The sequence below is a fragment of the Pavona decussata genome, unplaced genomic scaffold, assembly GCF_977016875.1.
Source record: "Pavona decussata unplaced genomic scaffold, jaPavDecu1.1 SCAFFOLD_198, whole genome shotgun sequence".
Taxonomy (NCBI): domain Eukaryota; kingdom Metazoa; phylum Cnidaria; class Anthozoa; order Scleractinia; family Agariciidae; genus Pavona; species Pavona decussata.
Window position 1 is genome coordinate 660,270 of NW_028145606.1, and position 72,089 is coordinate 732,358.

Sequence of the window (72,089 nt, forward strand, 5' to 3'; positions counted from 1 at the left end):
GTCGTACAGTCTGCGAACGTGGTTAATATATGCTCAGCAAGGGTAAAACCGTCTGAAAGTTAAAGGCGTAATAAATTTTTTGTAAAATACTACATCAACTCATAGCTTGGACGAGTGGGTGAGCAAAGCAAAGGCATGGAGGTCAAGGAAAAACTGAAAGGAATGTTGAGTTGTGAATATTATCGACTATTAGCCAATGGAGTAGCTTCCCGATGATCGATTTCTATCGATTAGATACGTCCTGGAAGATGTTAGACCTCAACATGCACGTGGTGACCCCAAACTTGACCTCAGGTTGTACGATTCCTGTCACATCGGGACGAAGAAGCCATTCGCCTCTCTGCAATCGCTTTGAAGGGATTTGTTTTTGGAGTTCGCAAGCAGTTCCCCAAAGAATTACACGATCGTTGCAAGAGGCTATACCCTGTTTTCAAGAAAACGAAACAAGAGGACTGGAATGTAGTCCTAGTTTAATACAAACTTTATATAAATGGTAGCTTGTACAACAACCTATGAAGGTATGTCAAGTTAATGAGGACTGTTATTTGAACACTTTTAAGAGAATATACATTTTCCTTTAATTTCCATCTTGAACAACCCTCCAAAACTTGCTTTTCATGTAATAATCCAATATTGATAATATATTAACGATGAAATTGAATGTAAAATCTGCGGTTATTATTATCATACACGTTAAAAATGATTGTCTAAAGTTAACTGAAGGTCAAACTGTCACACTTGAGCAAGGAATCATTAACTTGTCATTAGTGTTTAGAAATGAATTTGTCTTTTAATTCTATTAAGGATTGTGACTTCAGTGATGCAATTGACAATTTAACAAGTTGTTACTCCTGATAAATAGGCTTACGAGAATAGCAAGCTTTACTGCAACGTTGATAAATAATATTTTCAGCGATGATTTATAAAATTCTTTTTAACTGATTTCTCTGATCGCCTACCTGTGTGTCCCTCGATCGCGAGGGAAGATAATGATTTAATCCTCACTCTATCAGGTTATTTGAGACTGAACTAAGCAAAGCAAACTCGCAAGAAGTACTAGCCTCCAATGATTCTGAAAAAGTCTTTCAATTCATTTATGAAAATTTTTACTGATACGTATGACAAGTTATTCCCCTTAGAAAAAGGTAAACGTAAAGGAAAGAAGAAATAACTAAAGCTTCGAAGTTATCCACACAAAAGCGTGGACTGGATAAAAATTGTAGGAAAAACCGTAGCATAGAAAATGAAGAAAATTATAGAACCTATCGTAACAAATTCAATCACATAAATTAAAACGAATGGCAAATACCGTTGGCGGGGGATTACAATAAAAAATTCAATGATTCAAAAAATGATATGAAAGTAACACGGCAAACATTAAATGAAAATCTTAAAAGATATGGCCTACCAAATATTTTCTCGCATAATAATACGGATGTTTGTGATCAATACGATATTGTAATCTTTTTAATGAATACTTTGTTGAATTGCTCAACTAATTTCATTAGACATTTGAAAGGAAATTATATGAATTCAATGTAGTTTCTAAATGATATATCTGTAAATGAAGTTGCGCATGAAATTACAAAATTGAATCTCAGAAAGGGTTTTGGAAAGATGGAATAAGGCCGAAAGAGTGCTAGGCAAGTAGGAGAGTATGTAAATGAACCATTAGCTTATATTTTTAATTGAACATTTTGTACAGTCAACTCCCTTTATTGCGGACACCCTCGAGACCGCGAGTTAGTGTCCTTAATAGCGAGAGTCCGTAATAACGGGAATTTATTTCAGTAAAACGTCTGTAATTTATTTTGGCCCGAGATTAAGTTGCTGTCCTTATTATCGGGGTGTCTGTAAAAGCGAGGTGTCCGCAAGGCGAGAGTTGACTGTAATCCCAAAGGAACTTAAGATTTCCACGTGACTTGTAACGCCAGTCTATAGAGTGTTTTCACATGACGTCACGGCGGCCATGTTGGTGTCCCAAAACAAAGAAATGGCGGCCATGTTGGTGTCCCAAACTAAACCTCTGGGAATTGAACTCTATTTTTATGTAAATACTTTCTTTTGTTTCAGTAAACCAATATGGCCGGTAGTCACGTGAATGGAAACACTCTGTAAAGTACATATCGATGACGATATGAAATTTGGATCTTTTTCAGTACAATGCAAAGCAACAAATCTAGAATCTGATCCCTGAATAACTGAAAAAGTATGAAAAAGAAAATAAGATATATCTTCTGACTACCAATCTTTAACTGCTTTCGACTAGCCACTTTGATAGGCGAGAATCTTGATGACCACAGTTACATACAAACTTAGGATACTTTAGTTTAGTTTACATTTATCTAGTAGCTTTCGTACCTGATTGTAAACGTAATTATTAACTAATAAATGGTGGCTCTTGTAAAAGCTCGAAAGGATTTTCTATTTATTAATCGTAGTAAAAAAGAAATAATAAACTGAAATATTAAAATATAATCATGGAGGAATTTTTGCACCCTTGCGAGTTGGTTAACGGCGAAGGCAACCTGGGGAGAATGTGTAAACTACCGAGGGGAGCGGGCACTCCAGTCAACGTACCCTGACTAGGGCTAACTTGGTAGTTTAGACACTCTCCCCAGGTTGCGCTCGCCTTTACAAACTGATGGTGGGAGTTCGACCGAAGCGTACGAGTCTCGAAAATCCCACGGAAAAATAGGGGACTCTGAACAGTCCAGCAATTTTCTTTTCCATATATTCCTCGGTCCAGATCTTCCTGTCGATTTTCGACGAGCTCTAAAAGCGACTGTCATCGTCATCATCGCCGTCATCATAAATACAAGAAATTCAGATTCCCAAATTCCAGTATCACTTTATATTTTCTCCCTTCGTCTAGGGGTTTCGTTCGAACGAAAGAAAAAACCAACGGGAAAACTGCTGTTTTGTAGTCAATCATAAAATGGGCCTGTGTCAGCAGCGAATCCTGGGTGATTAAAAATAAATAGAGGAATTTATCTGAAAAAGGTCCCCTTCATCAAAAGGTCAGTACATATCTTTTACCGTTTCCCCTAAAAAGAGGGCGAGTTGGGAATAGTAGGGAATTTTTGGCAGGCTGGAATGAGATGCATGTAAAAGAAAGCATCTCATTTTGTCTGATAGGCCATCCCCCGTGAGAAGTTTTGTCTCCCATGGCCGATGAACCTAATTAATATTTAGGTATTAGCCCATCCCCATAAAATGCTTTGTTTACCTTTAAACGCTCCGTTGAGGTGCGGGTTCACTACAGTACGTTTCGTTAAACTGACTGAATATGACAGGACTAACGTATCGGAACGATTAGCTCTAAGGAACGGAAACTCGAGGTACGAGATTGAAAAGAACCGTGCTCGGATTGGTTGGAGCATGTGTATAAACCCTGAAACAAGCACAGCAAAAAAAAAAAAGTCCTTCGAGGATACACCCAATGCAAAAATGGCTGGCATTTTAATACCCTGTTTTCTGTATTCAAATTAGCCCCACTAGCCTCGTTCAAAGTAAATATGCTTTTGATATTTGAACTCAAGAACGAGGCTGGTGGGACCAATTTGAATGTAGACAAAAGAATATCAAAATAGCCATTTTGCACTTGGTCTATTAACTAGGTTGTATCATACTAGGCTACGTGGGCAAGGGCGTCCATCGTCCGCCTAGCCACGTACCTAGAAAAGGTAGGCTCATGGAAGGGGACCATGACCACACTGTTTACAGTGAATGTGGACTTGGCTGACAATGGCATACTGCAAAATTTATTTCAATCAGGTCTAAACAACCGAAGTCAAATACAGTTGAACCTCCATGTGCGACCACCCGCCATAAGCGACCACTTATCCAAAACATCAAATTATTCCCAGTCAAAAACCTAGTTGGAACCTCTCGTAGACGACCGCGACCACTTTTTGAGGTGACAGCATTATAGTTTTTCATTGTTTTTAACCTCTTGTGAACGATCAATTGACACATGGTCTAATCTCCATGTTCGCTGTATGTACTACGCTACTCAGAGTTTACGAGGAACTTTAAGTGACAACCTAGCTCTGCTCGTATTATCAGACTAGGAAAATGTATGCAATAAATTTTCTTGGAATAAATAGATGTGTCAGACCTGTTCCTGAAAGAGACCCCTCTGGTTCGAATCTCGTAAGCGACCACTTCATATTTATGTCTTGGGTGGTCGCTTACCGGGGTTCGACTGTCGTACAAAAAAGACAGTAGGTTTAACCAAGGTTAAATTTTCTCTTTCACCATTTATTTCGTGAGACTCTCGTTACCAACCTGACTTGAAGTGTCAGTGAAAAATTCAAATACGAATGTAAAAGCAATCCATCTTCGTTAACATCGGGTGCAGTTTCAAACGGGGTGTTAAAGCGAGGAGATCAGAGGCAATAGTTTATGTGATAATGTCGTGTTGTCTACCGAAGACCTCTTCCTATTGAAATAATGGAAAAGTAATATTCTCAAGTGGCGGGCTTCCTGATTTTACAATTAGGTAGTTGTATGACTACCTAATAGTTGGTAACGGATTGTTTCCGTTGTCAAAATCCTTTGTGATGAATATAATTCAGTAGACCACCGACCAAGAAAGCGCGCGCTCTCTGATCTGTGTGGGGGAGTGCCAATTCCCTTAATATAGCAATTAATAACGAATGATTCAGCTTCAGAAATGAAACAAGTATTATTTGCCCAAACACCTTGCCACATTGGAATAAATTACCGAAAAATCCGAGAGTACAGCTGAGATAGATTTTGGTCAGTAAACAGCTGAAAACCATTTGATCCCACTGGTTTTCATCAATATGAATGCATGACTTTAATTTGCTTGCATGAACAAGATTTAGAAACAAAAGGACCTAAAAGGCAGAAAAAAAGAAACAACAAGAGCAATTTCCGGCTCTATAGATTTTTTATAATGACAACTTTAATAAAAACAACTTTGTTTAAGTGTTGAAGTATTTAGCCGACTGCAGTGCTATAAATCAGTGAAATCAATATACAAACTGATCGTGATTTGTTAAAAATCCCAGCTGGTGGGGGGCTTATATATGTCTGCGTTCGCTATATTGGTTTCTCCCAACAATAAATGAAAACATATAATGTTATCAATATTCCCAGTCTTTCTTCAGAACTAACAAGATGACAATTTGACATAATTATCATACTTGAAAGTTGGAAAGTAACGAGAAAATATTGGTGTCGGTTATCACATTTTGAGCCTGTAAGGTATCTATAAAAATTCAAATTGTTTTATTAGTAAATTAAAGCTAAAGAATGTATCCACATGATATTCTCCTTGAAGATTTGTCTCACTGGCGTGTAGCATATATCGAAAAAGAGCCTTAGTGGTGGCCTGAGTTTCAGTTTTCGTATTTTAATTATAATGATCGATATTACAGGAAAATCAGCAGGAAAATTAATAACAGTTTAATAACCAAGCGTTAATTAATTTATCAATGTGTGTTTAAAATATTTATTTCAAACGTATAAAGCCTCGTCGCAGAATTGATATCATGACTGACAATAGACTGTTGTTCCACTGATTAAATTAAATCGATCTGACATTCAGCGTCTTTCGTCAAAAGCTTTAGCTAGCGTTCTATAAATTGTTTCAGTATCGACTTTATCTCACTGTTAGGTGAAGCGCGTGAACTGACCTACTCAATAGTGTCCGTGAACCCAAATATGGTTCTAAGTCTAAAAATGTTGCGGTTTTACTTGTTGATGTGTCTGTTTATTTGTCAGATTTGTGAATACCAATGCAAAGACATTCGAGGATTGGAGAGGAGTGGTGGTTTGCCCAAAGACAAACGTGGGGTAAGATATGTATTGTTGTCACCCTCTCAGTTCCCACGTCACGTGTGACTGCGACAAGAACTTGAGTGGAGCGCTTCACATGATGACATGATAACTCCAGTTATTATTGCTGGTGAAATTATAGCTATACTATAATCGCTGACTATTTCCGCTGCTAATCGCCAACGGGCATATATGCCTTAAAATATTAAAACTAACATATCATGCTTGGAGCCCAAATCAAGGTCAGAAAGTCATAGAATCGACAATATTCACAACTTGCTTCCGAATATTGCTAACGAACAGCTGACTAGTTGGGCGGGTCATGGATTTATTTCCCTGAATTTTTTTTTCACAAAAGGTTCAAAATAAAACTGCTTTTTATGAGGTCAAGCCTTTTGCTGGATGCCTTGTCTATAATTTAGGGAAAGCGTATCAGAAAATTAAGTGCAACATATGATTTAAAGAAAGGTTGTTAGTCAACTTTTGCGTATAACAAGCGCGCTTAACAGTAAAGAGGCCATGCTTTGTTGTCAGCAGACTGGTAAAAAAGCCATGACAATAGAAACTTTATATTGAACTAGCTAGTAACGCGAGGTTTGTATTGAAAAATGTTGGTTCTCGTTCTACGGAGGCGAACTCCATGAACTTACGAGAAAAAAACGAAAATAATATCTTTCCGATACAGACCTCCCTGTACGTTAACTGAATCTATGTAATAATATATATGTAACCTTGCTGCTAATATGTATCAACATTTTCAAAAAGCTAGTCCCACCTCAGCACCCTGCCAAAGCAGCCAATTTTGCTGCCGATTTTTCAAGTTTTGATTTCGCGGTTAAATACTAACATTAAATTTTAACTGTACATGTTTCTCTTGGTCAGGCCAACAAACAATCCAATCGTCTTTCCAGAGCAAGAAACATCACAAAAAAGTATGTCTAATACATTTTAATTAAACTGTACAAACAGAGCAGAATTTAATGGTCATAATACCGACTTATTAGAGTGCACTGGGTTCAACTCATACTTACTACGGGGCTTTGTGCATATGTGTTTACGTTTTCAGACTCAATTCTCTGGAAAACAGAACGTTAGAACTTCAGGTACTGTTTGCTTTCAAGGTTCTGTTCTTCATCTGATTAATCCTACTGATTATCTACTGCTCAGACATTTAAGCCTTGAGTGATTGACTGACTTTCTAATTTTTTCTCAGGAGGAAATTGAAAAGCTTTGGAAAGAAAATGAGAAGCTTTGGCAGAAGGTTGAAGTTATACAACAGAGGTAAATATATCAATCCTCTCTTTAAAACAACACCAAAAGGCCTTGTTGTGAGTGACGATCTTTCTATTCTGAGCAGTGATGAACCAGATGAAATTGAGCCTACGACTCCTTATCCTGAACAGGCGGAACAAGCGCCGAGGCCACCGGGAGTGTTGGTAAGTCAGCCAACCTGTTGCTCAGCGTCGTCATGGTAATGGATGACTGCCGAGACACGTCACAACAGTTACTGTACTCACCTTAGTCTCCCTCGCAGCTGCGAGGGAGACTATACCCACCTTTGGTGGGCTTGATCATGAAGCAGTGTTAATTTGCAATTTCCCTGGTTTACGGGTAGAAAAAGAAACGCAAAAAACCACATTTCGATTCATTCAGTGCAAAATCGAAAGAGTTTGAGAGTTTATTTTTTCCGAAATTACATACAAACTTTATTGAACCTCTCCAATGGGGCTTCTCAGGAACGATAACAAACAAAGGAAAAGAAAAACTTATAATGGTTATTATAAACATTACAAATTTATGTACAATATTTTCAATGTTAACAATTGTTCATTAATTTAAGTTTATAAAAACAATCATAATGAAAATTAAGTTTTATGATTCTAAGAATTCTTTTAGGAGGTTAAGTTTTAAAATCTCCTTAAAAGTTGGCACTGTACTGCAGAGTTTTAATTTAGGTTGGAAGGAATTCCAGACGTTGACAGTTCGGTAGTAGAAAGTTCTTGGGCCAGAGGCAGTTTTAAAAAGGGGGAACTCTTGGTACTGTTTTTGCTAATATTAGCGCTTTTAATAAACTTAGCGCTCAAATATTCGGGGGCACGGCCAGTCATACATTTAAAGGCCAGACTGGCACCATGATAATGAAGCTGGCTAGATAGCGGCAACCATTTTGAGGCATTTTAGTACGGACGTGACGTGATGGTATTTCCGTGCTCCGCTTACTATTCTACGGGCGAAATTTTGTACAGACTGCAGTTAGTTTGGAGAGCGAGGTGTGGTGCAGGTTGAGTGGTAAAGCCCCAGAAAGTGTGCATGGCTCACATCCTGTCTGGGTGCGGTGCGCTGGGACAGAGTAACTACCTATCCCGACATGACTCTGCTTTGAAGGTACTTTTCTACAACATGCTGCTTGACCTGGGACTCATAGATGAAGTTCCACTCTGGTACTCTCCGGCCAACCCAAAGCCTGTATATGAGTCGGATGGGATGTGCCAGTTTTGCAGATCATGAAGAGGTGAGATGTAACAGAGTTGACGCTCGAACCGTCAATCACAAGACCAAGCGCGAGTCGTTACCCTTGAAATGAGTTGCTCGTGGGTAAGCAACAAAGAGAAGAAGAACGAAGAGAAGACTACAAAGTATGCCCCCCTACGTTGGGAATTAAAACAGCAAATCCCCGGTTACGAAGTAAAACAACACAACATCATCATTGAAGTCCTTGGGGGGTGGTCACAGGAGATGGACACTACAATGTACGTACAAGAATGTGGGGAACAGGAGTAAAGAGAGGCTGAAAAGAGTGCAGAAAACGGTGCTGTCGGGCACGCTCAATATTGCCCGGACATTTAAAGTTGTGACTTGAGAGACGATTGACTGTGTTCTCCAATGATAATGATGACTGCATTATCCAATGACAATGATTTTAGGCCAAGTTTGGATCCGTTTTTTTTTCTTAATGTTTCATTGCGTCTAGCCTTCTTTTTGTTGGTGTCGGCAACCGACTGATAACTTTTTTTATGATGATGATACGTGAACCGAGAGACGATTGAATTGTTATGATTATTGTTTGTTTTATAGTAGATAATAGATACAGATAGTTTTATATTTTTTTTTTTTGTTATAATTATATTATTTTTTTAACTCCTAGGCTCACAGGCTACGCTGAGTGCCCTGTGCAGCTTTTTAACTGATTTTAACATCCAGTTGAAACCTCTGCTATAATAATAACTGTGCTCATGTTTCAAGGTAGAGTTTAACAAAATGTGGTGAGTATTAAAGAGGAAGTATCATGGGGATTTAATTTGAACTCTTTTGTTAAAAATTGGGAAATAAGACCTTCACTTTGCTACAAAATAATTCTAGAACAACGAGAGGAGAGAAATCAACTCAATTCTTAACAGGAACAACTCGTGTTCCGTTCTAACCCATTTTGGAAACAAAAATGCGAAAACTTGAAAAACATTAGCCTGACATTTTTCAAGTTTCAATCCATACCGGCCTACTCTGTCTCTGGCCGGAGGCACTAATCGACAGTTTTATTGTACTGGGGTGATAATTTATAACAAAACTAGACAATTATTTTGTTCTTTCTGTTGTCAGACAAACATTTTTGGGTTTTGAAATGACATCAAATTTTCGTGATACTTCCCCTTTAATGAAAATAAGTAAGTTTACAACGTAAAAATGCTACTTATTTGTTTTTTAACATCCACAGGGAGATAATGGGGAGACCATATGGGACCATGGCGGAGGAGATTACTTGAAGGCAGTGGGATGGTAGGTGACTTTGTTAACTATGGAGCTATTTTCTGTTCACCGAATGTAATTTGCTTTTAGTTGCTTTCGTTTCTCATTACCACGTGCTATGTTCAAAACCAGTGAGACTTGCTCACACGCGATCAGTGCTACGCTTGATGCTTGTTACATGAACATGAATTTGACTCGTATTTTGATTGGTTCATTGTGCTTTTTACGTCTGTTGTGATTGGTCATAGTGGTGGGATTTGGGGGGAAGCGGGGATGGGAAAATACATAAGCTTAAAGGGTGCCTTTGAAAGAAAACTGGTGATCAGACAGCCAGTTGAACAATTCGCAGGAGTGAAATGTAAAACTCACTTTATTGCTCTTTTTGGGGTTTGGTCAACCAAGGAAAATGGAATTCTGAGGGGGACCAAGTAAAGCCGGATTACTTGAAATAATTAGTGGTCTCTAGCTCCTCATATACATATCATCGCCAGGTTATTAGCAACAACCCTTTGGAAAGAAAGCAAGAACTATTCACGACTTACACAAGACCTTGATTTGTGCAAATTCGGTTTGCAGCCTGAATGTCAGTAGCTATTCTTGTCTTGTTTTTATTGATTTGTGCATGTTTTTGTTCATCAACAGGCGGCACTGAAGACAAGCTGTTATATGCAATAAAAGCATTACCTGCAGTGTCGACCAAATAAATCAGTGAATTTAGAAAACGCCCATAATTTGTTGTCATTGATCATTTGTGATTGTTACTGGAGTGCAACAACATTTACCAACAGTGGCTTATTCTAGGGCAGTTTCCCTAATCCATCCATCGGCCACATGCACTTTGGCAAAAACTGAGATATTGATAATAAAAGTTGATTCTTTCGACAATTTCCATCAACATCAACATGTCGAGGACAGTAACTTCGTTTTTCCTTGATTTTATCGGTTAATTCCTCGCTTACGAATATATTCCCTCATTGTCCCCCGGTCAGACATGTGGAGAGAACATTACTGTTGTTGTGAAAATATATCAGACTCTTGAGACATTGTCTACAGTCGAAGGGTGTTGTATGAACCGGCAACGTCTAGATAAGTCATAACAGTTAAAATCGTTATTCAAGCATTATCTCCAGTCTTTATAGTAATTTAGAATTTACAACTTTTAAAATGAGACGAATACTGAATATAGACTGCCGCGGAAGCCCAGAACACAAAAGGAATAATATCATCGCAGTGACAAAATAACACAGTACAGTGGACCCCGCCTTACGACCGCCTCGTTAATAGGACCACCTCGCTATTACGATCACTTTTGTGTGCTCCAAATGAATTGAAATTCCAGTCATTTCCTTAGTTTTACAACCTCGTTACTCTGACCAACCCGTTATTATGACCGCATTTTCGCGGCCCCAGCGGCGTTCCACTGTAACAGTAACACGCCGCTGCTACTATAAAAGCAAATTCTAATTTTTCGTCGCTGTTCCGACTGATTGAATGCTTCAATTTCCTACTCAAAATTATCAAAAATGTTACAACATCTACAGCCATTTTGTTGGCTTCTTGCGCCATCACGAGAGCTTTTTTACCTAATAGTGTAATAGAGGTTTCAGGTCGACGACGCATGTTTGCAATTGATTTTATTCTGCAACTTAAATTATACTCATTGATAAGTGAATGGTGAACTTTATTCTTAAGGCCTTACACTGCTTACAGTGCCGCCTCTTCTCCCGTTTTGCTATCTACGTAGCAATAGCCAGCAAAACGGGCGTTATTATTTTGCGTTTTTAAGGCGAGCGGGGCGAGCGCGGAGCGTTAAGGCTGGTTTCCATATGATCGCGGATCGCAGATCGCAAAAAGGTCTGCGATCGTCTGCGATCATATGGAAACTACTTCTGCGATCGTGATCGCAGAAGATAGAACCATGTTCTATCTAAAGGCTGGTTTCCATATGATCGCAGACGATCGCAGATCGCAAACAATCGCAATTGATCGCAGGAGATAGAACATGGTTCTATCTTCTGCGATCGTCTGCGATCACGATCGCAGGATCGCAGACGATCGCAGAAGTAGTTTCCATATGATCGCAGACGATCACAGACCTTATTGCGATCTGCGATCCGCGATCATATGGAAACCAGCCTTTAGATAGAACATGGTTCTATCTTCTGCGATCGTTTGCGATCACGATCGCAGGATCGCAGACGATCGCAGACCTTATTGCGATCTGCGATCCGCGATCATATGGAAACCAGCCTTTAGTCCAATTTTTTTTTCGCGTGCGTGACTTACGCTCCCTGCTCGCATCGCGCTTGCCTCCGCTCGCCCGAAAAACGCAAAAAAAACATTCTCAGCACTTAAACAACTTTCGGTTATGCTAATCGATAGGACTGAAACACGCTCCAATGTAGATATACTGGCCGCGCACACAATTGAATTTCGTGATTTTCGCACCATGAATATATTCACGAATGGCAAACCAATGAACTCCCTTATAATAAATTTATTCTGGCTCCGTGCAAATTATAATCGCAAATTCTTTTTTAAAATCTTAACGGACATTCGTTTGCTATTCTACTGAATGAACTTTCGACCAAACATTGATCCAGTCGTGCGGTTAAGAAGTCTGCCAGCAGTTTAAAAAACTCTTCAAAGAGAGGAGGATAAAGTGGAACTGTTTAAGGCTTTAAAAGACTTGAGTGTAGGCATTTTAAAATATTGGATCACCAACTCTTTACGTAACAGAGAAGGTCGCGTCCAAGAGGTTTACAATCGACGCTGGGCATGCAAGCTAACTTATGAGGCAAGAGCACTAGATCGTAGCAGTCTCTATCAAACAAAGAGAAACAGCCCCGCTTTCACTGGATTGGGATTTTCTCAAGCTTCTAATGGATCCTCTAGACAATCAAGGGGTAAGTCTATGAGAAGTTGAATAACAAAGTTTAATATTCCAAATTGAAGGAATCGGATTGTCCACAGCCGACCTCATTTTTCTACCATGCTTTGAACCACCAGATTTGCTTTGCGGCTCTGTTTCTGTGAGAAAGACATCATGAAGTGGAACATTTCTAAAATAATTTCAAAAACGTTTTCTTGCTTCTATATTCAAATATAATTACTGAATTTTGTACCTATTCATTCTTCACAACAGTAAAGTTTCCGAAGTGTTACTGTTGGCAGTCAGAACGTAGTTAAATAATATGTAATTTTAAACAGGAACGTAGCAAGAGAATGATATACAAATCGTTTCTAGCTCTTTTTTCTATTTTCCGTTCGGCTATTCTCAGGTTAATATGCTGTTCTAAATCAATCAATCAACTCGAAAACAAAATAGTCATAAAAGCTGTATGAGTGCGTGTTTGACAAGATCGATCGATCTGTTTTTGAAAATAACCCAAGTAATCTATCGATATTAACCCGTTATGACGGGCGAAGTGGTCAGGTAGTCATTTAGCTGTTAACGTAATGTCTTTGATCATTATTTCATACTCATTTGCAATAACTAATTTGACTTCGTCAATCACCAGCAATAATGGATTCGTCATCCTTAGCAAAGAGATCTGTGGCCATTGGTAAGGGAAAATACTAAGATATATTTCATTTGCAAAAATCAATTACTCGGCGTCAAGAAAATTTCAAGGAAAAGCAATAGATTATGTGAAATTGTCTTTTGAATATCTTCCAATTTTCTTAGGTAATTATTAAATGACTACGAAGGAGTACTTTTTGAGATTAACTGACTTTTATCATTGACTTTGATTTCATTTTTTTCCAGATCTGTAAATGAAGAACCAAACATTTAGTCAAACACATCTGACCACCAAGTAATTCAAGAGTTGAATTATCGGAAAGACGTGCAAAACTGACGATTTGCAAACGTAAGTTCTTTTGACAACTTTTGCCTTGCTTCTGCATGTTTTTGGGATATCAGATTACCTAAATCAATAATGACATAAAATATGAAGAAATTATGAAATGGAAAACATTTCTCGCTTTTCCATAATATCGGTGCGGGGAACATTGGCTGTAGCAAATTTTTCCACCACCTCTCTGAGCTGTGATGTCTTATGTCACACTGGGGACAAACTTGAGGACTAAGATCTCTGAGTTGTAAAAACCTCGTCAAGTATCAGTTTATAATGTTTCCAATTAATCTCCCAAAATATATCACGATTCCTTAACGGCTTTTCTTTAATCACAGCATTCTCATTGAGGTTAATGTAATTGCATACTTACAAGAACACTATCCTTTACCCGAAAGGCTCTAACTGAAAATGACCGCCGTTTCTCATCCAGCGTAAAATATCTGATCTCCCCTCAAGCAGAAAAAAAAACTATCTTCTTTCAATTTAATCACAAATGGACATCACAATTCCCTGTACAGATTTCGAGGACAAGTGAAAAAGAAAAAAGAAATTAACCAGAACGGCTATTTGAATTTTCGTGCTCAATCACCTTGCCTTCTCATTTTCAGGTTTTCTCTTTGGCTGACATTTTTGTCATTGAACACGTTGCTAATGAAAGGGAAAGTTCCCTGTGCAGTCTTGAGTGCAGCCCTGGTCTTATAAATGAAATTGTTCTCTTTTAGGTATGATTTGCAAGATCTCTTCCCTTTGCGTCAGCTGATTCTCCAAAGCAACTCTGATCGTTACAAATGATGACGTGAAAAATAGCACCGAAAGCCTACTCCTTCATGGTAACATATCGAGCAGTTAATAGCAAATGAGCTTAAAGCTGACAAGAATGCAAAATCACTTACGGCAAATCTTAAGTATTAGTAGAAGGGCAACTTCTCTTTCCATGCCAAAAAAACCTCTTAAATATGAAAACAACACAGAAAGTTGGCCAATAGTTGCCAATCACGTGACCCCAAGCTGGGTGGAGGGTTTCGCGCGCTCCATTCGGTGCTTGTCTTACTTTCGCGCATCCCGAGGCCCACATAGCCGTGATGCATCGACCAATCCCAGGATGGAAACTCATTCTAGTGGGCATTGCACACAGGTACAGTCGTCAACTCAGTTGACTACATACGGGATCACTTAATCCATGGATAACTGTACCGTGACTGTTAGGATGGCACGCTTTCACCGGGTCGCTGTCCGATTTCCATGGCTGGTGCCAGAGGACCGTCTGTATTCAAGCGGGGGTCACATTTTTGGTTTCGTTATATTTTTTCCCGGAAATAGTCTCGAAATTTGGCCCGGAAGGAGTTGTTGCTTTGCAATAATTGGTACATAAAAGAAGTAATAGATAAAGATTGATTGTGGAAGATGCAATTAATAAATTTAAAATGATGATTTACTAGAAAGGCTACTCACTCAGTTCAACGCATGTGAAAGAACTGGATTCAACAAGATTTGAACTAACCCGACCAGGCTATCAAGTCCCATGCACCTTTGACTAACAGAATGTGTTGTTAGATTGTAGAGTGAAATTTAGTTTTCCTAGACCAGGCAGGAGCACAGACTAGAATTACGAAAAATCATTGAGGTAAGTTGCTCAATCGATATCATGTTTGTGGATGTTTTTCGACTTCGCAAGCTGTGGTAGTATTGGTAGTTACATGATGAGATAGCGGCTACATAAGTCTCAGGAGCATTAAAAGTTTTCACTACAGATGTTAGAGCTGGTCCGCGCATTGTCAGTTGGTGCATGGCATAACTCTAGAACAGCAATACCTCTTTCCATGTCAGAAAACTCTAAAAGTATGAAAACTTGTATTGGATTTCGGAAAGGTTGCTTCCTACATGCCCAAGTGTATGGGTGGGTTTTGGGAAGGGCACATTAGCTCATAGTCTTAGAAGGAGTGTGTTTTCTAGCCAGTCTGCATGAAATAGTGCTTGAGTAAGATTTCTATTTTTGCCGTTTTGCACCGAAAAGGGGATAGGTGTTTAGGGGTTAGGTCTAAAGAAGCTTAATGGTTAGGGTGGATAAATGCCCTTTCCTGAGGCAGAGTAATTCTTCCTTTGTTTCTTGTTTAAGATAATAAGCGTTCCCGAAATTAACTAAACACACACGACGTATTTCAGAAACTCTCTGACACAGACTTAATTTTACCTGACAAAGCTAGCTGCTAGTAAGAAGGGGAGAAGAAACACTCATTATCATCTGTGATGCAGCAAACAAAATATTTCTCATCGGCGGTTAATTGTAGCAAGGGAGACTTCCATCTCTCTGATCAGCTACGTTTTTATTTATGATCTTACCTTTTTCCTTAATTTCTCCTTCCCTCCACTTTAGGGCGTTTTTCCATGGTTGAAAAGTCGCAAGAAGTTGTTAACCTGCTGTTTATCTGAGGGAAAAATGACCATCAAGATATTCTCAAGTCATTGGTCAAGAATCAGAATCGACTTTCTTCAAATCTGAAGAAAAAAATCGGACGTAGTCGTGTATTAGTCCATTGTCAGATTTCCCCTTCTCTGTAAAAATTGACAAAAACCGCTAACTAAAGGAAGACTTCTATATGTGTATACTGAAAAGTGAGGATTAAAACATCAACTGCTAATTTGGAGATGTTTCAAAACAGTAACAGTAAGCAAATATTGAGGGAGCGAATGTTTGCTGAAAGAGACATTGTTTTAGTATCGGACGTAGGGAATTTATAGAACTTTTGACTGAGGCCTTGTGACATATGCATTTCTGGTAATGGTAGCTTGCCATAGATGACCTTTGCTCCGGTTGAAATCCTCTTAGTTTAAGGTATTTTCCACTGACTCTAATTCCATTTCGTAGTCATCAATTAGTAAATAAATCAACTTTTCTTAAGTAGGCCAATTTGATACCGGTTCTCTTGGTCTTGTGGCTGTGGTTAGGTTGCGCCTCAACCTAACCACCTGTATTTGCAGGCGTTTATAACCACTGAATCTATGCTTTCAATTTGCAAGTGAGGTCATTAAGAGCAGGAAAATGAAGCGGACAACAATGTTTACAGGAATCCTCATTATTTAAGTTTAAACAATGAATTTTAGGAAGTAAAAAGAAATAAAAGGCAAGTTGAACCTAAAAATTAAAACTAAATAAAATAATACCCTAAATAAAATTAAAAGTTAACATTAATTCTGCCAAAGCAGCAGCAAAGACAACAACATTTATTAAGTCCAAAACAAATATTAAATCTTAATTTTATTATTCTTATACTTTATTAATGTGGACTCCTGAAAAAATAAGTTTGTCCTGCATTTTGCTACGTTTGCCTGCTTGTTTACTGTCAGATAAAATGGAAAACAGAGCTCTTGGTTAATTTAGAAAGCCTACATGAGACTGAATTATTTTTGAGTAAATCAAGGCGGTCGTTGATTTTTCAAAGAGTTTCGATTACCTTTACTCAAGAGAACAGGATAAAAAAATAGGATAATAGAACTGTACACTTTTTCACTTCCACGATATCCTTGAGAGTGATACTGTAATGTAGATGCATAAGTTAGATAACAAATAAACAAAATGTTTCGTCTACTGTGGTTTGACTAGCAGTCATTTCCAAGAGCCAGCGAGCGGACTTACCTTATAAACAAGCGATTAGTCTCACTTCCTTAGCTACAGAGTCATTTGTTTATCACAATAATTTAAGTGAACAACTGACTAGTTTTCAATGTGGAGACTTGGTACGCCCTTGTTTCCGCTTGCGTTTCGTGCTCTCTGAAATGACTGTTATCCAAGTAACATCAGCCTCGTCTTGTGTTGTTGTTGTTGTTGTTTTTCTTTTTTCATATTTTGCAACTCCCATTTAACGAGTACAAATTCACAAGGTTTGAACTTTAACAAATCTTAAAGATTGGGTGCGACGATAATTAACAAGAGGTGGCTTAATAAGCAGCTCTCGTGTATCCTATTTGAGCCTGAATTTGCCCGCACTCTCTTGCCTGTCTTGAAGCTTGGTAAACGTCGTCTAAATCCAACGAAAAAGTAAGAAAACAAAAAATGCGTGTACAGGCCACACCTCCAATAAGAGTTACCAAACATCCAATTATTTCCATTCGACCAACAACATAGATTGTGGCTCGCTATCAATCAGGCTTTAACCGTTTAGAATGCTTTCCTTGCGCTGCAAGGGAGAAAACTTTGCGTTCGTTTTGTTAATCGTTAGCACTCGGGCTCTCAAGCGCTGTCTTCTATTGTCACGTGCTGAACTCTGTCAATCACACTCGATCTATTTTCATTGTATTTAAACCGTTTAGAGTTTTTCTTTCGCGCTCTCAGGGACGTCAATGAATTATTATTTTTTTTTTTTGTTATTTGTTAACACTTATATGTCTCAAAAGCCTTGTCGAGTGCTGAGCGAGTTTTCACTCCCTATCTCTTCATTTTGTCTAATTTTCTCCTGAGTAATACCAAGTTTTCATCTCATTTCCTCAATAACTGGCGTTTACGCTTGTCAAATCACAGATCGCTTCAGTGCGTCGAGTGAGTTTTAAATCTTGATCTCTATAACTCATCCGCTCCTATCGGCTCTGGTGCCCTGCCGTTTAATTCTCGATCCTTTTCTGAGCGATTACCTTCATGTACTTTCTCCGACGACCGTTTACTTTCAGTGAGTATGCAGTTTTATCCTCTTCTATTGACTCCTGTGCACTGTTAATGAATGCTAACGTTCAAATTCTTTGGGACGCAAATTTAATGTTTATCGGCATAATTATACTTTTCGACTGCGGCTCTTACCCGACCCCTGTTCTCTGTCGATGTTTTTGAACTCTTGATTTATTTTGCCTCAACCCATTTTTTTTAGGACGAATTCAATTCCTGTCATTTTGGACGTTCCCGTTTTAGTCCCCATTTCCAACTTTTCGTTACGTTTTATGAAGGAGCCTTTGCGCTGCGGAGGAGAGAGAAGTGACCCTCGGACTTACAATCAACTCTGCCACCGACCATTTTTTTTAAAAGGGTTATTTTATTTCAAGAACGCAACAAGCAAAAACAGTACATTTTACATTACAACATTATAATTACTAAACAACAGGTTGAATGTTACGCTATTTTAACACATCCCATTCTTATCCTTCGTACCTCGGAGGAGAGAGAAGTGACCCTCGGACTTACAAGCAAATCTGTCACCGACCATTGTGAGGGGAGGAATGGTTGAAACTCTCCTGGGTTTGTTTGCTGTTACAATATTTTGTAAAGCCTTAGCTATTTTAATTAGATGGATAGCCTGTGATGTAGGATATGAAAGACTGAAAAACGCTCGTGTCTTTTTCCAGGTCGAATAAAGGCAAAAACTCACATTTTTATATTTTTATTCAACGAACCTATCATATCATTTCACGGATTGCTAGGAACCATTCTCACCAAACGTCTTAGACTTGGTCTAAGGAAAGCGTTAATAGTTCATAACGGTTCGCGCGCTTTTCAGCTACCAATACAGGAATTTTTAAGACACATTTCTTCCACAGTTGGGCATGGTACTATTGTAAAACAGCCTAATCCACCATATCTTTATTTGGGATAAATTGCCTAATGTTCTCCTCATACTCTCTCACAGAAAGCATGCAAATCAGTTATTCTCAGTTTTATTTCTTTTCAACTAAAATTTTTATCTTTTAAAATTAAGTTTTATATGTATATCTAGCTGGATTTTTGAAAGCGGGCTCGTCCAAGGCAGGCTTGAGTCAAAATCGTCAATATAAAAACATGAGGTCGTGTCATGTTGTCTTTTTCCCCTCAACCTCTTAAATTCTTCCACCTTTCTTCTCTCTGTCGCAACATTCTGAACCTTCTCGTTTCTCGGGGCCCGAAAAAAATGTCCTTTTTTTCTCGCTCCAGCTCACGTCGCGCTTTAAGGCTCTTCTAGGCGCCTAAAAATGTAGTAGCGAGATTTGCGTGACATACGTCCGAACGGTCCGAATGGGATAGCGAAAAAACCCTCGCTTCCTCCTAGTGGGTGCTTCACTTTCGCTTTCATGTTTTGTTGTTTCATGTTGTAAAAAGCTCAACATTTCTTTCCGATAACTCGAGGGTAAGTGAGCATTGTTTTGAATTCTTTTTCAATTTCATCCTCCAGATCTTTCTGCTGAGATGTTACAGTGAGACGAGTTTTCCATGTGTTTTCTCAGGTGAAAATTCATGAACGATAGTCCTGAATATGAACCACTCATCAGCACTAAAAAAATTAGTGAAGAAACCTTGCAAACAATACAAATTTTCTACCCTTCTTCCTTGTATGGAAGACTACACTGTATTGGATTAAGGGGGGGGGGGGGGGGCTGGGTGCATGTTCCCCCTACTTTATTAAAAGAAAATAAATGCCTTTTAATACAAACATCAAAATACAAAACAATGTTATGGAGATTATATGTAGTACCTTCAGACATACACAGTATGAAGGCCAAAAAGGAAAGAAGGTATTAAGCAAATAATGGCAAATGAACAACAAAAATTAAATGGAAATAGCTGGCCACTCATAATTATTGCCAATTTCTATATTCTGAGAAATCATGATGACAAAATATAAAAATATTGACTTCACAGAAGTTTTGCCTCCTACCTCCCACCCCCACCCTCCATTATTACAGTATTTTGATATTTTAAAAAAAGTTTATAAAACCTGTGAACAAAATTCCCTTTGATCTTGGAAGATTTTAACTCAGTACTAATGAGCACATACTACTAGCTATATCTGTTTCTTTTTTTTGTTAATAAATTATAACGATCACACTAATAACTGCCTTCCATATTGTGCATGTAGTAACTCAGCAAAGGGCCCAGTATTATTGTCATACCAAATGTGCACCTCTCCTTTGTGTCCTTTACATGTACTCGTCACTTTAAATCTATAACATATCCAATAATTATGAAATTGGATTGGAGAAATAAAAATTGAGGGGAACTCTGCTCACAAGGTATGTCCCCCCACTCATAAACTGAGGGCCTGTTTACATCAAAGCATAACTTGTACACCAATGTGAAGGTGGATGACTGAAGGACCACACTCCTTGCAAAGAAACCGACTTCCGAACAAATAAGCCAGGGTACCAGAGATTTCATACACAATAGTCAAGTGCGAATGAGACCAAATTAGCATACGTTTACTTTGAAGGCCAACTTGTCATTCTCTTTTATTAACAACGCAAATTATATTCAATTAATTATACACAGTATGTTTTTATAGAAAAAGCAAAGAGATAATACGTCAAAACCATGAACAGAGATTATATAAATTCTTGACTTTGGATTAAAAATACATGCCTGAAGTTATTCTGCACGGGAATAGATGGAAATATACAGTATACACCTATACAGTTATAGAGTGTATAAATATATAGTTACTCAGACATGTATCGTTGTATCAGCATACAAGATATCCTTTAAAAGTGTAGAGAGAATGTAATTTCTGCAACAACGACTCTCGATTTATGGAACCAACCAGCAAGTGCTTTAGTGATCAACTTTAAATCTTATTTTGCAGTAGATCTGTGCTCGTGATAATATAGTTTAGGTAAGATCTAACAACAGTCCAATGCCTTGAATCGTCAACATTTTTCTTCTAAGGTGAAATAGCAGACCATTTAGAACAGCTGGCTGTAGTTACCACTTCAGCTTTAACAGTAAACCTAGAGCCCAAAAAAAGGAAAACATCATAATCAATCTTTACGTTACATCGTGACTCTGCGTGACTCGCTCAAGTTGGCTCCTCACAATTGCCAAACTTCAAACGCACATAGCAGAAAAACGGTGAGAGGTGCGATGGCTTTGAAATCCAAGAGTAACTATTCATAAAACAGAGTGTGTAATTTTTTCACTTGGAATCCCGACGACATTGGATCAAAAAGTAAACGCGAACATTGATCATCGCACGTAGAGAAAAGCCGCCATATTGGACAGGCTTGGAAAAAAGTCCAATATTAACGACAACAATCAAGGAAATTATGAGAAAATACAATCACTGGGTATCTTCATACCTCATGGCTTAATTGTTGAATCTTTTCAGCTGAAAAAAAAAAACCGTCTACACGGTAGATAATGTAAATAAGACGACGCAATCTTTCGTGTGGAAATCCTTCCTGAAAACGTTTGTGAAAGAATACGGGAATGTGATTAGCCAATTACTGCCACGATGACGCTCTTCGGACCATGTCCAACCACCACTGATCTCCACCCTAAAAAATTTTAATAAGTCAGTTATTGGAACCAAACTAATTTAATATTTACTTAATGAATAATAACAACGGGAAATAGGTTGAAAGCAAAAGAAGCAGCGTCCTTGGATTAAAAATTAGAAACGCCATAATGAATCAGTCTATGGTAAATTAAACATAGGTTAGACCAACGGAGTGCTATGTTTTCTGCCTTTCACAAGCGTGCGTATAGTATTCATTAGAAAAATTCGCTGTAATAATAAAAGTAACTTAGAGTAACTTGGCCTATGTAATCGTAAATTCGAACATGTCATGAAGCCGAAATTAATCTGCACTTTACTGTTTCGCGATATACTTTTGTATAAAACAAATTTTATGTCAATAAATATACATTCAGCTGTGATTTTAAGTGAAGAAGGCGTTTAGCAAGCCCTTCTTATGGTAATCCTTTCTATAAAAACTACTTATCTTTTGTTTCCCACGGTCGTACAAGACAAAGCAACTCCTTTAATCTATGTACTCCTCTTTGTAAAACATCTACTTCTCAGGCCTCGTACTTTAGCAGAATAGGCAAACTTTGGAACTATGTTTGTAAGCTAGCACCCCCAACCAGTTTTTGCTCGCCTTATGCATTTCAACTTTTTGTCCGCAAATTAATGAGCACTCATCTGTTGAGGGTATATGAACTCAATTACCCCTGCACGTGGACGCTAGTCCAAACGTGCCCATACCACTCTTAATTTTTTTTTTCGCTAAACGAATGCTTGAGTATTCATTTTGTTTTAATTTAGGTCTTAATCCAGGGGCGGTGCATGGTATGTTCGTCCCGTTGCACCTGCCCCTTTTGGGTCTTGCATCTTTCTTTTTAATTTATATTATATATTGTAAGAGGAGCACGCAATAAAGCTGTTAAAAAAATATTACTTGAATGCACACTGTGAGGCCCACACATCGATCTATAAACAGAAAACAGATCTACTGCTAAGTGCTGTTTCTCCATCAGGGCTGTTCTTGTTCGCAGATATTAATTTAAACAATTTGAATTAATATCCGACTGTTTTTGTATTGCTATATTCTGTAACATTTATAATCATAAGAACAACCCAAAGTTATAACTGTAATTGATATTACAGTCCTGTTGGTCTTAGCTTTTATTTGTGCTATTCACAAAGGCTTTCGATCAAGGCAAAGTATATAAAAAATACCAAAGCAAACCAACACAACTGAGTGTCTCTTCTTTGACAAAATGATTGTAGCAAAATATGTATATCATTGAATAGAACGATCGGTTGGTCCCATTTGTCGAAGAGTTTCAACAGTCCACATCTGTTAACTCCACCGTTACACGATGAATGGTTTTGCACTTGGTTTTCTTTTTTCCGCCTTCACGATGTTCGTGGCAAATCTGTGTGCCGGGTAAGAACATGTAAAGTTCGAATGATGAGTTTATCCTCGTTTTTAGTTTTGAAGTGTAACCACAAGTAGGATAGCACCGATGATTTGGGTTGCGTTCGATTGACCGTCTCCGGGATAAGAATAAGCGAAAGAGTTGTTAAATTTCTTTTTTGAAGTGATTTTGAAAGCCATTTCTGCGAACGTTCTGACACATGATAATTTAAGAGCCATTTCGTACTCCAGTAAATCCTAAAACCTCTTAGGAGGGATTTCTTGTCATCGTTGTATGTATTCCTATATTCCGGAATAGGGTCAAACGAATGCACCCTTAGTTGCAGCAACAAATTACATTTAGTTAGTTTACTCTCTCCTCTCTTAAACGAATGTCTTCTATTGAAGTGAAACAAAACTCAGAGTTTTTCTTTTTTGGTTAAGGATTTGAAGATGGAAGGCTCTGAAAACGATTTGCAATTAGGGGAAAAGATTGGAGGTTTTTTTTTTTAGCTCTAAAGACGCTCTAAAACATCTGCAAAACAGCTCTGTTGCCGATATCAGCAACCTACACCTCAAAATGAAGTTAAAAGTTGCTCTAATACAGCATACACATTTCTCAAGTTCTATTTCAAGACGAACGCCTGGCCATCAGTTATGTTAAATATCCAGAATATTATACCTGGTCATGCACACAGTTATGAAATTCATCCATAGACTCAAACCTTAGAATGATTTACATTCTTGACGAAAAAGAATTCATAACGAGCAACTAATTGTTTTCTTCCTTTTCGTAGATGCAAACTTCCTGCCGAATTAAGCAAAGAGTGTAAAAGGTAAAAATATTAGAGCTATTACATCTGCGGTTAAGTTAAGGTTTTGAAAGGGTGGCGATTCATTTGTGTCTCCTCTCTGATTTCCTTCTTGTTCTTTTATTTTGCCTTGGGAAACGAGTTGCTGAATTTTGTAACTGGTGCAGATTCGATAAATTAAGGCGGAAATTCCATGTTTGAAACTCTATGTAGCTGCTGCTAGTTCACTTGGCACTCTACTTTATTAGTTTTGACTTCACCTTTGCGAAACGCCGGCATCCCAACGCCGGTAATAATTCCGTACCAGAACGGTTCTTGTAAAGACAAAGATTAAATAAGAGATGTTAAAAAATACTACAAGTGAAGATATGGAATAACTAACAAACGAAAAACGACTGACATAAGAACGTACCTTATCGGTGATTTTACATCAAGTTAACGTGGACGGATAAGTATATGTAATCAAATGGTGAAGAGTGAAATTAGGAAATAACTTCACGCGCGTTTTGTCAAAATTCTAATAATTTCCGGAGTCTTTAGGTGAGGGAAATTATTAGAATTTTGACAAAATGCAAGTGAAATTATTTCCTAATTTCACGAGTATACCATTTGATTACCTTTTAATATAATGGGTGACAAATTACGCTCACAATCGTGGTCGGTTCCGTCTTGTTTACACACGCAGGCAAAAAATCGGTCGAGTACTTTATCCAATTGCTCAGGACGAACCCTCTCAGGGTTTTTCTAAAGGCCATTTTTATCACACCAGTTCTCAAAAACCCTCACCCAGTTAATTGTGCTCTTTCGCGTATTTAAGTTTTCTGCAGCGTCTTTTAATGCCGTAACTTCTTTCATCCGTAACATCTTTAAACCTTGGCCATCTTGGCATTGAGATATAGGAAACGTTGCCATAGCAATTTTATAATTTCAAATGTGAAATTAGAAATTAACGCTGAAATTTCGCACCAAAATTAAGGAGTAATTTGTCAACCATGATATTAACGGCAAAACACAACTATAAACACTGAAAACGAAGTGCGTACAAAGAAACTGGATTTAAAAAGGTAAAAGAATAAAAAAAGGCTATTTACATGCATATGATCTATAAGGTGTGGGGGTGAAAGATATGAAAGGCATGGCGTAAACAAATGAAACGAAAGTAAGGGTAAATTAGGCGCGCCAGAAAGAAAACATTGTAACTCGCCTTAACACTCTAGATTGGAAAGAAGAGATTTTCTTTGCCAAGAGAAAGCATCCCAGAGGCCTCATGATCTTTCAGCAGAGACACTGAAACTGAGTGGGTATACATTAATGATACGCAGTCACCAAATACGTTAGGGTTAAACTTATGGTAGGGATTAAGGCTAGGATTGGGCGTAGGGTTTTAGGGCTAGTGTTATACAGCTATTTCAATTAATGTTGTCAGATAAAAGCTTTAAGCTGAAAGACATCTCCAAAGAGGCTGCCATCTCATCCATTTGATATCCTAACATTTCTTTCATCCTAATGGCTCGCAATCTTATATCTTCACTGGACGGACGAGACATTGCTGATTTTGATGAACTTATTCATCAAAAAATCCGCAGAATCTTGAGGTCTTGTCTTACAGCTTTATACTTTGATCCGACAACGTTAATTGCAATAGCTGTATAAGGCAAGGTAAGGGCTAAGGAAATTGGTAATTACACGCAGGAAGGGATTGTATGGGTATTAGGCTCAGGAAACTATTTGAAATAGCCACGAAAACGTTCCAGCACCAATTTCTCGAAGGACGCACAGTACAATCGAACAAAACAACATGAAACTATTACTACCCTTATTTTAGTAAAACCTTAAAAAATAGCCTTTAGAAAAACTTATTTGATGATGAGAAGTATCTCCCGCGCCGTTACCTGCTGTTAATTACGCATGTCTTCTAAACGAACTTTAAAGGAAACTAAGGCCGATATTTGTTCAAATCGAGGAGAATATCTGTTATTATGTTTTAGACTGAAAGCCAACTACGATGACCTAATGGATGGCCTAAAAAACAACAACGTTGAGGTTACCGAGAAAGACACCAAAGCTTACAGTCTCGTAATTGAAAAGGTGATTACTCTTTCTGTTAACCAAAGAGGAATCTAATGAAACGAAAAATCGAAACAGAGCGTTTTCCTTTGAGTGTCGAAAGTAACTTAACGCCCTTGCTGTAGTTTTGCATTACTACGCTCTGTGATTGGTTAGCAAAACTCGCGCCATTTTCTCAACCAATGAGAAGCAAAACCAAAACCAATCGTGACTTGCTCACACGCGTTTTTCCCGCGCTTGGCGCCCGTTACATGTCTTTGCTTCGAATTCTGATTGGCTCATTGCAATGTTTGCAATTGTTGTAATTGGCCAGAGAAATTATACTTTATTTTAGTTTTATTTTTGGTTTCAATTGAAAATTGCTCCATTAAACTAAGTAATCGTTATAACTCTGCCCCATGCAATATCTCTAACATAACTTCCGAATTACTCGAATCATATGAAGTTTCCCCTAAATCACTTTAATGCAAAATTTAACCAATGTCCAACACTTGTTAACCCCAACAATTTCGTGTCGTCCATCCACTATACAGTTGGCTCGAAGTATTGGGATTCGATAATAAATTCACGCTTGATTTTCTGATTGTTTTTAACTTATCATTGGTCACTAGCAAAAGAACTGTACTGATTGTTTTTCTCGATGCTTTCATTTCATGACGAAGACAATCCTTCTTATTTACAAAGAAAGGTTGGCAAGGTGCGTAAAAGCTGTAAATAGATCAACTTGTTTGCGCGTAATTTGTAAAAAAAAAAAAAAGAAAGGGAAATGAGAGCAAATGCCTTCATTTTCGCGAATAATTATTTTCCCGTCTGTGGATTTCTCACTGGCGTGTAGCATATATCGAAAAAGAGCCTTAGTGGTGGCCTGAGTTTCAGTTTTCGTATTTTAATTATAATGATCGATATTACAGGAAAATCAGCAGGAAAATTAATAACAGTTTAATAACCAAGCGTTAATTAATTTATCAATGTGTCTTCAAAATATTTATTTCAAACGTTTAAAGCCTCGTCGCAGAATTGGTATCATGACTGACAATAGACTGTTGTTCCACTGATTAAATTACAGTCGATTACATTCAGCGTCTTTTGTCAAAAGCTTTAGCTAGCTTTCTATAAATTGTTTCAGTATCGACTTAAGCTCACTGTTAGGTGAAGTGCATAAACTGACGTGCTCAATAGTGTCCGTGAACCCAAATATGGTTCTAAGCCTAAAAATGTTGCGTTTTTACTTGTTGATGTGTCTGTTTACTTGTCAGATTTGTGAATACCAATGCAAAGACATTCGAGGATTGGAGAGGAGTGGTGGTTTGCCCAAAGACAAACTTGGGGTAAGAAATGAATTGTTGTCACCCTCTCAGTTCTCAAGAGTTCCTACGTCACGTGTGACTGCGACAGGAACTTGAGTGAAGCGCTTCACATGATGAGTAACTCCAGTTACTATTGCTGGTGAAATTATAGCTATACTATAATCGCTGACTATTTCCGCTTCTTATTGCCAACGGGCATACAATATACCTTAAATATTATGCCTGGAGGCAAATCAAGGCCAGAAAGTCATAGAATCGATAATATTCACGACTTGTTTCCGAATATTGCTTACGAACAGCTAACTAGTTGAGAGGGTCATGGATTTATTTCCCTAATTTTTTTTTCACACAATGTTCATAATAAAACTACTTTTTATGAGGTCAAGCCTTTTGCCGGGTACCTTGTCTACAATTTAGGGAAAGCGTTTCAGAAAATTAAGTGCAATATATGATTTAAAGAAAGGTTGGTAGTCAACGTTTGCGTATAACAAGCGCGCTTACGGTAAAGAAGCCATGCTTTGCAGTCAGCAGATTGGTGAAAAAAAAGCCATAACAATAGAAACTTTATATTGAACTAACATGAGGTTTTTATCGAAAAATGTTAAATGGTTCTGGTTCTTTTTCTTTTTTTTTTTTTTTTGCAAGTTTACGGACCGAACGAAGGCGAACTCCATGAACTTACGGGAAAAGAACGAAAAAAATATCTTCCCAATATAGACCTCGCTGTACGTTAACTGAATCCTCTATGTAATAATATATAGGTAACCTTGCTGCTAATATGTATCAACATTTTCAAAAAGCTAGTCCCACCTCAGCAACCTGCCAAAGCAGCCAATTTTGCTGCCGATTTTTCAAGTTTTGATCTCGCGGTTAAATACTAACATTAAATTTTAACTGTACATGTTTCTCTTGGTCAGGCCAACAAACAATCCAACCGTCTTTCCAGAGCAAGAAACATCACAAAAAAGTATGTCTAATACATTTTAATTAAACTGTACGAGCAGACCAGAATTTATCGGTCATAATACCTACTTATTAGAGTGCACTGGGTTCAACTCATACTTACTACGGGGCTTTGTGCACATGTGTTTACGTTTTCAGACTCAATTCCTTGGAAAACAGAACGTTAGAACTTCAGGTACTGTTTGCTTTCAAGGTTCTGTTCTTCATCTGATTAATCCTACTGATTATCTACTGCTCAGACATTTAAGCCTTGAGTGATTGACTGACTTTCTAATTTTAATCTCAGGAGGAAATTGAAATGCTTTGGAAAGAAAATGAGAAGCTTTGGCAGAAGGTTGAAGTTATACAACAGAGGTAAAATATATCAATCCTCTCTTTAAAACAACACAAAAAGGCCTTGTTGTGAGTGACGATCTTTCTATTCTGAGCAGTGATGAACCAGATGAAATTGAGCCTACGACTCCTTATCCTGAACAGGCGGAACAAGCGCCGAGGCCACCGGGAGTGTTGGTAAGTCAGCCAACCTGTTGTGCAGCGTCGTCATGGTAATGGATGACTGCCGAGACACGTCACAACAGTTACTGTACTCAGTACCTACCTTAGTCTCCTTCGCAGCCGTTCTGTGTCTCGTCACGCAACGCTCCTCTCCATGTGGGTGGGAGCGTTGCGTGACGAGACAGAACGGCTGCGAGGGAGACTATACCCACCTTTGGTGGGCTTAATCATGAAACAGTATTAATTTGCAATTTCCCTGATTTACGGGTAGAAAAAGGAACGCAAAGAACCACATTTCGATTTATTCAGTGCAAAATCGAACGAGTTTGAGAGTTTATTTTGTCCGAACTTACATACAAACTTTATTGAACCTCTCCAATGGGGCTTTTCAGGAACGATAACAAACAAAGGAAAAGAAAAACTTATAATGGTAATTATAAACATTACAAATTTATGTACAATATTTTCAATATTATCAATTGTTCATTAATTTAAGTTTATAAAAACAATCATAATGAAAATTAAGTTTTATGATTCTAAGAATTCTGTTAGGAGGTTAAGTTTTAAAACCTCAGTCTTAAAAGTTGGCACTGCACGCTCAATGTTGCCCGAACATTTAAAGTTGTAACTTGAGAGACGATTGACTGTATTATCCATTGATAATGATGACTGCATTATCCAATGACGATGATTTTAGGCCAAGTTTTGATCCGTTTTTTTTTTCTAAATGTTTCATTGTGTCTAGCCTTATTTTTGTTGGTGTCGGCAACCGACTGATAACTTTTTTTATGATGATGATGATGATACGTGAACTGAGAGACGATTGAATTGTAACGATTATTATTTGTTTTTTAGTAGATAATAGATACAGATAGTTTTATATTTAACAATTATATTCCACGAGCGCGCGTTGGATATGAGATGATAGATAGCCAACGAGGCGCGTATAATCATTTCATATCCAACAAACACGAGTGGAATAATTGTTTTAGTAAAAACAATCAAGAAATAATGCTACATTTTGCGGATTTCGCTTTGCAAGAACAATTAGAAGACAATTTAATGGTCTCTATTTCTCGGGCATGGTGTAATGGCTCATATACCATGGCCGTTAAGCCAATCAAATCGCTCGAATTGCATTATACAATGGTCCAGTTTTTAATAATTTTTATTATTATGATTATATTCTTTTTTAACTCCTAGGCTCACAGGTTACGCTGTGCGCCCTGTGCAGCTTTTTAACTGATTTTAGCATCCAGTTGAAACCTCTGCTATAATAATAACTGTGCTCATGTTTCAAGGTAGAGTTTAACAAAATGTGGTGAGTATTAAAGGGGAAGTTTCATGGGTTTTTTGACCTCTTTTGTTAAAAATTGGGAAATAAAACCTTCACTTTGCTACAAAATAATTCTAGAACAACGAGAGGAGAGAAATCAACTCAATTCTTAACAGGAACAACTCGTGTTCCGTTCTAACGCATTTTGGAAACAAAAATGCGGAAACTTGAAAAACATTTTTCAAGTTTCAATCCATACCAGCCTACTCTGTCTCTGACCGGAGGCACTAATCGACAGTTTTATTGTACTGGGGTGATAATTTATAACAAAACTAGACAACTATTTTGTTGTTTCTGTTGTCAGACAAACATTTTTGGGTTTTGAAATGACATCAAATTCTCGTGATACTTCCCCTTTAATGAAAATAAGTACGTTTACAAGGTAAAAATGCTACTAATTTGTTTTTTAACATCCACAGGGAGATAATGGGGAGACCATATTGGACCATGGCGGAGGAGATTACTTGAAGGCAGCGGGATGGTAGGTGACTTTGCTGACTATGGAGCTATTTTCTGTTCACCGAATGTAATTTGCTTTTAGTTGCTTTCGTTTTTCATTACCACGTGCTATGTTCAAAACCAGTGAGACTTGCTCACACGCGATCAGTGCTATGCTTGATGCTTGTTACATGAACATAAACTTGACTCGTATTTTGAATGGTTCATTGTGCTTTTTACGTCTGTTGTGATTGGTCATAGTGGTGGGATTTGGGGCCGGAAGCGGGGATGGGAAAATACATAAGCTTAAAGGGTGCCTATGAAAGAAAACTGATGATCAGACAGCCAGTTGAACAATTCGCAGTAGTGAAATGTAAAACTCACTTTATTGCTCTTTTTGGGGTTTGGTCATCCAAGGAAAATGGAATTCTGAGGGGGACCAAGTAAAGCTGAATTACTCTAAATAATTAGTGGTCTCTAGCTCCTCATATACATATCATCGCCAGGTTATTAGCAAGAACCCTTTGGAAAGAAAGCAAGAACTATTCACGCCTTACACAAGAACTTGATTCGTGCAAATTCGGTTTGCAGCCTGAATGTCAGTAGCTATTCTTGTCTTGTTTTTATTGATTTGTGCATGTTTTTGTTCATCAACAGGCGGCACTGAAGACAAGTTGTTATATGCAATAAAAGCATTACCTGCAGTGTCGACCAAATAAATCAGTGAATTTAGAAAACGCCTATAATTTGTTGTCATTGATCATTTGTGATCGTTACTAGAGTGTAGCAACATTTAACAACAGTGGCTTATTCTAGGGCACTTGCCCTAATCCACTCACACTTTGGCAAAAACTGAGATATTAATAATGAAAATTGATTCTTTCGACAATTTCCATCAACATCAACATGTCGAAGACAGTAACTTCGTTTTTCCTTGATTTTATCAGTTAATACCTTGCTTATGGATATATCCCCTCATTGTCCCCGACCAGACATGTGGACAGAACATTACTGTTGTTGTAAAAATATATCAGACTCTTGAGACATTGTCCGAGTCGAAGGGTGTTGTATGACCGACAACGTCTAAGTAAGTCATGAAAAATCGTTATTCAAGCATTATCTCCAATCTTTATAGTAATTTAGAATTTACAACTTTTAAAATGAGACAAATACTGAATATAGACTGCCGCGGAAGCCCAGAACACAAAAGGAATAATATCCTCGCAGTGACAAAATAACACAGTAACAGTAACACGCCGCTGCTACTATATAATTATGCTACTATCCAATTTTTCGCCGCTGTTCCGACTGAGTGAATACTTCAATTTGCTGTTCAAAATTAAAAAAATGTTACAACATCTACAGCCATTTTGTTGGCTTCTTGCACCATCATGCACGAGAGCTTTTTTACCTAATAGTGCATTAAGGTTGCAGGTCGACGCATATTTGTAATTGATTTTTTTTCTGCAACTTAAATTATATTCAGTGATAAGTGAATGGTGAACTTTATACTTAAGGCCTTACACTGCTTACAGTGCCGCCTCTTCTCCCGTTTTGCTATCTACGTAGCAATAGCCAGCAAAACAGGCAATATTTTTTTGCGTTTTTCAGGCGAGCGGAAGAAAGCGAGAGGCGAGCACGGAGCGTTAGTCATTTTTTTTTTCGCGTGCGTGACTTACGCTCCGTGCTCGCATCGCGCTTGCCTCTGCTCACCCGAAAAACGAAAAAAATTCTCAGCGCTTAAACAACTTTTGATTATGCTAATCGACAGGACTGAAACACGCTCCAATGTAGATATACTGGCCGCGCACACAATTGAATTTCGTGATTTTCGCACCATTAATATATTCACGAATGGTAAACCAATGAACTCGCTTATAATAAATTTACTCTCGCTCCGTGCAAATTATAATCGCAAATGGTTTTTTAAAATTTTAATGGACATTCGTTTGCTATTCTACTGAATGAACTTTCGACCAAAAATTGATCCAGCCGTGCAGCTTAGAAGTCTGCCAGGAGTTTAAAAGACTCGACAAGGAGAGGAGGATTAGATGGAACTGTTTGAGGCTTTAAAAGACTGAGTGGAGGCAGTACTATAGGATCACCAACTCTTTACGTAACTGAGAAGGTCGCGTCCAAGAGATTTACAATAGACACTGGCACAAGCTAACTTATGAGGCAAGAGAATTAGATCGTACCACTTTCTATCAAACAAGGAGAAAAGGCTCCGCTTTCGCTGGGATTGAGCTTTTCTCAAGCTTCTGAATGGATCTCTAGACGATCAAGAGGTAAGTCTATGAGCAGTTGAATAACAAAGTTGAATAGTATTGCAAATCGAAGGAATAATCATCCACAGCCGACCTCATTTTCTACCACCGGATTTGCTTTGCGGCTCTGCTTCTGTGAGAAAGACAAGAAGTGGAACATTTCTAAAATAATTTCAAAAACATTTTTTTACTTCTATATTCAAATATAATCGCTGAATTTTGTACCTATTCATTCTTCACAACAGTGAAGTTTCCGAAGTGTTACTGTTGGCAGTCAGAACGTAGTTAAACAGGAACGCAGCAAGAGAATGATATACAAATCGTTTCTAGCTCTTTTTTCTATTTTCCGTTCGGCTATTCTCAGGGTGATATGCTGCTCTAAATTAATCAATCAGCTCGAAAAAAAGTACTTGAAAGTCAACAAAATAGTCATAAAAGCGACATGAGTGCGTGTTTGAAAAGATCGATTGATCTGTTTTTTAAAACAACCCAAGTATTCTATCGATTTAGCGCATTGAGAGGTGCGGAGTGGTCAGGTAGTCATTTAGCTGTTAACGTAATGTCTTTGATCATTGTTTCATATATACCCACTTTCGATAACTAATTTTGCTAAGAGATCCGTGGCCATTGGTAAGGGAAAATACTAACATACATTCCTTTTGCAAAAATCAATTACTCGGCGTCCAGAAAATTTCAAGGAAAAGCAATAGATTATGTGAAATTGTCTTATGAGTATCTTCCAATTTTCTTAGGTAATTATTAAATGACTACGAAGGAGTAATATTTGAGATTAACTTTGATCGACTTTGATTTCATTTTTTTCCAGATCTGTAAATGAAGAACCAAACATTTAGTCAAACACATCTGTCAGACCAGCAAGTAATTCAAGAGTTGAACTATCGGAAAGACGCGAGAAAACCATTTGCGAATGTGAGTGCTTTTGACAACTTTTGCCTTTCTTCTGCATGTTTTTTTGGATCTCAGATTACCCAAATCAATAATGACATCAAATATGAAGAAATTATGAAATGGAAAACATTTTTCGCGTTTCCATAATAATATCGGTGCGGGAAACACTAGCTGTAGCGAATTTTTCCACCGCCTCTCTGAGTTGTGATGCCTTATGTCACACTGGGGACAAACTTGAGGACTACGATCTCTGAGTTGTAAAACCCCGGCTTCAAGTATTTTTATAATGTTTCTAATAAATCTCCCAAAATATATCACGATTCCATAACGCCGGGCTTTTCTTCAATCACAACATTCTCATTGGAGGTTAATGTAATTGCATACTTACAAGTACAATATCCTTTACCCGAAGGGCTCTTACTGAAAATGACCGCCGTTTCTCATACAGCGTAAAATATCTGATCCCCCTCAAGCAAAAAAAAAAAAAGAAAAAAAAAATCTGTCTGATTTGCATGTACTCACAAATGAACTTCACAATTCCCTGTACAGATTTCTAGTACAAGTGAAAGAGAAAAAATAAATTAACCATAACGGCTTTTTGAATTTTCGTGCTCAATCACGTTACCTTTTCATTTTCAGGTTTTCTGTTTGGCTGACATTTTTGTCATTGAACACGTTGCTGATGAAAGGGAAAGTTCCCTGTGCAGTCTTGAGTGCAGCCCTGGTCTCATAAATCCAATTTTTCTCTTTTAGGTGTGATTTACAAGACCTCTTCTCTGTGCGTCAGCTGATTCTCAAAAGCAACTCTGATCGTTACAAATGATGACGTGAAAAATAGCTCCAAAAACCTACTCCTTCATGGTAACATTTCGAGCAGTTAATAGTAAATGAACTTAAAACCGACAAGAATGCAAAATCAACTTACGGCAAATCTTAGTATTAGTAGAGGGGCAACTTCTCTTTCCATGCCAGAAAACTCTTAAATATGAAAACAACACAGAAAGCTGGCCAATAGTTGCCAATCACGTGACTCCAAGCTGGGTGGAGGGTTTCGCGCGCTCCACTTGGTGCTTGTCTTACTTTCGCGCTTCCCGAGGCCCACATAGCCGTGATGCATCGACCAATCCCAGGATGGAAACTCATTCTAGTGGGCATTGCACACAGGTACAGTCGTCAACTCAGTTGACTACATACGGGATTACTTAATCCATGAATAACTGTACCGTGACTGTTAGGATGGCACGCTTTCACCGGGTCGCTGTCCGATTTCCATGGCTGGTGCCAGAGGACCGTCTGTATTCAAGCGGGGGTCACATTTTTGGTTTCGTTATATTTTTTCCTGGAAACAGTCTTTAAATCTGGCCAGGAAGGAGTTGTTGCTTTGCAATAATTGGTACATAAAAGAAGTAATAGATAAAGATTGATTGTGGAAGATGCAATTAATGAATTTGAAATGATGATGTACTAGAAATGCTACTCACTCAGTTCAATGCATGTGAAATAACTAGATTCAACAAGATTTGAACTTGTGGCTCTCGCGATACTGTAGGAGGCTTTAGCGACCAGGTTATCAAGTCCCACGCACCTTTGACTAACAGAATGTGTTGTTAGATTGTAGAGTGAAATTTAGTTTTCCTAGACAGGGGCGCACAGACTAGAACAGCGAAAAATCATTGAGGTAAGTTGCTCAATCCATGTCATGTTTGTGGATGTTTTTCGACTTCGCAAGCTGTGGTAGTATTGGTATATAATGAGATAAAGGCTACATACGTCTCACGAGCATAAAACGTTTTCACTATAGCTACAGATGTTAGAGCTGGTCCGCGCATTGTCAGTCGGTGCATGGCATAACTCTAGAACAGCAACATCTCTTTCCATGTCAGAAAACTCTAAAAATATCAAAACTTGTGTTGGATTTCGGGAAGGATGCTTCTAGGGTGGGTTTTGAGAAGGGCACATTAACTCATAGTTTTAGAAGGAGTGTGTTCTCTAGCCAGTCTGCATGAAATAATGCTAGAGTAAGGTTTCAGTATTTTTGCCGTTTTGTACCGAAAAGGAGAAAGGAGTTTAGGGGTTAGGTCTAAAGAAGCTTAATGGTTAGGGTGGATAAATAGCCCTTACTGGGGAAAAGTAACTAGTCTTCCTTTGTTTGTTGTTTAAGAAAATAAGCGTTAAAAGGAAGATAACAATTCCAATGATCCCCGAAATTAACTTAACCGACTATTATCACTACACGTTGTATTACAGAAACTCTCTGCTACAGACTTAATTTTACCTGACAAAGCTAGCTGCTAGTGAGAATGGGAGAAGAAACACGCACTATCACTAGAAATACTCTTAGTCGTCTTGTGATGCAGCAACCAAAATATTTCTCATCGGCGGTTAATTGTAACAAGGGATACTTCCATCTGTTATCAGCTACGTTTTTATTTATGATCTTACCTTTTTCTTTAATTTCTCCTTCCCTTCACTTTAGGGCGTTTTTCCATGGTCGAAAAGTCGCAAGAAGTTGTTAACTTAGGGCTGTTTATCTGCGGGAAAAAAAATGAACATCAAGATGATCTCAAGTCATTGGTCAAGAATCAGAATCGACTTTCTTCAAATCCGGCTGAAGAATAAAACCGGACGTAGTCGTGTATTAATTAGTCCATTGTCAGATTTTCCCTTCTCCGTAAAAATTGACAAAAACCGCTAAGGAAGACTTCTATATCTGTATACTGAAAAGTGTGGATTAGAACATCAACTGCTAATTTGGAGATGCTTCAAAACAGCAACAGTAAGAAAATATCGAGGGAGTGAATGTTTTGCTTTGAAAGACCTACTGTTTTAGTATCAGACATAGGGAATTTATACTGAGAACTTTTGACTAAGGCCTTATGACATGAGCCTTCTGTTAATGACAGCTTGCCACAGGTGACCTTAATTCCAGTTGAAATTCTCTTAGTTTAAAGGTATTTTCCACTGAATGTAATTCCATTTCCTAGTCATCAACTAGTAAATGAGATCTCTTAGTCTTGTGGTTGTAGATAGGTTGCGCCTTAACCTTAGAATTTAGTTGAACCTTGGCCATTCGGTGACCTCATAAATTCTCGCAAAACTTTTTGCGATTGTTTTGTGTATTTGTAGGCGTTTATAACCACTGAATCTATGCTTTCAATTTTCAAGTGAGGTGATTAAGAACAGGAAAATGAAGCGGACAACAATGTTTACAGGAATCCTCATTATTTAAGTTTAAACAATGAATTTTAAGGAGTAAAAAGAAATAAAAGGCAAGTTGAACCTAAAAATTAAAACTAAAGAAAATAATGCCCTAAATAAAATTAAAAGTTAATATTTTTCTTGCCCAAGCAGCAGCAGCAACAACAACAATTGTTAATACTTCCACAAAGTCCAAAATAAATATTAAATCTTAATTTTAATAGTCTTATACTTTATTAATGTGGATTCCTGAAAAATTAGTTTGTCCTGCATTTTGCTACGTTTCCCAACTTGTTTACTGCCAGATAAAATGAAAAACAGAGCTCTTGGTTCATTTAGAAAGCCTACATTAGCACTGAAGTTTTTTTTTCAAAGAGTTTCGATTACCTCTACTCAAGAGAACAGGATAAGTAACAGGATAATAGAACTGTGCACTTTTCACTTCCATGTTATCCTTCAGAGTGATACTGTAATGTAGATGCACAAGTTATTTAACGTGGATCAGATTACAAATAAACAAAATGTTTCGTCCACTGTGGCTTGACTAGCAGTCATTTCCAAGAGCCAGCGAGTGGAGGTACCTTATAAACAAGCGATTCGTCTCACCGTTCCTTAGCTACGGCGTCATTTGTTTATCACAATGATTTAGATTAGTTGTCAATGTAGCGATTTAGTACGCCCTTGTTTCCACTTACATTTCGTGCTCTCTGAAATGACTGTTATCCAAGTAACACCAGCCTCGTCTTGTGTTGTTGTTGTTGTTTTTTTTTCATATTTTGCAACTCCCATTTAACGAGTACAAATTCGCAAGGCTTGAGCTTTAACAAATCTTAAAGATTGGGTGCAACGATAACAAGAGATGGCTTAATAAGCAGCTCTCGAGTATCCTAGTTGAGCATGAATTTGCCCGCAGTTTCTTGTAGCTTGTTAAACGTCCCCTAAAACCAACGAAAAAGTAAGAAAACAAAAACATTTGTGTATGGGCCACACCTCCAATAAGAGTTACCTAAAAACGAATATTCCCATTCGACCAACAACATAGATCGTGGCCAGCCTCGTTCCCAGGGTCTCTCATCTTCCCGCCTATCCTCCGCCTATCCTCCGCGCTGTCAGGGACTGAGGCCACTTTGCATTCATTCTGTTATTTGTCAACACTCGGGGTCTCAAGCGCTGTCTTCTATTGTCACGTGCTGAACTCTGTCAATCAGGCTCGATCCACTTTCATTGTTTTATACCCGTTTAGAGTTTTTCTTTCGCGCTGTCAGGGACGTCAATTCATTATTATTTTTATTGTTGTTTTTTGTTAACACTCGCATGTCCCAAGCGCTTTGTCGAGTGCTGAGCGAGTTTTCACTCCCTATCTCTTCATTTTGTCTAATTTTCTCCTGAGTAATGTAGGATATGAAAGATTGAAAAACGTTGGTGTCTTTTCCAGGTCGAATAAGGGCAAAAACTCACATTTTTATATTTTTATTCAACGAACCTATCATATCATTTCACGGATTGCTAGTAACAGTTCACACCAAACGTCTCTAAACTTGGTTTAAGGAAAGCGTTAATAGTTCATAACGGTTCCCGCGCTTTCCAGCCCAGTACAGGAATTTTGAAAACAGCCTAATCCGCCATATCTTTATTGGGGATAAATTTTCTAATGTCCTCCTCTTACTTTCTCACAGAAAGCCTGTAAATCAGTTATTCTCAGTTTTATTTCTTTTCAACTAAAATTTTTATCGTTTAAAATTAAGTTTTATATGTATATCTAGCTGGATTTTTTGAAAGCGGGCTCGTCCAAGGCAGGCATGAGCCAAAGTCGCCTTTATAAAAACATAAGGTCTTGTCATGTAGTCTTTTTCCCCTCAACCTCTTAAATTCTTTCTCCTTTCTTACCACCGTCGCCTCATTCCAAATCTTATCGGGGCCCCCCAAAATGTCCTTTTTTTTTCCTCGCCCCAGCTTACGTCACACTTTAAGGCTCTTCTGGGCGCCTAAAAGTGTAGTAGCGAGATTTGCGTGACATACTTCCGAATGGTCTCATGGGATAAGGAAAAATCCCTCGCTTCCTCCCAGTGGGTGCGTCACTTTCGTTTTCAAGTTTTGTGGTAAAAAGCTCAACATTTCTTTCCGATAACTCGAAGGTAAGTGGGCATTGTTTTGAATTCTTTTTCAGTCTCAACCTCTAGATCTTTCTGTTAAGATGTCAAAGTGAGACGAGTTTTCCATGTGTTTTCTCAGGTGAAAATTAATGAACGATAGTCCTGAATATGAGCCACACATTAGCACTAAAAGCTAGTGAAGAAACCTTGCAAAAAATACAAATTTTCTACCCTTCCTCCTTGTATGAAAGACTACACTGTGTTGGAGGGGCCCTGGGTGCATGTTCCCCCGTTTTATTAAAAGAAAATAAATGGATTGCCTTTTAATACAAACATCAAAATACAAAACAATGTTTTGGAGATTATATGCAGTACCTTTAGACTTACGGAGCATGAAGGCCAATAGCAAAGAAGTTATTAAGGTATTAAGCAAATAATCGCAAATGAAATTGAAAACAAAAATTAAATGGAAATAGCTAGCCACTCATAACTATTGCCAATTTCTACATTCTGAGAAATCATGATGACAGAATATAAAAATGTTGACTTCATGAAAGTTTTTTGTTCTAAGGTGAAATAGCAGGCCATTTAACTTAGAACAGCTGGCTGTAGTTACCACTTTAGCTTTAACAGTAAACCTAGAGCCAAAAAAAGGAAAACATCATAATCAATCTTTACATTACATCGTGGCTTGCTCAAGTTGGCTCCTCACAATTGCCAAACTTCAAACGCACATAGCAGAGAAACGGTGAGAGGTACGATGGCTTTAAATCCAAGGGTAATTCTTCATAAAACAGATGGTGTAATTTTTTTCTCTTGTAACCCCGACGACATTGCGTCAAAAAGTCAACGCGTACATTGATCATTGCACGTGAAGAAAAAGCGCCATATTGGACAGGCTTGCGAGGAAGTCTAATATTGACGACAACAATCAAGGAAATTATGAGAAAATACGATCACTGGGTATCTACATACATCACTGCTTGTTGAATCTTTTCAGATGGAAAAAAAAGCCAGCTACAAGGTAGATAGAACTGTAAATGAGACGAAGCAATCTTTCGTGTGGAAATCCTTCCCGAAAACGCTTGTGATGAAATACGGGGATGGGATTTGCCAATTACTGCTACCATCATGCTCTTCGGACCATGTCCAACCACCACTGACCTCCACCCTAAAAAATTTTAATAGGTCAGTTATAGGAACCAAACTAATTTAATATTTACTTAATGAATAATAACAACGGGAAATAGATTGAAAGCAAAAGAAACAGCGTCCTTGGATTTAAAATTAGAAACGCCATAATGAATCAGTCCATGGTAAATTAAAGCATAGGTTAGACCAATGGAGTGCTATGTTTTCTGCCTTTCACAAGCGTGCGTATAGTATTCATAAGAAAAATACGCTGTAATAATAAAAGTAACTTAGAGTAACTTGGCCTATGTAATCGTAAATTCGAACATGTCATGAAGCCGAAATTAATCTGCACTTTACTGTTTCGCGATATACTTTTGTATAAAACAAATTTATGTCAATAAATATACATTCAGCTCTGATTTTAAGTGAAGAAGGCGTTTAGCAAGCCCTTCTTATGGTAATCCCTTCCATAAAAACTACGTATCTTTTGTTTCCCACGGTCGTACAAGACAAAGTAACTCGTTTAATCTATGTATTCCTCTTTGTAAAACATCTATTTTTTAGGCCTCGTACTTTAACAGAAGAGTTAAACTTTGGAACTATGTTTGTAAGCTAGCACCCCAACCAGTTTTTGCTCTCCTAATGCTTTTCAACTTTTTGTCCGCAAATTAATGAGCACTCATCTGTCGAGGGTATATGAACTCAATTACCCCTTTACATGGACGCTAGCCCCAACCGGTACCCATGCCACTCTTAATTTTTTTTTCTCTAAACGAATGCTTGAGTATTCATTTTGTTTTAAGTTAGGTCTTAATCCAGGGGCGGTACATCGCATGGGATGTTCGTCCCGTTGCACCTGCCCCTTTTGGGTCTTGCTTCTTTCCTTTTAATTTATATTATATATTGTATGAGGAGCACCCAATCAAGCTGTTAAAAAATATATTACTTGAATGCACACTGTGAGGCCCACACATCAATCTATAAACAGAAGACAGATCTACTGCTAAGTGTTTTTTCTCCATCAGGGCTGTTCTTGTTCGCAGATATTAATTTAAACAATTTGAATTAATATCATTGTTTTTGTAATGCTATTCTGTAACATTTCTAATCATAAGAACAACTCAAAGTTATAACTGTAATTGATATTACAGTCCTGTTGGTCTTAGCTTTTATTTGTGCTATTCACAAAGGCTTTTGATCAATGCAAAGTATATAAAAAATACCAAAGCAAACCAACACAACTGAGTGTCTCTTCTTTGACAAAATGATTGTAGCAAAATAAGTATATTTAACAATTAGATTATGAGCTCGAGATTTCTATCGCGTGATAGTTGATGAGGGCGAAGCCCGAATCAACTATCACGCATAGAAATCGAGAGCGAATAATCTAATTGTTTTAGTATAAATCTACTAGTCGTTCAAAACAAAACAAGTAAATTATCTATTTCCTCATCGCAGACACTTCGAAAACGCAAAGATGCGGACGCCATTTTGTTGAAAATCGCTACTCGCTATCTATCACAGAATAGATAGCGAGCAGCGTAGCCAATCAGCGAACGGCATTCGTGATAGAACACTAGTAGATTTATACTAACGTTGAATAGAACGATCGGTTGGTCCCATTTGTCGAAGAGTTTCAACAGTCCACATCTGTTAACTCCACCGTTACACGATGAAAGGTCTTGCACTTGGTTTTCTTTTTTCCTTCATGATGTTCGTGGCAAATCTGTGTGCCGGGTAAGAACATGTAAAGTTCGAATGATGAGTATATCCTCGTTTTTAGTTTTGAAGTGTAACCACAAGTAGGATAGCACCGATGATTTGGGTTGCGTTCGATTGACCGTCTCCGGGATAAGAATAAGCGGAAGAGTTGTTAAATTTCTTTTTTGAAGTGATTTTGAAAGCCATTTCTGCGAACGTTCTGATCACTGACACATGATAATTTAAGAGCCATTTCGTTCTCCAGTAACTCCTAAAACCTCTTAGGAGGGATTTCTTGTCATCGTTGTATGTATTCCTATATTCCGGAATAGGGTCAAACGAATGCACCCTTAGTTGCAGCAACAAACTACATTTAGTTAGTTAACTCTCTCCTCTCTTAAACGAATGTCTTCTATTGAAGTGAAACTAAAGGTTTAGAACTCAGAGTTTTTCTTTTTTGGTTAAGGATTTGAAGATGGAAGGCTCTGAAAACGATTTGCAATTAGGGGAAAAGATTGGAGGTTTTTTTTTTAGCTCTAAAGACGCTCTAAAACATCTGCAAAACAGCTCTGTTGCCGATATCAAGCAATCTACACCTCAAAATGAAGGTGTGGGGGTGAAAGATATGAAAGGCATGGCGTAAACAAATGAAACGAAAGTAAGGGTAAATTAGGCGCGCCAGAAAGAAAACATTGTAACTCGCCTTAACACTCTAGATTGGAAAGCAGAGATTTTCTTTGCCAAGAGAAAGCATTTCAGAGGCCTCATGATCTTTCAGCAGAGACACTGAAACTGAGTCGGTATAAATTCATGATAAGCAATCACCAAATACCTTAGGGTTAAACTTATGGTAGGGATTAAGGCTAGGATTGGGCGTAGGGTTTTAGGGCTAGTGTTATACAGCTATTTCAATTAATGTTGTCAGATAAAAGCTTTAAGCTGAAAGACATCTCCAAAGAGGCTGCCATCTCATCCATTTGATATCCTAACATTTCTTTCATCCAAATGGCTCGCCATCTTATATCTTCACTGGACGGACGAGGCATTGCTGATTTTGATGAACTTATTCATCAAAAAATCCGCAGAATCTTGAGGTCTTGTCTTTCAGCTTTATACTTTGATCCGACAACGTTAATTGCAATAGCTGTATATGGCAAGGTAAGGGCTAAGGAAATTGGTAATTACACACAGGAAGGGATTGTATGGGTATTAGGCTCAGGAAACTATTTGAAATAGCCACGAAAACGTTCCAGCGCCAATTTCTCGAAGGACGCACAGTACAATCGAATAAAACAACATGAAACTATTACTACCCTTATTTTAGTAAAACCTTAAAAAATAGCCTTTAGAAAAACTTATTTGATGATGAGAAGTATCTCCCGCGCCGTTACCTGCTGTTAATTACGCATGTCTTCTAAACAAACTTTAAAGGAAACTAAGGCCGATACTTGTTCAAATCGAGGAGAATATCTGTTATTATGTTTTAGACTGAAAGCCAACTACGATGACCTAATGGATGGCCTAAAAAACAACAACGTTGAGGTTACCGAGAAAGACACCAAAGCTTACAGTCTCGTAATTGAAAAGGTGATTACTCTTTCTGTTAACCAAAGAGGAATCTAATGAAACGAAAAATCGAAACAGAGCGTTTTCCTTTGAGTGTCGAAAGTAACTTAACGCGCTTGCTGTAGTTTTGCATTACTACGCTCTGTGATTGGTTAGCAAAACTCGCGCCATTTTCTCAACCAATGAGAAGCAAAACCAAAACCAATCGTGACTTGCTCACACGCGTTTTTCCCGCGCTTGGCGCCTTTGCTTCGAATTCTGATTGGCTCATTGCAATGTTTGCAATTGTTGTGATTGGCCAGAGAAATTATACTTTATTTTAGTTTTATTTTTGGTTTCAATTGAAAATTGCTCCATTAAACTAAGTAATCGTTATAACTCTGCCCCATGCAATATCTCTAACATAACTTCCGAATTACTCGAATCATATGAAGTTTCCCCTAAATCACTTTAATGCAAAATTTAACCAATGTCCAACACTTGTTAACCCCAACAATTTCGTGTCGTCCATCCACCACACAGTTGGCTCGAGGTATTGGGATTCGATAATAAATTCACGCTTGATTTTCTGATTGTTTTTAACTTATCATTGGTCACTAGCAAAAGAATTGTACTGATTGTTTTCCTCGATGCTTTCATTTCATGACGAAGACAATCCTTCTTATTTACAAAGAAAGGTTGGCAAGGTGCGTAAAAGCTGTAAATAGATCAACTTGTTTGCGCGTAATTTGTAAAAAAAAAAAAGGGAAATGAGAGCAAATGCCTCCATTTTCGCGAATAATTATTTTCTCTTCTGTGCTCTGAGAACGCAAAACAGGTTCAGCACTCAGTGACAATTTTCAGTTGTCGTTGCTCTTCTTTCTCTCCTTTAGGGCTTCAGCATTTTTACGCCAGCAGACAGATGAAAGAAATTTAAGATTATACCCGCATTCTTCAAATGTCTTCTAGATAATAATATTGAAAGCTCACAAATAAGTGACTATCAAATGGAGAAGCGCGACTCAAATTGCGGGGACCGCTTTAATGAACACCGCCGCACCACAGATAACCCTAACACTAAATCTAAACCCACCACAGCCGCAGAACACTTCCTCACCGCTCCTAACCACACCGCTAACGACATGCAATTAATCCCCATAGAAAAGTCTACTCTAACCGAGACTCAATCCGTAAGGCCAGGGAAGCCTTTTTAATCTCAAAAGGCAGAACACTTTTTCCACATGGCCTTAATATTCGCGAAGAAAGGTACTAAAAATAACAATGCCCTTAGTTTGAACTTATTAATTTCAGTTTGAGTGGTCAGGCAGGCGGAATGATGAAGCCCTTAGAAGGGTCACCAAACAAGCAACAAACAAGATTGATGTAATTAATGTAGCTTTTTGCACTCCATTTTAAGTTTTGAGTAAAGATTGCAACCGTTATATAAGTTATTTCCCTGTCACGAGAGTAAAACGTGATACAACAGAGTTTGTAGAATCAATAAGGATCCCCAACAAACTGTTTGCCAAGTTTCAGGGAGATTGGACAAATTGTCTCCCTTTTAAAATAAAAAAAATGCCAAATTATTAGGCAGGTCAATCCTTAAAACACTGTTAATATAATTGAACACGCACGAAAGTACTCTTTCAAAGCAATTATAACTAAAAAAAATTAGTAGAACTAGCGATGAGACTCTGTGAGTTATTTAGTTCAGAATGAAGGTAGACCAATGTTTTAAGTACATGTATTTCTTCTTTTTCAGGTCTCCTGCACAGATTACCTGACCGACGCCAAGAACAAGTAATATTCGTTATGATACTGAGAGTATTCATATATTTGATGAGCACCAAATAAATTTGCTAAAGCAATCATGAGTACAAGCGTTTGCAGGGCTGGCTGGCATTACCATAGAACATCACCAAGGGTGTAATTAAGGGTGCGTTCCTTTGGGATGATCCAGATCAGGATCAATGATCCAAGATCACTCGGATCGTGGTGTATCAAAGTAACCGAGGAATCCACTCTGGACGAGGATTCCTCGGTTCCTTTGATGCACCATGATCCGAGTGATCTTGGATCATTGATCCTGATCTGGATCATCCCAAAGGAACGCACCCTAACATTTTCCTTTTGTCAATAGGATTGGTGAGCTGACGAAGACTGGAGATAAGATGAAGAATGTGCGCGATGAAATGGTGGCCAAAGGGTTACAAGTAGTAAGTGGCGTTATGTATTGCGGGAACCTAGTATTGATTCGAAAACATTTCAGTTTGTCAATCTACAAATAGACTAAACACAGCCGATGAGCCGAATGCAAGCTCAGTGTGGCGCGTGCACACGCCATAGTGCTGGGTTACGGTTAATTTTCAACGCATGCTAAGGCTAGTACAAAACGTGTGACTTGTTTTGGAACGTGCCACACGAACGCTTATTAGCTTGTTACGAACATCAAGTCGTGAAACAAGTAAATGAGACACCGGCCGCGTCCGGCTGAAGTGTTAGCCTTCACTCCTGACTACGCAAGATGTGAGAGTCTGCTGGCTCAGTAAATGCACAAAAGGAAAGTAGGTATCAGGCTCGAAATTACCTCGTCTCGAAAGCTGAAGGTCTTAAGAAAATTTACCCCCATATTTATGAGTTAGAGTCGCACATTTGAGTTTTGCATACTTTATTCGTGCAATTTCGCTTTTCCTTAAATTATTGTAGACTTTTGTGCTTTTACAGAATTAAGAATAATAGAAAAACAAACAAAAAAAAAAAAAAAAACAAACGAAACTTAAATAAACAATTTTATTACCTGACCTTTTATATAAGATTTTTTTTTTGTAATTGACTTCTAGATTTCTTGTAGACTTGCCCTGTATTAAATTGAACCTTAAATTAATTGTTTTCATCATAGTAACTTTAAGACTATTTATAGACACCTTTGTAATACTCAATTTTTTTTCTAATTCTCTCCAAATAGAATACGGGACAGATGTTTATGCACGCCACCGGAGGAAGCTTTTATTTATTGGGATTCTGAAAAACTGTTTAATAATGCTTGCTAAATAATCAGGCAAGACATAAACTAAAAATATTCAGTTTATGTAACTTCTGTTCTATTGTATGCTGTGTTAAAAAAACTGCAACGAAAAAAATTTATCCAGGGGAAACTTCTGTGTAAATTAGCAGTCGTATCTGACGCATCTCTGCGCTGAATAAATAGTTTATTATATACGAGATTATTCTTTCCTCTGAACTCTTGGTGTCGGCAATGGGCTGGTCAATGAGACTCAGTGTGGCGCGTGTACACGCCATTGTGCTGTGCTCCGGTTAATTTTCAACGCATGCTAAGGCTAGTACAAAGTGTGTAACTTGTTTTGGAATAGGTTTATTTAGCTTGTTACGATTATCAAGTCGTGCACTTAAAGTAAATAAAAGAAGTACGGCTGAAATGTTAGCCTGCCCTTCTCTCCTGACTGCGCAAGATGTGAGAGTCTCCTGGCTCAGTGAATGCACAAAAGGAAAGAGCTATCAGGCTCGAAAATGCCTCGTCGCCAAAAGCTGAAGGTCTTAAGAAAATTTACCCCCTTCTTTATTTGTTAGAGCGGCACATTTATCAACCGTTTTGCACACTATACTTCATACATTTCGCTTTTTCCTTAAATTGTTCTAGACGTTTGTACTTTTATAGAACTTGAAAGAAAAAAATTAAAAAAGTTAAACGACAACAGCAAAATTAAACAACTTTCTACCTCACCTTTTACATTTTATTTCTTTTTGTAATAGATTTCTGGATTTCTTGTGATCAGTTCATGTTCAAGACTTGCATTGTATTTATAAATCTTGAATTAATTGTTTTCATCATAGTAACTATAAGACTAACTATAGCACTGTTGTAATACTCAATTTATTTTCTTAATTCTCTCCTAACAGACAGTGGGACAGCTAAAAAAGCACGCCACAGGAGGAAGCTATTATTTATTGAGATTCTGAGAAACCGTTTAACAATCCTTGCTAAATAACAAGGCAACATAACAGAAATTAAAAATATTCAGTGCATGTAACTTCTATTCTATTGTATGCTGTATTAAAAAAAAGAGCTGAAATGAAAATGTTTATCCAGGGGAAACTTCTATAAAAATTAGCAGTCGTACCTAACACATCTCTCCAATGAATAAATGGTTTATTATACGGGATTATTCTTTCCTCTCAAATCTTAGCTTTTAATAGTATTTTGTTAGGCATGCTCTGGAACAGTGTAATACGGTCGACTTCACTGGCGAAAAATGTCTACGCATGTGCCGCAAAAATTTTCTCGTGAATAAACGGTCGACAGCTCGTCAAAACGAGAGCGCATGCTCAACCGAATGAGCCACGGATTACTGGATAGTGGGCACGATGAAGTTCTCACGCTCAGTGCAGCCTCCACTTGTCTAAAAAAGGAAATCATCCTTGCCTTGCAGATGAACTTTTCCCAAATCTTGCTCATCAGACATTTTTTTTTCGCCATGTAATTTACTCTTAAAAAACCGACAGCGTGACTCCACCATACCATAAAAGATGGCGAATGGTTCATTTAAGCATTTACCAATAATTCTTAGTTCGCGAAACTGGCCCTAAAAGCAGTTATACTAAAACCTTATAAAACGCACAGAAAAGTTCAAAAAAGATTCAAGTCCAGAATACACAACGTTGTTAGTACAGAGACAAACTTCGCAAAAAAAATATGGCCTTTGTGTCTATTGGCTGTGTAAGGTTCGCAAGGTATTGTGGTAAAATGCACGGCCGCCATCTTCTTCCTTCCGGTGTCAGCTGACTTTCTATATATACTTTTCTATACACCACATAATTTCTCCTATAAATGGGTTTACCGAAAAGGAAGAGACTGCAGGGAATATTCATACTAAGTGAATCGGCCATATTTTCACATAGGATCACTGCAGTGACCTGTTATATCAAAGGAACAAAGTAATTTAAGGGACTGGTTATAATAACACTTTTTTTCCTGATACGTTTGGTGACACTGACCTGCTGACAGGGCTGGTTTTGACAATGATGTATTATTCAGTGAGTGACACAGGCATAATCGGAAAAAGGAAATCCAAGTGCTCCTATCAGGAGTCGAACCGAAGACCTTCGTCTTAGGTTCGACTCCTGATAGGAGCACTATAAGAGCACTCTAATTTTTGTCCGAGTATGCCTGTGTCACTCACTGAATAATACATCATTCTCATTCATTCACCAGGCTTAAAATATACCATCACATTTATTCCAGAGCTGCTTTTTTTCTCAAACTGGCGTTAGGTGGTTAGACTGTCACTTTATCAAAAACAAACAATGTCAACGAAAAAAAAAAAAACAATAAAGGTGGATGCGAATATCAGGACCACCATCTGAAATGAAGAATTGACGGTGTAACATGGTCTGTTCCTGTTTCTGAGGCTTTTCAAGTTTTTTTTGAAGAGGGTGGGGTTGGGGGATGTTTTGAACACGCAAATCACAGAAAAATCTTTACCCAATATCAAGGAATTCAACTTTTATTACATTGTTGATTTATTTTTCCATTCAGTGTAAATAGTGGCTGTTATTTGTAAGAGTTGAGCTAGACCAAGGCCAAGAATAATCTACAGAGATAAAGAAATTAAACAGTCAGTAACAAGTACAATGGCACATTTACAACCCAGCGCTGGAAATCCTAAACCTGCAATTTGAGACTAAAATGCATGATTTTGAAACAGTACAAAAACCACACCCCCATTTTCGTAACATAAATAAAGGAAAACCGCCAGCCCCGACTCCAGGCATTATACTAATTCATGGCTTATGTAGCCGGATCAGTGTTAATAATAATAATAATAATAATAATAATAATAATAATAATATTTATTTATTTATTTATAAACATTATTTAAACAGAAATTCCAATTCAGCGTAGCTGGTTTAAATGGAGATCTGTATAAAATAATAAGAATAAATAATCAAATATAGAAATGAACGCAAAAGTCATTCAAAGAGTTCATGAAGGTGAGAAATTAACTGAGGTGATTTAGATGTTTCTTGACTCTCAGTTTAAAACTAGTGAGAGACAGATCATGACGTAAGTTACGAGGAAGAGTGTTCCACTAATTTATTTACACGTTTAGCCTCATTAGCTTACATTAGCGTAAACGACAAAACAAGCTACAAATAAATCCACCTATTGAAGAGCTTGACAAACTTAGTACTCTCTGAAAATTTGAGCTTGATCTGTTAAACAGTCTTCGAGAAATAAACTTTCAAAGTATCAAGATTTTAACAAATAACGTAAGGCTAGGTGGAAAGACCTGCCACCCAGCCATACATTCTTCATAACATTTTACAGTTTTTGAAAGCTAATTTCTCCGAGAATATTCAACATATCACACTGATATTCACTCTGATTACCAAGTGTGACATACTCTTTTAGTTTATGGCGTCCATTTGTTTGTGGCGTGCTGTTTGATATATGATAATAATAAGGCAGAATGTAACAACTTGACGATAGCAAAGACTTCTCCTTTTAGGTACCTACCACTATATACAGCCGCAGGTTAGCCGACATTTTTCCTTCATGTAGTATCCATTTTCGTCAGTTTTAGCGCAGAATTGCCGAAACCTTTTGCAGAATTTATCAGATCTTTCATTGACACATCCTCCTGGAAGGTGAAAGATAATGCGGTGTTACAGCAAAAAGGGCTTTTGGCATGAGTTATTCAAAATAATAATAATAATAATAATAATAATAATAATAATAATAATAATAATAATAATAATAATAGCAGGTAGGTTTATAATTTGTCCAGGCAATTAAGGTTGGTGCAGAGGCAGACCAAAATCTAGGAAGGTAACAAAAACATGATATTCAACTTATATTCCTTCCTGCAAGGCGAGATTAAAGTCGATTGCCTTGATGGAGTCGAATAGGATGAGTTACGTCAAAGCAATTTTTGGCTTGAAGGGATCACCTAGAAAGGTTCAATAAATACCCTCTCCCACCCTCCCACTTCTCCTCCAGTAGTAATAAGCCTTTTAATATTAATCCACAGGATTTCTATCACAAATAAATGTCTATGCTGCTCTCTGGCCATTTAAACAACAGAGATATTTCTGTCGAGAGGCTATCGACCAATAGTTTCCCTCGGAAATTTTATGTTCTCATTACAAAAACTAGGGTTTCGAGGGCTTCGAAGTTACCTTTAGTTATCAACTCTGTTGATAAACCAAACATTTGTTACTACTCCCCACCGACGGCGCACCACAGTACCTTTTAATAGAAACTAAATAAATAAATTGACTTTATTTAACGAGGGTGACACTTACAGTCTGTGGTCACGGACTGACAAACCTTTGGCCCTCAGATTCGGGATCGAATTTGAATTTGGAAATGTGGTTTTTGATGAGGGGGGAAAATCGGAGTATCCGGAGAAAAACCTCTTGGAGCAAGGACGAAAACCAACAACAAACTCAACCCACGTATGACACTGTACTGAATCCGGGAATCGAATCCAGGCCACATTGGTGGGAGGCGAGTGCTCTCACCACTGAGCCATCCCTGCTTTCCCTTATACGGCTTATATACTAGCCAGTCAAGAACATCAAATTTCCTCGGGACAACCACCAGACGTCCCACAGTCCCAAGATTGACACACCCTGTTTTTCTTGTTCACCGCTAAACTGCTTTCTTCCAGAAAAAAGTCACCGAAATTGACTGGCATTTCGAACTGATTTACAGTTAAACAACTTCGTCTTTTGAGCAAAAAGAAAGTTGAAATGATAAGAGTCGAATGAACATACTGTACATCTGCAAATAATGCAATGAAAGAAGACTGATCATGAAATAGAAAAATTAGTGGGAAGGTTTTTTTTGCGAGCGAGGTCTATCCTGGCGTTAGGACTGATTTTCACCGATGGATCTTGTCACTTTTAAGAAAGTTTTTCTCCGCGGCAAGACACAATATCAGTTTAATTTAAGGCAATAAATCTCGAAGAATATTTCGTGGTGAGCTGTAAAGAGGCAGTTGAGTTTAAGACTCATGTCGGAGCAACGTTTTTGGTTTTTACTTTTAAAGGTAACTCCCAAAACAAAACGTTCATAGAGACATACTGATTAACAACACCTGGACGTTTGGTTTCACTACCCAGTAATAGCATCATGCATTAACAATTGAATCCCGCTAACTTTCACAAATCGTTAGAACGAACACAAAATTACCTAAGTTAACGAAATATCAGGGTCACTCAACGACGACTCTCAACTTAACAAAATACTTAAAATGTTATCTCGAGTCCTGATGAATTTCCCAGATCGTCTTATGGCCTGTTAAACGCATATCGGATGTTTTAGCTGAAAATTTAAGTCGCAAAAAAGTTTAGGAAACAGAAATTTAAATCACAAATTTACGAGCTGTTGTTGGCTATACGAAAATACTAGCTGACCTTATTTCGGGATTTTAAGGTCATATTTCTCCTTTCGGAATAAGTTTCCCAGTGTTACGAAATTTTGAGCGAAGAAAACTTTAGATTTTCTTTACAGCTAAATCAGAATTCCTGAGGCTATAGTAAGGCTTTTCAAACAGATAATCCCAGAAACGAGTCGTTGCTTGCCCCTGAAAGATCGAGTTATCAGTCACTTGGTTAAATTATGAAACGAGGTGAAGTGACGGCAAACCAGATATAATTCGAATGAGCGATCGAGAGAAGGGTGTCTGAGTTATTGCATTTGGGATTTATGAGGTATCAAGTGAAACCTACCTTGATAGGCGTCTTCAAACAATGCATTTGTTCCCTGAGAAGGGAGAAAAACTAATACGACAAGAACCAAAAACACGATCTGTTTCTTGTGGGACATCTTCGTAGACGATCTCTTCACGTTTCTTCGTCTTGGCCGAAGCGTTCCTTTGGTTTGGTTAAAGATCAAGAGGTTATGAACTTTTATTGATTTTCTATTTAACCTTAAATTAAATTGTAGAAAACGATCATTCCATCAACGAATTCAATAGCAAGCGCTCACTGAAACAATCAATACAAAAACAATAAAAATGTGTTTTAACTGAAAATTGATGCTGGTTTGGATACAAAGCGTCTCCTGTGCTAAGTGCCTTTTCCCAGGCAAATTTGTTCAAGTATAACGCGTACAATGCTCCGGTGTTTAATTCGGGAGCAAATCAATAACACACGGAAGAAAGTTACAGGCGGTCGGGAATAAGTTCGCCCCTTAATGTCGCAGTTGTGGATTGTGCACGAAACTCTAAAATTCATTTAATGTTTCATAATCTTTTTCAGACCCTCCTTGCACTAAAAGGCAAGTTTTGTGGCTAACATAACAGGTTTGATTAGATCAAAAAACAAGCAAACAAGCGTATTTGATTAATTCGGAAGTTCGATTTTGCTTAATTAAATTTGATATGAAAGAAGATATAAAGAAAGAAAATCATCTCCATTAAATTGTTGTAAAAACAAGTTTTTGATAGCCGTCTTAGATTTAAATAATGCGTCGCCCTTCTTTATTTTTTAGATGAAGCGGATACTGAAAAAAAATATAAATAAATAAAAAGAAACGAATAAACAACCTATCTTGTGGCATCTTACTATCCTGTACCCTCCTAAGAGAAAATTAAAGCCTTTATTTGCATCGGCGAGAAATCCGAACATTAACGTGTTACTAGTAATGTAACGTAGTCACTTTTTGCCAATTTTACGGCTTATAGCAAAGCTGGCTCTTACGAAGTTTTGCTGTGTTAGCATACAAATTATATCCCCAGCTATACAGGCAGGATAGATAATGCATTTGTTCTACTCGACAACTTAACAGCTGAGGATTGCAGAGAGTAGTAGTGATCAAATTAACCATTATGTGCATGCCGACATTTTCCAAACTTTCGCACTTTTGAATAAATCCGTCTTTTTCCCGTGGAAAGAGTAAATGAAACCTGTATTCCACTCAAAACTTTAAATTAAAAATTGCTAAAGGTGTGAAAATGTCATTTTGCTCAGTCTAAATACATTGAGTAACAGCTTTATGTACTGCCGGAACAATTATACATTTCCTGCAAGCGTTCATTTATACAACCGAACAGCTGATAAGTCAGTCTATTTATTTTGTAATCGAACTCTTTGGATGCTAGCTAAACACATAGTCAGTATGATTACCTTTGCGTCATAAAGCAAGCCATTCAAGTATGAAGACAAAAAAAAAGAAACACAAGCAATAACTGTAAACTGATTCGAAAACGTTTTGATTCCGCGAAAAGTCATTACATGTAGTAACTATAAATTGATTCGAACACGTTTTCAAGTTGGGGAGGAATTTCTGCTTCGCGGGACGAGTTAATTTCTCAGGTGTTCACCTGTTTAAATGGCAAAAGAGTGAAACAAAATTATCCTGGCAAAATATGATCCTCTGTCGTTAGAAAAGAGACAAAATTTGTTGTGGAATGAAAATCCATGAAAAGACAAGTTTTTTTCTTCTTTTTCTTCTTCATCCAAAACACCCTGGAGTGGATATCCGAATACAGGACGCGTCTGAGAAATGCAAATTTTCTTCCGGAAGGAGTTGCCGTCTCGACACTTTTTTTTTTTTTTAACTTTCGGAAGTAATCAAGCCGACTTGTAAAATTCAAAAACCTTTCCGGAGTATCTCTCTCTCTCTCTCTCTCTCTCTCTCTCTCTCTCTCTCTCTCTCTCTCTCTTTCTTTTTATTATTTTATTTATTTTATTTTGGCTAGAGATGTCCATACACCGCGAAGAAACATTAACTATTCCCAGGATCGGAAGACTGATTGCCAAGGAGAACTGAATGGCTCAGTATGCCGCACACTATCGACGACGATCAGGAACAGTTTACATGAAAACAAAAACAAACAAAAACCTAAAGTAAATCAGAATTAAAGAACGAGACCAGCACATAAGATATGTTACTAATTCACTTTTTATTTGTATTGCAACAGCGAATAGGCCTTATCACGGTTTTCGACGCCATTTTGACGAGTAGGCAAACAGGTTTGAAATGTTTGTATGGAAATCCGATGTCAAATAACTTTCATAAAGCATCGCTTCTGAAAAATTCATGGATTGGAAACTTTTGGCATTAGAAAGGGATTTTGAGAAAAAAATTGGAGGAATGTAGCTGTGCCAGAAAGCGTCCAGTCGTGTTTTGAACTTTCCATACATTTGTCGGTATACTAGCGAACCAGCCGGAACTGCTACTAATAATAGTTCCCCGGAAAAAAATACAGGGAAATGTATGGAAAGTTCAAAACACGACTGGATGCTTCCTGGCACAGCTACATCCCTCCGTTTATTTTTCTTAAAAATCCTTTTCTAGTGCCAAAAGTTTTCAATTCATGAATTTTTCAGAAGAGATGTTTTATGAAAATTATTTGACATCGGATTTCCATGCAAACACTCTTATTTCAAGCCTGTTTGACTCGCCAAAATGGCTTCGAAAACCGTGATAAGGCCTATTTTTGTTAACGTTAACGTTTTCAATCATAACGCTGGTGATATATTTCTATTTGCTTGCATTCTAAAGCTGACGAATTTTCGAGAATTTCTCCAATAGCTGAACTTCAGGCTTGATCTGTTGAGAATAAAAATTTAAAAAATCAACAACTAACACGTTTTTACAACATGGATAATTTCAGCCGAGCAAAATACTCATTACGCTCCTTTCCGACAACAGCAGAACACGGCCGGCTTTATTTGCCATGAAATCAGTTCAATGACTGGTAACTAAAGTGTGACTCGACAAAAGAACGAACCGGAGAGCGAGGCCCTCGTGCCCAGGCGCCGCCGGCCGTAAGACAGACAGGTTACTGGGGACGAATCGAAGATGGTAATGTCCTCAAGCATTAATCCTGTGCTGGTTGCAATATGGCCGTAGCCAGCATGAGGGAAGACAAGGCACTTGCAGCATCTAAGATATGGTGTATAAGAAGGGACATGGCGTAGAGGGAAACAAAGTTCGGGATCACCATTTACTTGGCGCCATTATCACAAAAAAGCGTCCATTTTACATTTAAACAAGGCTGATTTTTCGAAGAAATGTCTATAAAGAATGCTAAAAATAGCATTCACAGCTTCTAGATTTCAAACCTTTCTGGGGGAATACGCCCCTAGACTTCCCTAGACGCTGGCGCCTTCAGCGCTCGCAACAGTTGCCTCCCCTCTCCTGAAACTTTGGCTAAGGCCCTGTAGTATCATTTTTCACTTTCTGCCTTTTATATGGACTGAAATTAGAAAGGTGAAAGAAACTGTGTACGCATACGGGCTTAAAATGTGTTTGTCGCCTTTACGTCAGTACTGCCGCATACCTTGAATTTATTTGGTTAATTAAATCCATCAGATTCACAGAAAGAACGCTATAGGCACGAATAGATGTTGACAGAATTGGACGAATAAATAATAAGGTTTTTGAGGTGCACTGTAACTGGCGCATTCGACACGATGAAGGCCTCTTAATTAAACCGAATTTTAACTGAAATTGAATTTTGACTGAAAGAAATTACTTTTTATCTCCAATATCGACCATTCCCTGTGCGTTTTGGAAACTTTTCTGGAATTGATGAAATTTGCCTTTACACAGACGCAACTTAGACAGGTAACTCACCTTATCATTTTCGACAGGCGCCACACTCAAAGCGACATTTCTTTCTCATATAGACTCCATTTGGATTGTCGCCCGGGCAAAATTTTCGGAATCTTTTACAGAAAATGTCGGAGTTAATGTTTACACAATCTGAATAAAAAATACAAAGGTCACTTGTGAATACAAAAATACTCAAGTTTTTTTTGTGATTTACTCAATTGAGATGTGCAAAACCTTGCTCGGTGATGCCCCTTGACTACCTGTTATTAAATCAAATTTATTTCTCGTGACGATACCACTGTTTAGAGTTAAGGAACACCAAGCTAAGCATAAATTAGCGCCCCACAACCACACACTGATAAGTTTTTAAAAGAAAAGCTTTAGTTACGGTGAAGTGGTATTATGTAATAGCTTAGCCCTTCTAAGAGAAGCAATATTCCTCCACTGCAGTTTTTCAGTTCTTAGTGTGGGTAAACGCTCGGCATCCTTCAAAAGCAGCTGTTTTTTTTTTTATTTTCTTTACTGCTTTATAATTTTTTCCCCAAAGCACCGGACAGTCGGCCACCAAACACTTCAGTTTGTAAGTACTCACTATTTTGAAGTTCATCTATAACTTATTAACCTTACATTTTAATTTTTTATCCCCTTGAAAATAAAAACGTTTTTAATTCATCAATTCCCCATCCTTAGTTTTCTTCATAAGCATTCTAAAATTATTAATAAATTCTGAAAGATTGCCATGGCCCTGACTTAACAAAACTTATTTAGGCTTTTTTGATCGGTTAAAATCCCGTAGAGATAATAAGAAATCATGCCTTTTAAGGAGACAGATTGGCTCTTAACTGCTCAAGTTGCGTACATAACTGCTTATGATCTCCGATGTATTTAAATATTTCATCCTATGTGAATCTCGTTTTTCTCAGTCTTCTCATCTTATCTTAAGCTTCCTTGATAGTCGAAAATACCGCCCAATTCCCAAATATATACTCTTGCGCTTCCATTACAAGGACGCACATGCACAGTTTCGTGTTACTTTTAATAGTTAAATGTCAGTCATCGTATATTACAATAAGATAATGTCAAAACGTTTTGTGAGATGTAAAATGTTAGTTAGAAGGACAACCCCCGACAACATAAAAACAAATAGGCAAAACAATATTTGAAAGCAGGAAAGTCTCACCTTGCAAATTATCCGGATTATTGGTCGGCTTATCGTAGACCAAATCTTTTTCAAGTTCTGCATCTTTATGTTGAAAGAAAAGAATAAAATGAGCACACGCCAGAGGTCACAAAAGCTATCATGAATGATTAATAAGAACCCTTAATGAAGCTCTTGATTTCCTCATTTCACATTATCTTTATCATGAACTTCCTGACAGCTGAACGATCAGGACTAACACTTTACGATTTTTTAATTCTTCAAGCATCAACTGTTACAAAAAAAGCGAGTCGCACAGTCAACAAGGCACAAGTAAGCTTTTCTTCCGGCATCATACATGATACTTAGACATCGACTACTCTTGATCTACAGGTGTCTCTGATAGAGTACTTGTCGCGACCTATTGCTTAATATTTCAGAAGTTGTCAAGGAGACGAATATAACACATCCCACGTAATTCAAATTACAAAATCAGGCTACGTCTACGCGTCCAGCTTTACCCTACGCAGCACATCTGTTTCCTTCACTTGACCATCTGTGCCATATGAGCCCCTGGCTTCATCATCTCACTGTAATCTCTATTTATTTTATTCTTCTTAATAATGTATAATAATAAAGTAAAAAAAATCCCGCTCCTGTGTTTTAGACGTTCTGCTTCCTCCTCCCTTTGCCAGTTTTAAACTTTCAGGGATCCGTTTTTCGAATCTCTAGAGAGTTTTGGGGGCGTATTTTTCAACTCCGTTTTCTTTCGACTGGTGATAGTTGTTCGAGCAATTAATCCCAATAATTTTCAGAAAGTTTTCCGTGTTTTAGCTTTCTAAATTATCAAAACTTGAAATTCTGGTAATAAACATTATGTACGTTAAATAGTTTTTCGGGCTCAAAATGTTTTCAGGTGTGATGAGAAACACATCCCAGTTAACTTTGCGAGAGGAGAGGAGAAGGTGCAAAGAGAGGAAAATATTGTGAGTACTAAATGACGTGAACTCCTCTCCGCTGGACAGTCTCTTTTTTTCCCGCTTGCACTGACACGTTATCTGCACGTGGCCATCTTTCTTTTGCTTCCTCAAATTAAAACGTCTGCGACAGCCTTATACTCCGTTATTGCAACTTTACCACACAATGAGGCTAATGCAGCTTCGTTATTAAGGGCACAATTTTTTTACAGTGCTTAGCAAATTTGTATTGTTTTGGGAAAGACCTTACCAGTCTAAGACTTGAGGCGACTTTTAAAAATGCGACGGATAAAAGAGACGTAAATGAAGTCAGAACTATTGGCGCCCTGATACATCTGTCGTGCTGAATTGTTACGTACGCGGTATAAACAATATCACCTTTTATCAGACAAATGGTGGGATAAAAGAGAAAAACAAAATAAAACCAACAGTTGGCACATACATCATATTGTCTTAAATTTTTTTTTTTGGGTAGGTGTGTGTTGCGGATTGAATACTTCGATTCCTGTTCGATTCGAATTCGAATGTTCATTTCATTCTTGGAAATACTGGTCATGTGTGGCGTAGTCTGAATGTAATTGAAAGAAATTTGCAATTGTATATAAAATTAGAAAGCAGAATGAACAAAATCGAGGAGGTTTTTTAAAAACTTCATTTTAATAAGAAAAATTACTGATATAGGTTGTCAATTGATTGATAACTGCAGTTATTTCTAGTGGGGATCAGTGATACTAAATGAATGGATTGGCGTGGTCCGCTATCTTTTTTTTAGCTTGTATCTTGAATACACTTAGTCGTTACAGTGCATTAGTGAAAGTATTGCATGACTTACAGCTTTTTATTCCATTAACTGAAACTAAAGATATTGTGTTCAATCTTACCTTCTAAATCTTGAGACGTTGCATTGATTTCTTGATTATGAAGAAAAAGTAAAACAACAGCAATATACACGATCTGCTTCTTTGGTTCCATCTCCTCCAAAAACGTTCTCAGTATCTCTCGCGTTTTGTTGGTAATTATAAAGAACTGATTTGTGACTCCCTTAGCTAACAGCGGTTCATTTATAATCCTTCTTGCTGTCAGTGAGTCATGCACAATACGTGTTGCCTCTACAGGACACCTCCGAGTACTAGCGGATGTTCATGTTCGTCCTTTTAAAATTGGTCAAACTTTTAATTGGTTAGGAAAAATACGTTCCAAAGATTTTGCAGGTTTTCTATTAGAGCAAGGTATATATACTCTCAATTGATCGTCCGGAATCAACCCTGAAAGAAACGTGTTAATATTATCGCAAAAGCTTTCATTAAACAAAAAATCAATAGCGTATGTAACACATAACAGAAGGACTTTCCTAAATGTTTCTACCAGAACTGAATTTAATTGAAAATTGCACGATGAAAAATGAGCGTATTCTTGTAACGGAAAACCTTTTCTTGTTTACTTCCTTGATCCTTAAGATTTGAAGAGTTTTTTTAAGGGTAATCAATCATTCTTATTCCTTATGACCGGAACGAAGAGATCGATCACATGGATAAACAATATAATCGATACTTTAATTGCTGTGTTTTATTTCAAATGTTATGTAACAGAAAATTGCTGATCAGCCAAAGTATCTTTCATTTGAGTGGTCACGTTTTGGGATATATAGGGTACAGATTCAAAAGTTAGAACTACTTTGTACAGTATTACCCGAAGTGTTTTACAAGTTCGTCTTTGCAACGAAAGAAGTTACACTGTTAGGTCTCAGTTTATTCGCAAGAACATTAATCTTGTTCCGAAAACCTCTACGAACATTTCACCACGACAACAAGGTTGTAACGTAGTTTAAAAATGGCGCATCCCTTTGCATTGCTTGACTATCAGTGTAAGAAGAATGAAGAAAACTGGCTGATTGTTCATGTAGCCTGTACAATAGGCGCTTTTTGCGTTATGTGAGAGCTAAAGCTGGCGACACACCCAGCGATTTTATACGCCGATCGCCGCGAATTTGATCGCAAGCGATTTTCGCCACCGATTGATGCGGACACACCTGGCAATTTTTTCACCGATCGCGGCTATGCGGCACTTCAACGCTGTTCATGTGATAAAATCGCCCAACCTGATTGATTGACTTTACTGGCAATTCACAGCGATGAGCGTAGAAAATCGCGGGAACGGGCACACTTTGCAAATGTCGCGGCGAATTTAATCGCCGATATCTGACATGCCAGATATCGGCGATTTTATACGCCGAGCGCGGCGATCGGCGAAAATCGCAATCGCTGCACCGGGCACACATGGCGATTTTCGCCGATCGGCATGTCGCTGGGTGTCGCTGTCGATTTGCGCCGGTCGCGGCGATCGGCGTATAAAATCGTCAAGTGTGTCGCTGGCTTTAAGCGCGACGGACAAGCACGGAGCACGAGTGACTACCCTCTCTCGTTCTAATCGTACTCCCTACTCATAGGAAGCGCTTCGGGCTCACATATCGCAAAAGCGTCCGTTGTGGAGGCTCATACCGTTTACTGTTTTACGCTCTCGTTCTCTCACAAGTCTCGCAAGTGCAATAAATACACGAAAGGGATTCAATACACAGTCCTCAGCTTTAATCATGGGAAATTAAATCGTTTACAGAGTTAACAGAAAAAAACTTTTACAGGGATCACTTCTAATTCAGTTCTCATGCAACAAATCGAACAAAATTACAAGGGATCATCAGCAGAGAAGATAACTAGTCCATACCTTCCTTCTTCCAATGTAAATATTTCTCGATTAGTTTTTATTTGAATAGTGTATTCATGATGGAGACCTGCCTTCTTCTCGTAACGATCTCTAGTAAAATTAGCTAAATAGCTTTTAAACAAATCAGCCACAGGCTTAAATAACTTTAATTCATTGTATTCATTTGAGGAACCTGTTGAGTTGAAAAATAACAACATGACGTTAATATAAAAATAGAGTTGATGTTCGCGGGCGTAAATATGTTTTTGGCCCGACTCAGGCTCATTTTATGAGTTTTGAGAAGGGCCAAAAACATATTTACGCCCAAGAACATCAACTCTATTACTATCATAATAATTTCAGAGGGCATTCACAAAAGGAATCAAAGACAGTACAGTAAGCGATCGCGATATCTTCTGTGAAAGCTGCCGGAATCGCGTCGGCGTTTATTTTATTGTACAAAAGCTTTCGTTGTCACAAAAACTTAAAACTTTGGCAGAACACCACAAAATTTGTCAAAAGAATATTTTCTTTTAAGTTTTCAAAAGGAAAATGAGAGAATTTTGTCAATAGCGAAAAAATGGTCTCTTACGACTGTTAAAATTAATTGTGCAACTGAGCTGGTTTGAATTCGCTCAAAGAAGACAAGTTACATTCACCTCGCCTCCGGCCGTGGAGCTACTACAGGCATTATTTCCTTCATCGCCCACGAGTTTCTGTACTAAAGTCCTCTTCATCTAGCTCAGACGACTGAGAATTTGCTTCTTCCTTAGGTTTTCCATCGATTTTGTGGCTGAAAACAATATCTTTGCAGATGGCAGCGCTTCCAGTCAAACAAGCAAGAAAACTGCGCGAACAGTTGAATGGCTTCCAGTTCTGACTGGCTGGCTACGTTATTTTCTTCTTTCTTATTGGCTCAGAGCAGCGGGCTAAAATATATTTTAGCCCGCTGAATTCTTTATTTTAGCCCGCAAAATACGCCGCAATGCCTGATGAAATTATTATAATAAAAATGGTACAGAGGGGAAGGTGGGGTACCCTTTTATATAAGCTATTGTAATGTGCCGCTCTACAATCAGCGCTATTTTTTAACTGTTGTGGTCTGAAATTGGGTGTGTTTTTTAAACGAACAACAACCAAGTGTATTTAACAAGCTGTATTCAGTTTTTCTTAAACTCTGAAATACAAAGGAAGAACTTGAAAAAACTGTCCAATTTCTTCAAATTGTAATGCATTTCCAACCTAGCCATCCGCATCTAAACATAATCAATACTAGTTTCTGTGCACTAGTAAGGTTAACCATTATTTTACAATTCCATCGATTCAAATAGTTATTTTTTTTTTTTTGCCATTCAAAGTAACGCTACAAATAGGTGACACTGCCCCTTTAACACGGGTGGAATATCAAATAGAAGAAAGATCCTCGCAGTTAGTACGCAACTTAAGCAGTTGCGAAAAGAAAGCCTGAAAAAAATTCAGGCTTGAACGGGATTCCAACCCATTACCTCTGCGATGCCGGTGCAGTGCTCTACCAACTGAGCTATCAAGCCAACTGGGAGCTGGTCATATTGTGAGTTCGTAATATACCCGTGAAGGATGAATAAATGAATGTAAATATTTCGAACAGTGGTTGATCTTCGCATAGATAAACTATGATATGCCCTACAGACCCTGCCCTCCTCCCATAAGATTGGTGATGGCGTGGGTTCGATTCCGCGCAGGGCTTCTGATTTTTCCGGCATTTTTTCCTGCTCTTGTGGGCATATCAGAGATTACTTCTCGAAAGATGAACAAACCTGAATAATTTCGACACTCGATTGACAAGCGACAACGTTACGATGACAGCAATCGCGCCTTGAAAACCAGGAATCCACCATGCAGTGAACCCATGAGAGTTATCCTTTGAACCCGCTGGATACATCGACTCATCGTCGGGGTTGGGGGGAAATGTTACGGATACTGATTGCGATAAGTGTTGCTCGCCATCACCTTTTAGAGTGATGAAAATCAATACTTGTTTGCTTCATATCAAATTGTATAAATATTCTCATGCAGTGTCTGTGTCCATCTATAAAGTATTCCATTTCCTCATAACAACAAGACAGGTTACCTGAACACATTGAACTGCCTCGTCTCGTTAGCAAGCACCACAAGTGTATTGGCAGTTGGATTGCATAAATCTAGCGTTCACTTTCGAGTTACAAAATCCTCTCATTTTTCGGCAAAATTTCAATGATTGTATGTTAGAACAACCTATGAAGAACAAATTAAAAAATAATCTAAGATTAAAAGTGAGGTAGTTTAGTTTTTAAACATTAAAAGATGAGTAGCATACATCTAAACCAAACCAAGCAACATCAAGACAATACTACGATTCAGTAAGAGCTACCGTGCGTCGGCAATTTTGTATTTATCTTTCCGACCTTTTATTGTTTGTGGTTGCGTTTGAATTTCTTATGAACTTGGTGGCCATGGATATTTCAGAAAAAATTCAAAGTTTTCACAGATGTGTTTTATTATTATTATTATTATTATTATTATTATTATTATTATTATTATTATTATTATTATTATTATTATTATTATTATTATTATCTAGGTCTTATAATTTTTATACATACTTTTTCTTGCGCTTATACTTTTAATAAGAGTTGTTTTTTTCGTCATTAAGGACCATAATTTAACTTCCGAATATATATATGTAGCGATGATAGAATAGGAATACTGTTGTTACTTGATGAGATTTGTTTTTTTTCCTTTTTCTTCCAAAAAAATTGTACTTAAAAATAGTCTCTTTTTTAATCGACAAGAATTGTAAATAGGTTTGGATAGCTCTTTTTTTCTACTTTTAACTTGTAAATAACAATTTGCTTGGAATATTTTAATAAAGAAATTATTATTAATAATAATAATAAAATATTATTATTATTATTATTATTATTATTATTATTATTATTATTATTATTATTACTGCAAATACATAAAGTAAAACAAAATATTTATGAGACGTTAACCTTAAATGAATTGAGGTATATTTTAACCCATTCATACCTGCAGGATACTGGAAATCATTGTCAACTTCTGCGGCATCTTCGTCAATCACTGTAGCTATCAAAAACATCAAATTAGCCGGTTATTCCATCGACTCCAACCAAAGTTACTCCTATCCCAACTTAACTCAAATCCTACGGGGTTCGAATAACCCCAGAGTTATGATAAATTGTTTAAAAAAAAGTAAATTAAAAAGATGCCTAACTTTTTCTCTCACCGGCAAAATGAACTGTTAGCGCCGTACCAGTTTGAACCAATCAGAGACGAAGATTGCTTAGCAAATCATCTCTGTCCAGAGGTTGTATTTGACATATTACTGACATGTGATAATATAATTTAATATTACAGTTCTAGTTCACAATGTAATAGGGACCATCATGTGTTCACGTTCTCCATAAAACCTTGGATGTGGTCATTTCACTTCGTTGTCATTTGCAGAGGACGGCAAAGAAATGTACCAAAGTTTATAACGCACGTGCAGAGCCAGTGTTTTGTTTTCTGACGTTCTCGTTTAATGTTTAGTACTGGTGTCCGACACGACAGCGCTTAACCCGCGTTTCCACATCATGAAGCAACTATTGCTACACTACCCTTAATGAGATGCCAGTCCATCAGAGGCCTGAGACACCCACACCCTTTTGTCAGGTTTTGTGAGGACGCCTTTATCCATATGAGTTAAGACAGATATAAGCGAGGCATAACGCAGGTAGCACCCTAGTTGAACCGTCCCGATTATGCCTTCAAAAAGGGGCATGTAATATGTAGCAATATTTACCGTCCAATACACGGTAACAGTAAACCAAAGTATCGCAACAATGAACAAATCACTATATAGAATACAACAATTCACAAATGTAAGTATAAAACGGATTTAGAACAATTTTAGTAGAAACGGGGAAGTGCAAAAGCATGAGACAGCAGTCCAGCGAACATGAAGCAAAGCGGATCCGAATGTAATCAGTAAAGAATAATCAGGTTTGTAACAGCAAAGAATACTGTATAAGAATCACCAAACATGTGGCTAACAGAAAAATAACAGTGTCCTTCAGGATATCTTAAAGCAAAATAAAATGAATGGCTTTATCGCTTTGTTTTCCATCGACATCAATTGAGGTTTACACGCAGCCTCTCGAGAAGCAGACCAGCCAGTCAACTGAAAATTGCTGCTCATACGTTCAGGCTCACATCAAGGAAAGATTACAAAATTTCGATTCAAATTGCTTTCCAGTACGCAACGGATAAAAATGGTCCACTAACTGGGTTTTTAAAGACGGCCAGTTACGAGTTATGTGTCAGTATTGAACATTACACTTTGAAAAGGGAAAGAAAAAGTGGTACCAACAATTCTGCAGGTGTATTCAGACATTGTCAGTCAAACGATTATTCAATTCAGCGGACTGACTTACCCAAGTCCTCCAGAAATGAGGCGTATGTGGTTGACATCAGCAGGACTGCAGCGAGAAGCAGAAAGACAAGGTTGGATTTCATGGTTACAGTGCTTAGTACAATCTCCTTCGAGTTTATCAACGACGAATTAAAGCTCAACAAAGTTTGCTTAGCGCTTAAATACTTTCTAAGGCGTTCCATCTGCTTCCATCTGTTTATCCTTTGTGGGTTGCCTTTTATTAAATATCACACCCTTTGTTGGATAATTGAGTGATTATATTTCCAGTTAACAGTTAATTAAGAAAACCGAGCCGTATGATTTAGCCCAAGCAAAATTAGCGAATGCTGCGGGGTGCAGAGTGGAAAGCCTTTTTTATTTGCTAATTGCTAACAGTTCTTTTAAATGTACATTGTCATGGACGCAAAAAGAGATAAGACGAAGTTGAAAAGCAAGAAATTTGCGAATACAACAAATTATGGCATGCCGGCAAAAAAAAGAAAAGCCCATGTAATTTTAATAGAGTCGGAAAAATCATATCATAATCATTTGCTTAAGTAGGATTACTCGGGTTAAGGCGATAAGACAATTATTTCTAAAGGGATTAGAACTAATCAAGTCGAAATGTTGAATCTTTTTTTGTTTTTGCTGATCTTTCGGTTTATTTTACGGAAAAGAATCATCGTACTTATAAAACATTTAGCTTTAACCTATTCAGTGCAAGTTTACTGAATGTTTAGCCTTTCAACATTCAAAGTTATTCTAACTTTAGTAGCCCGCATTTGGAGGAAATCCTAGGGTGACCGGCCATTCCGGTCCAATAATAGCTATTGAGTAGTACTTCCTGTGGTGTGGCTATTTATTATGCGGCTCCTAGTAAAGCAAATCCTTAAGGGTGAGTATACAAATGAAAGCTGATATCAGTTGAGCAGGACTTTCCTATGACGCCGTTTCTCGCGCTATACTGTGATGATTCGAAACGTTTGGTCTTTGAGCGCACGAATCCAAAATTTTAACGATTTGAGTGAAAGCGATTGGGCGAGTAGGAGCGATTCTACTTCTGTATTCTTCGTCTTTAGACGAAATCCTAATGTTTGACTTTTCAAATGAAAGCTATTGCGCGGCAATACTTTCCTGTGATTCTCTTTTAAATGTTGTTCAATTCAGGTAGGACTTTTGAGTCGATGAATGAATTCCTAAAGTGTGAACACTACCAGTCTTCCTCTCAGCGGCTGTGTCAGTTAACTTTCAATGTTACTCATTATGATTTTTGAAACAACATTGAAGCTATGAGCTTGGACATCTTGGAAGTGAAAGAGTTTATGCTTTAATAATTAAATTATATTTTCTGTATTTCTTTGTACTCGGTAAACAACCACTACAACTGAGTTATAATTACAAAACTCCAAATGAGAACTAGCTGGTTGATTTGTAATTTTGTGCAATTTTAATCGTTTTTCGTTGACTTTCAGTTTTGGCGCAGAGAATCGTCTTTATATATTTGTGAACTGAGTTTTCTTAGTAATTCAACTTCAAAATCTTGTGCTCCAAATAATTCATAAGTTTTCAACACCTACAAGCACAGCATCATTACTTTCGATTTCATACACGTTGTAGCTGTTAATATAGTAAAATGAACCAATTGGGTTTCAGTACTCATATCCAAACTTATGCCATGGAATCTTCATTTGTTAATTCCCTACTAACCAAACGGTTTTAAGAGATTATTTACATATTATTATTAAAGACTTCGGAGATAAGAACATTTTTTGTACGTTTATTATCTGGTGCCCGTTAATCTCTCCTCACTGTCAAAATTCGACATCTTATCGTTCTATTCTTATCTAGCCGATAGTTGCATCCGGTTTTATGTAATAAATTTATTCTTGATCAATTTTAAACGTACCGTCGTGAGTCAAAAGTCATAAGTGATAAAGCAGATACACACATACTTTAGTATCCACTACCGTTTTTCAGAGATAACTACAATTATTATAAACCAGACAAAAAAACTTCGGGTAGAGTGAAAACTATTTACAAGGACTAAAGTAGTACGCGGTCTCGAAATAAAATGTCTTATAAATTATATATCCTATGAAACCATGGATCCGCTGATGTCTCAATTGCCGCTTAAAGTCTTTCAAACGGAGACACAATTTAAGAGAATCATTTAACGAATGCCAGATTTAAACAGTTCTGTATAAAAACGTTCTCTGCCCAGTTGCACTGAGTTTTAAAAAGAAGGATGGACAATCACTGTTTGAGAATTCCTGGCTACTCGCTTACTTGCATCAAAACGTTCAATAAATTGATCACAGAGGTGCTTAGAAGCATTGAACTTGAACCAAAGTTCTTGTTAACCCAGGATTAGCTTAATCGGGCTTTGAACAACTGGGCCCTGATACGCAATAACTGGTAAAACGGGATAACAAAAAAAATCATTTTTTCCCATTAGACGGACTGTGTTAGGTGGCACACGTGAAGGAAATCAAGAACGCAAAAATAGAAAAAAAAAAAAGTACCAATACTATGTTTATATTGCAACTGTTTATAAACTAATTACAAAGCAGTGTTCCAAAAGTATGAACCAGTAAGGTTTGGCAAGGCGGATGAGGGGTAACAGTCACATGGTATAGCTTTTAAAATTCAAAATCGGGAACTAGTAACTCAATTACTGAATTTTTCATGGTAACCACACCTTGAAGGGCCGCATGTTTTAAAAAATATCCGTCTTGCAGTAATACTTACATTATAATATAATTTTAGTGTTTTTTACTGATTCTTGTACCGTCATTTTAGCGAATTTTGTCATCTGCTGAAGTTTTCGAAAAATCTTGAAATCAAAGATGGCACCTCTTTAATATTTATGACGTAATGTTGAACTAATACCGTGATCGGTTTATTTGCACACTGTGTACTGTCTTTTGCCATGCAACTTTGGTAAGCTCTGGGATAGGGAGCGAAGAATGGGGAGGGGAGGGTGTTGGGAACCAAGGAATCTGTTCGCAGTCCGAGAAGACTAAACAAGCGGAAGAACCAAGCACCCCAAAGGCAGTTCTGACTGAGAGTAACGGGAGATTATTACAAAAAAACAACAAAAAAAGAAAGAAACAGAAATGGTTACAGATATGTGGATTTCTTTTTATTTAAAGTGTTTCGAGTGTTTTGGAGTTCAGTCTCACCCTCCATTACAGTTAAACTGATAAGAAATCGCCCCAGGTCTGCAATTTTGGATTAGAGCAAAGAGACAATCATGAATCTTCATGATTACTCACCCTGCCTTTATTATTGCGTCGATGGAAATAAGACGGGACTGGGGCAAAACCGGGATGAATTTTCACAGAAAGTTACATATCCAACGAAACCGCACCGTTTGGAATTGTAGTAAATTCAACCCCTATTGTTCCAAAGGATTCGTTCGTAAGAGCAAAAAGGGAAAAAACGTTTAATTTAGACTTGACTCTCGAACACTCAAGAGAAATTTTTATCAAATAGAACGCAATCAAGAAACAAAAATGACTGAGAAAGGCCAGTGATAAAAATGTAACTACTACCACGTGGGAGAATCCCCCCGGTTGCCATTGGGGTGTTTTAGTGTCTGTCCTCAAATTAACTCATTTAATCACCCAAAATTAATGAAACAACCCCACCCCCTACCCCCTTCTCTTTCACTTCTTTGGAAACAACATTTTTGAGGCATTCTTGGATTGCTTAAAACCTCGAAGGGATAATGAAGAGCATGGGTGCTTACCATTTACGCAAACAACCCGGGTGGAAATTTTCGGAATAAATAGTAAAATACGAAATGATTTAGCCTGTCTTAACAAAAGATGGATAACATGCAAAATGTATGAACACCATCTGTAAATCGCAAAAGGAATAATAAAAATGCATCACTTTGACCAGAAGCCCATAATTTCAGAAGTACTCCAAAAGGAATGATGCGTACCGTTTGATTTTCCAACTGGAATTTCCGGCTTTTCCATGTATTACTAAATGTTTTTTGATTAACGATTTATCATCCCTGCAAATGCGTCATTACCCCCAATTTTCTTTTTTGTATTCCAATAGCTCCTGCTAAGATCAGCTTTCCTGCGTATCCTTAAACGTCGCCAAAAAAGCTCTGTGTAAGGATACACCATAATTATAGGACTCCCAGTTTCTTGAGCTATCCCGAAATGTACAGAACGTATGCGCAGTGACAAAAAGATGTCGTAATCATCCCTTAACCGCACCCAGAGGAAATGAGTTTCGATTTATTATTCGAGACATTGAGAGGTTTAACATAGCCAGGACTTTCACAAACTTCCATTCGTAATAGCGGAGTGTGTGATCTGTAATTATAAAATAAAAATAATCAAATTTAATGTCAAGAACACGGGGAGTGCTTGCGCAATCTCCCTAGCCAGAGGCTGATGATGAAGTGCTTGACAATAATCCAGATCGAATTGGAATTTGGAAATGTTGGTTCCTTTATCAGGAAGCGACACACAATGCAACAAAAGCAAACAAAACCAAACTGGCGAGGCATTTGGAATCCGCAAGCTAGAGAGAACAAAACTCAAACATGCGGAGAGTAATGCACTTTATTTTCATATCCCTTAGATAGTAAATATCTTAAATGTCGCATCCATTAGCAACAAAAAAAAGTTTCAGCAGCTGCTATAGACCGGCTGGAAATACAACGAAGAAATCGCCTGAGGTGCATGTTAACTTGAGCTCCAATGTCAATAACTGTAAGAAAAAATGAAATTATAGTTGTTACTTTAACCAACTTAAAGCTAACAATCAATCATTCTGCATCAGGTACAAGATGACATCATATGGAGTTTAGGTATTTGTAAAATGAAATTAGGTATTATTATTATTATTATTATTATTATTATTATTATTTATTTTTTACAATCAATGAATGTCAAAATGCCCAAGTTAATGTTGTAATCAATATAATATATTTCTCGTCCCCAGAAATCTCCAAGCCTCTTAGCCGGGGAGTGGGGGAGGGGGGGGGGGGGGGGGGGAGAGGGTTTGGCACATGAAGGAAGAGCTCTTGAGGGAGACGCTTTGAACGAGAATGGGAATTTTGGCAGCGAGTGAAAATTTGTCAGAATTCTGTCTTTTATTCTTGTTTTGTATTTTTCAACTGTTCCTTAATCACATCTTTAAAAGGACGTCTTTAAATCATGATGACCGCGGGAGTCTTAGAATTGACGACTTCTCTGTAAAATGTTTGGTATCAGATTGTTGATAAAACTGATATATGGATGTTCTGAGAACACAGGTGACCCACGCGGCTGGAGAAAACCCAGACTCCTGTACATCGCAGGGTTACCCTTTTTCTTCCAGCATTTCTCATTTGTCCCTGTTTGTTCTACTCTTGAATAGAGGTACAGTTCTTATTTTAGGGAACAATGTGAGTGCGCGTGCGCAGACCAGCAACTGCAGTCATTATTTGATGAAACACGACATTAACACCCAGGTCCCTCTTCCTCCTCTAATAGGGAGCTTAAGCAACGACGCTAGCAACGGCAATGAATTCGTAATGGTCACCTAAAAATATATCTTTATTTCATTTGTGCTACTTTGTGATTATTTCAACTCGCTCAACTTTTACAAAAATGGCGAACTATCCAGGAACCAAATTGGTAGAAGTGGCGTACAAGTTAAGAAAGAAAATTAAAAATTCTCCCGTCGTGTGTTCACGTTCTCAAAACACCGTAAACTTGGTAATTTCTCGTTGTTGTTTTGCAAATGTACCAAAATGTAAAACGCACGTGCAGAGAAATTGTTTTTGCTCATTAAACTTATTGTTTTACTGCGTTGTCGTTGCCGTCGTCGCCGTCGTCGTTGTTTAAGCTCCATAACCGTGTCTTTCACTCCCGCTCGGTGAAATTCAACATTGAAGGGGAGAGAAAGAAGGAAACCGTCCCAACAATTTTGTCTGAGCCTAAGGGAGGCTCAATGCAAATTACTGTCCACCGAGTTTCAGATGGAACGTTTGACGAGCTACGTCCAACTAGACACCTTGCTAAGATAAAGCTTTTTGCACCAGTACTGTTCATATACTTTGTACACAGTACCTACCTTACTTATTACCTTACCTACCTTATTTATAGCAGTTATGACAGGAGTACGCGCATTTTGATTTCACCATCATTCCTAAACGTGTTCGCTTACGACAGTAACCTTTGAACTTTCTGCAAAAAACTGCGCTACTTCTATCAGCGCATGCTGTTGAATATAAAAAGGACGAAAATTAGTTTTTTTTTTTGCAACGTAAAGCCGTCGAGTGAAGAAAAAACAAACCTAATTAAACGTACAAATACATAATTGTGTCGTAATTCAAAGCAATATGCCATTTCTATTTTTCCATCGTTACAGTTCTTTATACCTTATTTACCCGAATAAAATGCTCTTTCTAGTTTAAACCTTTTCTTCATCAGGATACTATAGACGAATGACCGATGGAGCGACCGAGTGACGTTTCCCTACATTATGATAACTCTTTCATTGCGCATGCGCGCATTCACGAGCTGAAAATGACACCAGAGGCAAGATACGTTACAATTTGGAGGCAAGAGATCTAGAGATACTAGCAAGGTTTTACAAAATTAGGAGATTTGTATGGAGTTATAATATCTCCCCACCCCCAAATTATAATAAGATGCTGATTTTTGGCAAGTAGGCATATTTCATCATGCCCTTTCAGAATGTCTCCCTAAATCCCATAGTTTCAAATATTTTTGATGCCACACTTTAATACTCTATAGTTTTTCGGGTTTGCAAAGCACTCCCGCCCTAATTCTCACACCAATAGGATTTCATCAGCCTCAAAAACCCCGGGCCTATAGCCACGTACCTTAGAAAGCATAGTAAACCAACACACAGGAAACTACCCTGAAGGGGGGGGGGGGGTTGGTACTCCCTTATATATGCTATATAGGTATGTGCGGCCCCAAAGGGTGTGGTTTATGAGCCGTCTTGG

The 72,089-nt window shown here is 37.7% G+C and overlaps 4 protein-coding genes and 3 long non-coding RNA genes across 9 annotated transcripts in view; 4 read left to right on the top strand and 3 right to left on the bottom strand.

Annotated features, from left to right (window-relative positions):
* The window catches only part of LOC146461441 (citron Rho-interacting kinase-like), a 45,717-nt gene extending 43,234 nt beyond the window's left edge, over positions 1-2,483 (bottom strand). For both annotated transcript variants that reach the window (XM_085086902.1, XM_085086900.1), the window contains exon 1: positions 1-2,483. This exon is cut by the window's left edge and continues 7,246 nt beyond it. The gene's annotated coding sequence lies outside the window, so the exon portion shown is untranslated.
* Positions 2,484-5,675: 3,192 nt separating this feature from the next.
* On the top strand, positions 5,676-10,283 carry LOC146461442 (uncharacterized). Of its 2 annotated transcripts, none has more exons than XM_085086933.1 (7): positions 5,676-5,826; positions 6,691-6,740; positions 6,875-6,911; positions 7,022-7,089; positions 7,163-7,244; positions 9,521-9,582; positions 10,195-10,283. In XM_085086933.1, exons 1-7 carry the CDS (start codon positions 5,695-5,697, stop codon positions 10,202-10,204), a joined length of 441 nt encoding a protein of 146 aa, XP_084943059.1. In that variant the 5' UTR covers positions 5,676-5,694; the 3' UTR covers positions 10,205-10,283. The 2 variants fall into 2 exon arrangements, with proteins under 2 accessions (XP_084943059.1, XP_084943061.1); XM_085086935.1 differs by having other exon boundaries at positions 7,166-7,244.
* Positions 10,284-22,935: 12,652 nt separating this feature from the next.
* LOC146461443 (uncharacterized) lies at positions 22,936-25,894 on the top strand. Its single transcript, XR_014857407.1, has 3 exons — positions 22,936-23,030; positions 23,798-23,836; positions 25,801-25,894. It is a non-coding gene; the product is annotated as an uncharacterized LOC146461443 (long non-coding RNA).
* A 1,160-nt stretch (positions 25,895-27,054) lies between these two features.
* On the top strand, positions 27,055-31,164 carry LOC146461444 (uncharacterized). Its single transcript, XM_085086799.1, has 7 exons — positions 27,055-27,207; positions 28,104-28,153; positions 28,288-28,324; positions 28,436-28,503; positions 28,581-28,659; positions 30,400-30,461; positions 31,076-31,164. Exons 1-7 carry the CDS (start codon positions 27,076-27,078, stop codon positions 31,083-31,085), a joined length of 438 nt encoding a protein of 145 aa, XP_084942925.1. The 5' UTR covers positions 27,055-27,075; the 3' UTR covers positions 31,086-31,164.
* A 13,862-nt stretch (positions 31,165-45,026) lies between these two features.
* On the top strand, positions 45,027-46,329 carry LOC146461445 (uncharacterized). The gene is made up of 3 exons (XR_014857382.1): positions 45,027-45,065; positions 45,406-45,481; positions 46,231-46,329. It is a non-coding gene; the product is annotated as an uncharacterized LOC146461445 (long non-coding RNA).
* A 14,233-nt stretch (positions 46,330-60,562) lies between these two features.
* LOC146461446 (uncharacterized) lies at positions 60,563-65,299 on the bottom strand. Its single transcript, XR_014857379.1, has 4 exons — positions 65,127-65,299; positions 63,721-63,777; positions 62,780-62,922; positions 60,563-60,862 (listed from the first exon to the last, which is right to left on the bottom strand). It is a non-coding gene; the product is annotated as an uncharacterized LOC146461446 (long non-coding RNA).
* Positions 65,300-69,672: 4,373 nt separating this feature from the next.
* The window catches only part of LOC146461447 (antimicrobial peptide damicornin-like), a 5,595-nt gene continuing 3,178 nt past the window's right edge, over positions 69,673-72,089 (bottom strand). Inside the window, exons 3-4 of the mRNA XM_085086882.1 lie at positions 71,210-71,335; positions 69,673-69,838 (exon numbers count right to left, since the gene is read on the bottom strand). Coding sequence (XP_084943008.1) covers positions 71,211-71,335 — 125 coding nt within the window. The 3' untranslated portion in view covers positions 69,673-69,838; position 71,210. The remainder of the gene's footprint in view (positions 69,839-71,209; positions 71,336-72,089) is intronic.

Coding starts and splice junctions, on each gene's coding strand:
- LOC146461442 (XM_085086933.1), top strand. CDS start 5,695: ATGGTTCTAAGTCTAAAAATGTTGCGGTTTTACTTGTTGATGTGTCTG. Junction 6,741..6,874: donor GCAAGAAACATCACAAAAAA/GTATGTCTAATA, acceptor TTACGTTTTCAG/ACTCAATTCTCTGGAAAACA. Junction 7,245..9,520: donor CGAGGCCACCGGGAGTGTTG/GTAAGTCAGCCA, acceptor TAACATCCACAG/GGAGATAATGGGGAGACCAT.
- LOC146461444 (XM_085086799.1), top strand. CDS start 27,076: ATGGTTCTAAGCCTAAAAATGTTGCGTTTTTACTTGTTGATGTGTCTG. Junction 28,504..28,580: donor GTTGAAGTTATACAACAGAG/GTAAAATATATC, acceptor TATTCTGAGCAG/TGATGAACCAGATGAAATTG. Junction 28,660..30,399: donor CGAGGCCACCGGGAGTGTTG/GTAAGTCAGCCA, acceptor TAACATCCACAG/GGAGATAATGGGGAGACCAT.